We start from the raw sequence: 72,089 nt of genomic DNA on the forward strand, positions 1-72,089 counted from the left end.
ATGGTGGGCGACAGTCAGGTTGGTATCCCACTGCTGTCTGCGCTGTCTCCAGACACATCTTCACTAGTCATCAGGGCTCAATTCGAAGTGAGACTCATCACTGAAGACAATTCTGTTCCAGTCAATTGGATTCCAGCCCAAAGACATGTCTGGAGGCACCCCAGATAGTGGTGGGATACTCGCCCATCGTACAACCTGACAACCAGGAGTGATGATCTGAGGTGCCATTTCATTTCATAGCAGAGCACCCTTGGTTGTGATCCATGGCACCCTTACAGTACAATGGTACATCAGTGGTATTCTGTACCCAGTTTTCTTGTCCTTAATGGGAAGCCATCCTCAGCATACATTTCACCAAGTTATTGACCGCCTACACTCGGCAAGAGTTTCTACTGCTTATCTTCAAGCTTGCCAAACCCTACTGTAGCCAGCAAGGTTACCAGATCTCTCTTCAATTGAGAATGTTTTGAGCACTGTTTGCAGGGCCCTCCAACCATCTAGGGATTTTGACAATCTAACACGCCAATTGGACAGAATTTGGCATGATATCTCTCAGGTGCACATCTAACAGCTCAGTCAATCAGTGCCAAGCTGAATAACTCCTTGCCTAAGGACCAGAGGTACACCAACACATTATTGACTTGCTCAATTTGTGAAGCTCTTCCTCTTGCATAAATTATACATTTTTTCTGAAATTGTAATCATTTGTCTGTACATGTCCATCAAATCTAAAATCTTTCATCACATTCTGATAATCTTGGAGTATACATGGTTCATGCCAGCCATAACCAGTAGGTATTAACCACATATATTTCAAATTTTATTTTACTGTACTTAATTCAACTGAACTCACAAAAATTTTGTAGGTTTTAAGATATATTTACTTGAGACTTCATTTTTCCAATGTAATCCAAAACCATTTGTGATTGTGTCCCAGAGCATGACAGTGTTTGAAAGAAAAAGTTTTTGTACGGCGATTATCTTATTAATATCTTCAGACATTTGACTGCTATGGATACCATTGTCATCACGAGCGAACTATAAATTAATGGGATTAATGCAATCTTCATTTTATAGTTCAACAACATGCTGAAGGATGTTAGTAAACTTATTGGGGAAACAGTGGCAAAAAAAAATACAATTTCTGTATTTCTTTAGATGATTTTTCAAATACTGGTACATTTCTTAAAGCTATTGTGCAGAATGAACTGTAGCGAACTAAAATATTGATTCCTATCCATACCAGAAATAATACATTTTCATTACAAATTCATAAATGGTGAGACATAAAGCTGAAATAATTCTTTTAAATGTAACAAAAAATTTAATAGCCTTTTGCAAACTGTAAAAAGATTTTTGATATAGTTTTATGTGTGTTTCATCCACAGTGGATCCTTTTGACATCACTGGCTCAAGCAGATACATTCCCTGGAACAAAAAAGTTACATTTTTTCTTCTCTTTGCACCAAATATCCTTTTTTCTCTTGTATTCAGTCTATCTTAAAAAGTAAGGCATCAAGAGAAAAAAAGGCCAATCAAAGTCTGTTGCACCAAAAAAGTAATAAAGTTGCAAATGCAACTGAGTTAGTAAAAACTGATTTTTTTGCAAAATATTTTTGAGGTCTTTAAAAATAATAAAAAATGAATGACTTGGTGATAATTAAAATAACTAGGCATCATTTATCGGAAATATTTTGAAGTATTAAAAAAGAGGACACTCATACTGTTAGCTGCATAATTTCTTATAATACTAAATGAACAGTCAACTGTTGCTTAAATTTTAAAACAACTGTCTTCCTTGGTCAGTCAGAAGCACACCTTTGCATATTACCTAATTTAACTTCCCCCCGATCATGATCCGCTTCTCTTCCATCTACCCACCCTTTGGTAACATAGGAATTCCTTATCTTACAACCTGATTTCAATTTGTTTCAACAAAACTACTCCATATATTTCCAGTGTCACAGATTTTAATTCCCAAAAGACCAATATGATCTTTCTGCTGACAAGAGTATAACCATCATAGGCATGAATAGCAGAGCCATAGAACATTACCCATCAATATTCTAACCCACAAGTATTTCTTCTTTAAAGGGTAAATCTTGTGGGAAAACTGTGAAATTTCTATGGGTACTCATTTGGTACCTTTCTATGCAAACTTGTTTATGGTACTTCTAGAGGAATCTTTCCTATCTGCTCAACAATATAAACTAGTTGTCTCTCAGTGATTTATACTGATTACCTTAGGCCTTTTTAGGTTAAATCTATCTGAAAGTAAGGGCTGCAGAATAAATAGTTACAGTTAGGCAGTTAACAGCAAAACAAAAAAACTATTTCTGAAAAACTTGAATTATTTGTTGTGCTATGGGTCAGACAAAGGGAAGCAGATTATCATTTGTAGGGTTTTTGAAAGAGTCTGATAGGACAAATCACCTTGAAGGACTACTAATTTCTTTCAATTTGGTCTCAGTTATTCGTTTTCCTACTCAGGTAGCACGGGAAAGCAGCACACTAATAGATAATATTTTTGTAGTCCAAGATATATTTAATCAAATGAACATTTAGCCTATTAAGAGTGGTCCTTCTGATCATGATGCACAGCTAATTGCAGCATGTGACATAGCTCCATAGAGTAATGCAGAACAGCCCTCCAAAATAATGCATTCAGTTAACAATTTAACAATTGAAAATTTTAGGGAAAGCTTGCAGCAGTTCGATTGGTATGAGGTGTACCATGAACCCGATGCTAATTTATAATATAACTTCTTTTATGATAGATTTTGGAGTATATTTGCAAACAGTTACCTTAAAAAACACAGTGACATAATTCTAAGAAACCATGTAAAACACTGAGGCTTAGTAAATGAATAAAAAGCCTTGTAACCAGAAAATAGATGTGTATCTTACAACAAGAAAGAGAAATAACCCCAAAACAGTCAGATATTATAAAAACTACTGTACTATATTAAGGAAAGTTATTAAAAAGTCCAGAAATCTAAGATCACCACCTCAAGTATTGTCAAAACGGAAATAGGGCTACTAGAAGCACAGGCAGACTGTATTACCATCAAACATAATGAAAAGTTTATTAACGAAAAGTCAGAAGTTGAAATATTTTTAATAGTTGTTTTTATGATTCCGTACCACAATTAGTAAAAGGGAAACACTTACAGGATCACTTTGCCGTCCATCTGTTATCTGTTGTCTGTCTACCTTTCTGTCCAACTGTTCAAAACCCTTTTTTTGGAGGAACAGGTGCACATACCAAGTTGAAATTTATGTGAAATATTTAAGCTTACCGCCCCGTGTCAACGTAAAAATGTGTAGCTTCTATGTCAATGCACTCAAAAGACGTGGCCATTTTATTTTGATATTCACAAACTGTCACCAAAACCCACAGGGTATTTGTCATTGACTTAGAATTATGAAATTTGGCAAAAAGCAGGGTTTCACAATTCAACGAAAGGAAAAAATCTTAAAATTGTTAATTTTTAATTATATTACACGAAAAAAATATTTCAAACAATGGAAAATCCGGGATGGACTGTAACAATGTTATGAGAAGGAAAGTTGTTACTCACCATATTGTGGAGATGGTGAGTTGCAGATAGGCACAACAAAAGGACTCTCACAACTAAAGCTTTGAGCCATTAAGGCCTTCATCAACACCAACACACACACACACACACACACACACACACACACACACACTCTCTCTCTCTCTCTCTCTCTCTCTCTCTCTCTCTCTCTTTCATGCAAACGCAACTCTCACATACACAAATGCAGTCTCAGGTAACTGAAGAAACTACACTGCGAGCAGCAGCACCAGTGCATGTTGGGAGTGGCGACTGGTTGGGGAAAATGAGAAGGCTGGGGTGGGGAGAGATAGCATGGTGGGGGTGGCAGACAGTGAAGTGGTGCAGGTTAGACAGAGGGCAAAGGAGAGGTCGGGAGGTGGGGGGGGGGGGGAGTAGAGAGTAAGGAGAGAAATAAAAATACCGAGTGTGGTGGTGGAATGACAGCTGTGTAGTGCTGGAATGGGAACAGAGAAGGTGCTAGATGGGTGAAGACAGTGACTAAAGAAGGTTGAAGCCAGAAGGGTTACAGGAACGAAGGATGTATTGCAGAGAAAGTTCCTACCTGTGCAATTCAGAAAAGCTGGTGTTGGTGGGGAGGATCCATATGGCACAGGCTGTGAAGCAGACATTGAAATGAAAGATATCATGTTTGGCAGTGTGTTCAGCAACAGTGTGGTCCACTTGTTTCTTGACCACAGGTTGTTGATGGCCATTCATGTGAACAGACAGCTTGCTGGTTGTCATGCCTACATAGATTGCAGCACAATGTTTGCAGCTTAGCTTGTAGACCACATGACTGGTTTCGAAGGTAGCCCTGCCTTTGATGGGATATGTGATGTTTGTGACCAGACTGGAGTAGATGGTGGTGAGTGGATATATGGGACAGGTAATTGCGGGTGAGGATACTTCTCCTTTGAAGGCATTACCTACAAACAAATGTGGGGTACAGCTATGGGCACCTGCATGGCACCATCCTACGCCAACCTATTCATTGGCCATCTAGAGGAATCCTTCCCAAAACCCCAGAATCCTAAACCCATCACCTGGTTCAGATTCATTGATGATATCTTTGCTATCTGGATTGAAGGTGAGGACACTCTATACACAGTCCTCCAGAACCTCAACAACTTCTTCCCCATTTGCTTCACCTGGTCCTACTCATCCCAACAAGCTACCTTCCTTGATGTTGACCTCCACCTCAAAGATGGCTACATCAGTACCTCCAACCATATCAAACTTACTAACTACCAGCAATAACTCCACTTCAACAACTGTCACCCGTTTCATACTAAGAAGTCCCTTCTGTACAGCCTAGCCACCTGTGGTCGTCGCATCTGCAGTGACAAGCAGTCCCTCTTGAAATATACTGAGGGTCTCACTGAAGTCATCACCAACTTTTGACCGATGACCTCAGTAGTTTCGTCCCTTAGGAATTCACACACACACCAATGTTGTACAAAACAAATCTACCGTGCCTTATCTTTCCAGTCTTCCACCACCTCCAAAAGTCCCACCGTCTGCCCACAGACGAGCATTCCCCTCGTAACTCAGTACCACCCAGGACTGGAGTAACTGAATTACATTCTCCATCAAGGTTATGACTACCTTTTGTCGTGCCCTGAAATGAGAAATATCCTGCCCGCTATCCTTCCCACCCCTCCCACAGTAGTATTCCGCCATCCACCAAACCTACACAATATACTCGTCCATACTTACACAACCCCTGCTCCCAATCCACTACCTCATAGCTCATACCCACATAATAGACGTAGATGCAAGACCTGTCCCATAAATCCTCCCACCACCACCTACTCCAGTTGTAATGAAGCAAGCTGGGATAGTTTTAATTTGCCATCTGCCTCCTTAAATTTGTTTTGTTACTTTTAACTATTTACCATTAACATACGTGAATATTATCTGCATTTCCATAAAAGAGAAAGGTTGGCCCTCAGTTTTAAAGTAAATAACACCAGATCTAATATTATGCTTCGTTTCATGTATGTAAGGGCCTGATGTTTGGTCACAAGACAGTCAGTCCACGGCCAAGTTTCAGACGAGAAACCTGTGTTGGTTAGAACAACAACACTGCTTCAACTTAACTGTGGAATAAGTGTTAAACAATTAGGCCATGTGTTAAAGCAATAACAGTGTCTGTTCCATATGTACCTTTCTATTCTTCAAGAACTGTGTACTTTGTGGTTATGTTTTTACTTTTCATAGATGTTAAACAGTAAACTATAGTAGCAGTATGTGGAGGTTTGCCTGAAAACTATTAATGAGGCTTATCGAAAGTTATAACAATAGTGCACTGGCCAAATAACTGTGTATTATAAGGGGGTTGTGAAAAGTGATAGTAAAAGACTGAAACACAACTGTATATCTGTCAGCTACATCATTTACAGTAGTCAGTGTCGGAATCCACAACCCATTTCTCAGCCAGTGTAGCAACACAGTATATCAACACTGAGGACACCAAATGAAATAAATAAAGCATGCAGAACCACTACACAGTCTGGTCACTAACATCACATATCCCTACTTGTGGAAACAGTCATACGGTCCACAAGCTAAACTGCAAACACTGTGCTGCATTCTATGTAGGCACGACAACCAACAAGCTGTCCGTCTACATGAATGGTCACTGACAAACTGTGGCCAAGAAACAAGTGGACCACCCTGTTGCTAAATAGGCTGCCAAACATGATATCCTTTATTTAAATGACTGCTTCACAGCCTGTGGTATATGATTCCTCACTACCAACACCAGCTTTTCTGAATTGCGCAGTCCAGCCCCGTCCCTGTTCCCATTCCAGCACTACACAGCCATCATTCCAGCTGCTGCTCGCATTGTCATACTATCGAAAAAATATTTCTTTTGTCTTTTGTTATGTGACTTCAAACGTAAAATTTAACATTCCCAAAATTCTTGGGATCCCTGTTATTAATATCTTGCCACTATCAACATCAATAACATGTAAAAATCTTTGATATATTTGATTCTCAGAATGGATGAACTGTCTGTACACACAATTAAGTTTCTATGGAATCCTCAGTGGGGAAGTCCTGCTCACACCTGGCAAATATTTTAAATGTTTAAGAGAAAATGGGATCCAGATTTTTATTAGTAAAGGCAAGGCTATCAGTGGAAGAGGCAATACATCTTCAATTTGATAACATTGAAATAATAAACTCGCTCAAAAGTAAAAGTTCAAATGGAATTAGTGGGATGTCTAACAGAGTATTAAACGTGACTTCCCAAGAAATAGATAGGATTCTCAGTCATATATGTAATATTTCACTGAAACAGGGCATTTTTCCTTAAGTTTGATATTGTTAAACCATTGCATCAAAAGGGGGATAGGTCTGATGCCAACAACTACCCCCACACCCGAATATCACTTCTGGCAGCATTATCTAGAATTCTTGAAAAAGTATTCAAGGATAGCTTTACATATTTGTAAGAATAAAGTACTAGCAAAATGCCAGAAAGGCTTTTCGACAGAAAATGTTATATATTCTTTCTTTAATATGTCATCAAAGTTCTGAACAACATCACCCATTGTGATTTTTTGAGATCTCCCAAAGGCTTTTGATAGTGTAAATCATAAGCTTAAGTATTGTGACATCAGTGGGACAGTGCACAAATGATTTAATCATTTTTAACTGGGAGAGTGCAGAAGTTTGAATTAAACATTTCACATACGATGCAAAAATCAGCAGAGTTCTGAAACTGGAAAGGTATCGAGACGGAGTCCCACAGGGTTCACTCATGGGTCTCATATTGTTCTTAAGATACAAGGTGTATCAAAAAGAATCATCCAATTTGGTACATCTGTACTTCTGAAACTAATAAACATATACAAAGAATTTTATTCTTTGATGAACGGGCAACCCAGACAGTTTTCTTTCATATCTTTTCATAGGCGTTCAATATGCCCCCCTTGAGATGTAGGGTGTATGTCAATGCAGTATGCAAATTGTTCCCACACAGCAGCAAGCATGTCTTGAGTTACAGCTTCCACAGCTGCTGTTATGCAACATCTCAGTTCATTCATGTTGTTGGTAATGGGGGCACACAAACAGAGTCTTTTATAAACCCCCACAAGAAATAATCACATAAAATCAGGTCCAGTGACCTCGGAGACCAGTTGTGTAAGGCTTAATCATTTGGTCCAGTGCGATCGAACCATTGTCCATTAATCGTTTGATTTACAAATCCCCATACTTCCAGATGCCAGTGTGGTAGTGCCTCATCCTGTTGGTAAATGAAGTCATTCGAATCAGTCACCAACTGTGGGAAAAGAAAGTTCTCAAGCACATCAAGCGATGTGCTTCCTGTAACAGTGTTCTTGGCAAAGAAAAATGGACCATACACCTTTCGTGTGAAACTGCACGAAACACATTAAACTTTGGAGAGAGTGGTTGTTCTGTACTCCCTATTCTCACATTATGATGGTTCACCTTTCCATTTAAATGGAATGTTGCCTCATCACTAAGAACAAAGCATGCATGAAAACTGTCATCCCCTATCTTGCCTAGAACAAAATTACAGCACTCCACACGTTATTGTTTGTCACCTTCACAAAGAGCTTCCAATAGCTGAATTTTGTTATGGTTTCATGTGTAAATGTCAACATAACACACACCAGATGGACCTAGGGGGCATGTTGAGCTGTTGTACTGTTGAGCTGCATGACGAATGGATTTCTGTGGACTCCTTGTGAAACTATGGTGGACGCATTCGACGTCTGTGTCAGCCACTCGGTGATGGCCCGGCAATTTGCCTTTACATAAACAACCTGTTTCTTAGAATTGTTCATGCCATCATCTAATGTTCTGTGCTGTAGGAAGATTGAACCATGCCTGGTACAAGAGTCAAGCTGAACAGTTATCATTGACCTGCACTGTGCAAAATGTAGAACACAAAATGTTTTCTGTTGTCCTGACACCATTTTTACTGGAACGGATGTGGGCACACACTGCTGCTATTTACTGGGAAGCATGTACAAACCGAGAGTTTGCTCTTTCCAATAGTACATTGTTCTTGCATATATCTCAAATAACATAATACACTACTGGCCATTAAAACTGCTACACCACAAAGATGACATGCTACAGACGCGAAATTTAACCGACAGGAAGAAGATGCTGTGATATGCAAATGATTAGCTTTTCAAAGCATTCACACAAGGTTGGCACCGGTAGCGACACTTACAACATACTGGCATGAGGAAAGTTTCCAACCGATTTCTCATACACAAACAGCAGTTGACCAGTGTTGCCTGGTGAAACGTTGTTGTGATGCCTCGTGTATGGAGGAGAAATGCGTACCATCACGTTTCCGACTTTGATAAAGGTCGGATTGTAGCCTATCGCGATTGCAGTTTATCGTATCGCAACATTGCTGCTCGCATTGGTCGAGATCCAATGACTGTTAGCAGAATATGGAATCGGTGGGTTCAGGAGGGTAATACAAAATGCTGTGCTGGCTCCAAACAGCCTCGTATCACCAGCAGTTGAGATGAAAGGCATCTTATCTGCTTGGCTGTAACGAATCGTACAGCCACGTCTCGATCCCTGAGTCAACGGATGGGGTCGTTTGCAAGACAACAACCATCTGCACGAACAGTTTGACGACGACTGCAGCAGCATGAACTATCAGCTTGGAGACCATGACTGCGGTTACCCTCGACACCGCATCACAGACAGGAGTGCCTGTAATGGTGTACTCAATGATGAATCTGGCTGCACGAATGGCAAAACGTCATTTTTTCGGATGAATCCAGGTTCTCTTTACGGCATTGTGATGATCGCATCCATGTTTGGCAACATCGCGGTGAACGCACATTGGAAGCGTGTATACGTCATCGCCATACTGGCGTATCACCCGGCATGATAGTATGGGGTGTCATTGGTTACACGTTTCGGTCACCTCTTGTTCACTATGATGGCACTTTGAACAGTGGACATTACATTTCAGATGTGTTACGACCCGTGGCTCTACCCTTCATTCGATCCCTGCGAAACCCTACATTTCAGCAGGATAATGCACGACCGCATGTTGCAGGTCCTGTACGGGCCTTTCTGGATACAGATAATGTTCAACTGCTGCCCTGGCCAGCACATTCTCCAGATCTCTCACCAATTGAAAATGTCTGGTCAATGGTGGCTGAGCAACTGGCTCATCACAATATGCCGGTTACTACTCTTGATGAACTGTGGTATTGTGTTGAAGCTGCATGGACAGCTGTACCTGTACACGCCATCCAGGTGTATAAAGGCTGTTATTATGGCCAGAGGTGGTTGTTCTGGGTACTGATTTCTCAGGATCTATGCACCCAAATTGCATGAAAATGTCAGTTCTAGTATAATACACTGCTGGCCACCGTAAATGCAACACCAAGAAAGACAAGAGGTAGCACAACAAAATTTATTTTGTAGATAACATGTTGACCAAGTATCAAATTATTACGTTTACAGACGTCTGTGACATGTGGTTCCTGCCAGAATCAGTAGCCAGAGTAGCCGCTATTGTTGGAGATCACCGCTGCCACACGTCTCGGCATTGAGTCAAAGAGAAGTTGGATGTGTTCCTGGGGTACAGCAGCCCAAGCAGCTTCCACATGTTGCCAAAGATCAACTGGTGTGGCAGCTGGGGATGTAATCTGGGTCACTCGTTGAGCAACCATGGACCACATGTTTTCTATCGGCGAAAGATCCGGAGAGCGAGCTGGCCAGGGAAGCACTTCAATCTGGTTATTGACGAAGAACCTTTGGACAATGCGTGTCACGTGTGGTCGCGCATTATCCTGTTGAAATATGGCTGTGGCCGAGCCCTGAAGGTAAGGAAGGACAACTGGCTCCAGCACCTCGGATATGTAGCGCCGGCTATTTAAAGTACTGGCAATGCGTACTAGAGGCGTGCGAGAGTAATATCCAATACCGCCCCATACCATAATACCCGGTGCAAGACCAGTGTGGCGGTGCATAATGCAGCTGTCCAGCATCCTCTCTCCACGGTGTCTCCACACTCGAATCCGACCATCGTGGTGCTGCAGACAGAAGCGTGCCTCGTCAGTAAAGACAACGTCATTCCATTCTGCCGTCCACATCCGTCTGTCATCACACCATTGGCGACGGAGACATCTGTGGTTCTGCGTCAATGGTAGACGAAGCAATGGACGTCTTGCGGACAGACCACTCTGCTGTAAACGGCGTCGAATGGTACGCGCAGACACTGGATGATGCGTTACAGACGCAATGTGCTGTGCTATGGTTCGGGATGTCACTGAGCGATCCGTCACTGCCATGCGCACAATTTGCCTATCAGCACGTGCAGTGGTGCACCGAGGTGAATGCAATCGACCACGTCGGTCCGTTGTACCCTCCTGCATCCAACGGTCACATATCCGCATTACAGTTGTTTCGTTTCGTCCAACATGATTAGCGATTTCTCTGTATGATAATCCACAATCTCGGTTAGCCACTATCCTTCCTCTGTCGAACTCGGATACTTGATCAAACGATGTTCGCTGTTGTCTACGAGACTTAACTGACCGTCTTGTGAAACAACCACAAGGTAAACACACGTGCCAAACGTAGACTCGTCGAAATCGCCAAGCCTTAAATGGTGCTATGAGGTGGCGCCACAGGCGCGCGTGATGTGCGTCTGCGCTGAAATTCTAATCAGTTGCATATCTCATCGCTGCAAACCCATGGTGTAAATTTCACTTGATTCGGATGCTTCCTTCAGGGTGTTGCATTTACGGTGGCCAGCAGTGTATATTTGTCCAACGAATACTTGTTTATCATCTGCATTTCTTCTTGGTGTAGCAATTTTAATGGCCAGTAGTGTAGTTACGATTTTTTTAAAGTCACGTGATTATTTTTAGTACACCCAGTATATTGATGACTTAATATATATTGATGATTTGCCACTATATATTCACAAAGATGCAAAGCTAGCTGTTTTTGCTGATGATGCAAGTATAGTAATCACACCCAACAAACAAGGAATGTCTTTCAGAAAATTATTAACTGTTACACTGCAAATGGACTCCCATTAAATTTTAATTAAACACAGTATACACAGTTCTGTACAGTAAATGGCATAACACCATTAATGAATACAGAATTTGAACAGAAGTCTGTAGCTAAGGCAGTATAATCAAAATTTTTGAATGTGTGTACTGATGACAGATTGAACCAGAAGAAACACATTGATGATCTGCTGAACATTTCATTTCATCTAGTTAGGCTATCAGTGTTACTGGAAATTTTGGCAGTAAACATACCAATAAATTTGTTTACTATACCTATTTTCATCCACTGCTCTCATATGGTATCATATTTTGGGGTAATTCATCATTAAGGAAAAATATATTTATTGCACAAAAGCACACATGTGGGGACATTTGTCCTAGAGTGACTGAACATCATTGGAACGAGTGGTGTGGTACGCCTTTGGGACAATGCTAGCTGGATAATGTACTTGACTAGATGTTCTGTACTACAGTTGGAGTCACGAACGATGGTGGTCGAGTTTAGTCTTGTTCTGCGCACCTACGTCAAGCACTCTTTAAAAGGCAATGAGCATTCAGCAGCACTGTGATTGCTCTGCTGTTAATGCCGTAGGTAATGCAAGCATTAGACATGATTGTAGCAAATTGTTTGGTGAATTTCCATTCTATTTGTTGAAAGTTGTCATCGCTGATAGTGGTGGTAAGAGAGAAATTACGCAGGAGCTAGGTGGTGGTGGTGGTGGTTAGTGTTTAACGTCCCGTCGACAACGAGGTCATTAGAGACGGAGCGCAAGCTCGGGTTAGGGAAGGATTGGGAAGGAAATCGGCCGTGCCCTTTCAAAGGAACCATCTCGGCAGCAGGAGCAAGGGAGAGAGATAATTTGCAGGATATATGCTTTTCTTAAGCGGAAAGCTCACACATGTGCATACTGCAATTATCATTTGGAATCATCAGTAATACAATTCCTATCTGTGCCTCAACATTTGTGGACTGCCATCGTTCATTGACCGGACTGAAGTGTGTTGTTTAATAAAGAATGTGTCATCTCTATCGGTGGCTATCACTGTAACACCTCACTTCCTACATTGGTGACCGCATATTAACCATGAATACACTCAAATGTGTCTCCAAACTCAATCATGCTTACTGTGTAGTGATAATGTGGCCGTCATACACCACATCACTGGGAACCATACCTATATTAACGGATGCCACTCACAGAAATGCTGTACAGGATCATTGTGGAAAGTGTGTGAATCTGACTATAAAAGCTGAGTGCACAAATAATTCATTTTCATTACTGCTATCTAACAGTATCACAATGCTGCATCAACAATGGTGATATATGATGAATCCATCAGTTAACTTAAATCCAGTGAATTCCACATAATCCTTTAAGTGCCTTCTCGATTCTAATCATCTCTGCAGTGCCATTATGTCACCTACATCTTCCTGCCCCATGCAACGCATTCCAACATTCACAGTTCGCCACGCTGCAACCAACTGTGCATGAACAATCAACAACCACCTTGTCTCACACACTTCACAGACATTGTGTGCCTATTGGCACATTGATATGTTCAGCCATTGCTCACCTCAAACTACCGCTTTTTGACACCAAGAACATGAGATTGTGGTTCATGATCATTGAGAGCACTTTCCAGATAACCAGCATGTTCAATTAGCAATTGAAGTATATGCATCTGATCTCATCATCCACATGGCAGGCCATATGAAATCGTAAAGTTTCCTCTGGTGGAGAATAGATATGATACGTCCAAGGAAACACCACATGCAGGAACAGCAACTTCAAGAGGTCATGTGTGGTAGTATATTGTCACATATCTGGTACCACCTCTGCATCTCAGCCAATCCAGATCTTACATTAGACACCTTGCTGGGGTCTTGTGGTGAATCAAGCTATCAACAGATCCACAGCTCACCATGATCATGAATGAGACAGTGCTGACTTGATGGCACTTGGCTATGGCTGACAGAATGTTCACTGTCATTTGCCATAGGCAAAAAGTAACAATGTCCCAAGATCAACTCAGTGATGCATGTGGGGTGAGTCCATCCCCACATAGCACAAATGTAGCTGACCAGACATGAAGGGCCATGATGACGACAGACCACAGCACTCCTCACTGCCTGCTCAACAACACCTACCAGCACCCAAAGCTATACATGGCAACTGTGTAACAAAATCCACACCAGCTCCAGACCCTGCTCCCTCCTGGTATCATTCACAATTCATTGATGCTGCATGCAAATGTTCGACGCTTTTGAGTACCCAAACTCCACAAGGGGGTCACAATAGGCACTCCAGTCCACTACATCTCACTGAGTCACCTCCAACCCACCAGAATATCAAACACACACGTGCCCACCTCAGTTGTTGCCCATGGATATCTATTGATATTGGACAGAGCATCAGATCAATATCTACTAATCAACATAGGCTTTGGTGTTAGCTTATTTCCACATTCCTCATCTCTGACTTTCAAGCCTACAACCACCTTCATGCTCCAGGCTGCCAACGACTCCAACAGTAGTGTCTACAGCACTAGCATATGCACTATCCACCTGTCAGACACATTCCAATGTCCATGGACATTCCTGGTTACTGATATGGTAGAATCAGTCCTTAAAATCAACTTTTTGCAACATCACCAGCTCTCCCCTGATGTCTTATGTCATACAGTCCTCACTCATTTACCATGTCTCTGCCTCTTACATGAGTCCAAAGACAGCACCTGTTGCGTTCCCCCTTGATTGCACTATCTGTGACACTGTTTATGAATGTGCCACACTTTGAGGATGTTCTCCACACACAAATATGGAATACTGCTTGCAACGTTAGACACAATCAGTTCATACAGGAACTAACAAACTTTGACATCGCACTGCTGCCACCGATGAGGCCCTAGCAGCAACACACAAGCATCTCTGCACACCAGGCAACAAACAGCTGGACACGGTCTTGTCTCCCTCGCTTGGGCTTGGCCCCACCCCCTCCCTCCAGCACACACCACACCAACACAGATGCTGCCAACTGCCAAGAGCCACCTCAAGGTCAGTCAACCACAGCATGCAGTATCTGTTAACAGTACTCCTGACCTGCCGCTTCAGGCACATGTGCGTGTGCCTGTACTGTTTGTGATGGAACCATGTATTGTACAATAACAATTGATGAACTGCCAGTTTGACATAAAACATGGCATTTAGGCCCAGCAGATCTGCAACTTGCCAAAGACACAGGTAACAAACTCCTTCAGCAGGAATTATTTGCCCTCCAGGTAGTCTCTGGGCTTTCAGGATCAAGCTCATTCCTAAGAAAAATGGCTCTACCATATTGTGCAGCGATTACAGGGTCCTCAGTTCTCAAACAGTGCCTTGAAGCTACCCCAACATACTGACTTTAGGCACCCCCCATAGCTGCTACAATTTTCAGCATGACTGGTTGCAAGTGTGCCTACCTATAAATATGTATGCTGAAAATGCTGCACACATTGAAGGATGGTGGGATGGTCAGTAAAGAGGCAAAATCACAACTTCAACTGATGGAAGTCACCTTTCTTGGGCACACACTTAATGCCAGTGGCATCAAGCTGACAACTGAATGTACACTGCTGGCACAAGATCTTCCTCATCTGGAAACATACCTTGATCTAAGATGATTCCTCAGGATCCTCAGCTTTTATCACTGACACCTTCCACAAGCACCTGGCTGACAGATTCCGCTAGCAAATACCTTGGAAAGGAAAGACAAACACAGGAAAAGAAAATTACTTTGGATACCAGAAATGATGGAACAATTCTGCCGTGCTAGAAATTGCCTGGTACAAACTGTTACATTGGCACTTACAACAGATGCAAGTGATGCTACAATTGGAGCAGTTCTTTAACAGATTGTTAATGGTGTGCCACAACCACTTTCTCCAAGAAACTCTCAGCCTCGCATTTGAAATAGTCAGCATTTGACCACAAGCTGCTCGCAGTTTACTTTGCTGTGTGTTATTTCAGTGAAGACACTGGAGTCCTAATGTATCAATATTTACAGTGCTTGGTCGATGCCATTCACAATCCATACACAACTGCCATCCCACAACGTTTCCTCCACTTGCATCCTAATGCCAGCAGACGGGGGATCTGACACATGCACGGTCCTGATAATATCATCGCTGATTATTTCTCAAATCTTTCTGCAAGAAAGCTGAAAATTGTAGCAGCTGTGGGGGGTGCCTAAAGTCAGTATGTCGGGGTAGCTTCAAGGCACTGTTTGAGAACTGAGGACCCTGTAATTGCTGCACAATATGGTAGAGCCATTTTTCTTAGGAATGAGCTTGATCCTGAAAGCCCAGAGACTATCTAGAGGGCAAATAATTCCTGCTGAAGGAGTTTGTTGCCTGTGTTTTTGGTAAGTTGCGGATCTGCTGGGCCTAAATGCCATGTTTTATGTCAAACTGGCAGTTCATCAATTGTTATTGTACAATACATGGTTCCATCACAAACAGTACAGGCACATGCATGTGTGCTGAAAATTGCTGTGGTTTACTGACTTTGAGGTGGCTCTTGGCAGCTGGCAGCATCTGTGTTGGTGTGGTGTGTGCTGGAGGGAGGGGGTGGGGGCCAAGCTCAAGCGAGGGAGACAGGACCGTGTCCAGCTGTTTGTTGCCTGGTGTGCAGAGATGCTTGTGTGTTGCTGCTAGGGTCTCATCGGTGGCAGCAGTGCGATGTCAAAGTTTGTTAGTTCCTGTATGAACTTATTGTGTCTATACGTTGCAAGCAGTATTGCATATATGTGTGTGGAGAACATCCTTAAAGTGTGGCACATTCATAGACAGTGCCACAGATAGTGCAATCAAGGGGGATGCAACAGGTGCTGTCTGTGGACTCATGGAAGAGACAACAATATTGTTTTTTTGGTTCACAATTACGCTTTTAGGCTTGGTCATGGTGAAGTTAATCTGCTTTGCAGATGCAATCATACTTTCGGAAAAAATACCTCAAAGAGAACAATATAGGAAATAGGGTGATAGGGTTATTTTGAATGGGCAGGGAAATTTTGGACGATCATACAATATCTTCCAGCTGCTTCAATAAACCTTTCATTGTAACAACTGGAAGACGGGAGCAGTGGAAGAATGAAGCACAGTACTGTTCAGGAGATTCAGCCTGGTTTGCTAAAGAGTCACAAACATACAGGGCACTGGGGATAGGATATATGAGTACACCCTGGACTAGAGAGAAATCTCTCGGGAAGCTGGCCAAAGCATCCCAGGTGGAAACTTTAGGGTCCCTTTTAAAAATTTTGAGGGTTTCCTGAAAGTTTTGGATAGTGTTTTGGAGACGCTAAACATTGGATGCAAAATTGTAAATGTCATCAAACTTGGACAACTAAATATCTGTACATTATTTGACAGCCAGGAAAGCAAACATTATGGGAATTACAGTTTATCCTAAGGAGTCAACTGCTTACTTGGGCATATGCCCACTTGGATATGTGATAATGCAACAGCTCAGTACATCATGTGATGACCAATTATGAAAATATTGTGTCCTTAAATGTTGTAAATCAACATATCTCTGGTCATTAAGGTCAGGCATTAGTGATAGAATACAATAAAGAATTGAAATAAAGCAAAAAATAGAAGCATAAGTGAATATTATAGGACCTCAGCATTATTATGCTAAGAAGAAATCTGAGAAAATAATTTTGGGAATCAGAATGCAAAATGCTTTTAGAACTTTTAGCTTGGAACACAGATATTACTACCCCACTAAAGAAAATAAATGTCTATAGAAGTTAGCCTTCGAAAACAAAACTAGTACTAGATAATACAATGGAAAGGCTGAAAGGAAGAATGGAGAACATTTTTAGATTGCACAGACTGATCAATTCGGAGTCACGTAGAGAGTTCTACAAAAATGCAAATACCAGTATCACATAGGAGACTAAAAGCAGAACACATTAGCTAACAGATATGTCAACAAAAATAATCAGTGTTTGAAAATGTAATATGTATTGAAAAAAAAAGTCTACTCACCAAGTGGCAGCAGAAGAAAACACAAAAGATGTGGAAATGCACAAGCCTTCAGAGTCAGTGGCTCTTCATCTGGCAAGAGGGCTGAAGGGAAAGAAAGAGGTATGAAGGAAAAGCATTGATGAGGTTTAGGGAATGGGAAGAATTACAAAAAAGTAGCGCAAAATCCCAGGTCATGGGAGTCTTACTGGATGAGAAGAGACTGGAACACTGATTGTTGATGCAAGTACTGGACAAGATTGGAAAATCTTATAACTTAAAGGTAGGAGATAGGTTAGCATGCAAGATACACATTACTGAAAAAACACCGTGAAAAAGTCAATAAGAGTGGAAAGCTAAAATTGTGTTGTAGATGGTAGACACGTGGGGATGGTTAAAATAGACATGTTGGAAAATAAAAATATAGAAAAATGAAAGGGAGCAAAGAAAATAAAATTTTTACTGAAAGGACAGCTGAGACCACAGAAATTAAGGTAAATTTAGGCCAGTTGTGTGAGAAGAAACAATCACTCTTTGCAAACCCAGCTCCCACCTGCAGAGTTCTGAGAAACTGGTGTCAGAGGAGAAAATCCAGATGACACGTGTGGCGTCATGTTGTAGAGCCCGCTCTGCAAAAGGATATTGCATGTTGCCAGCATAAATCCTCTGTCTACGCCTGTCCATTGTAACTGATAATTTAGTGGTAGTCATACTTACATAATAGCTGGTACACAAAATGTGCCATTGCACAGGTGGCTTTCCCTTTGACAGTATATGTTTTGCAAGTTACAGGCCTAGTGCAGGTGGTGGTAGGAGGGTACACTGGGCAAGTCTTACAGTGGGACTGTCATGGGGATAGGAGTCTAGATTGCCTTAGGGTAGGGAAACAGGTGCAGAAGGAGCATAGGTTCTGTCCAGGATGATAGTACTGGTGACAAGAAGCGTATACTTAGATTTTTCTCTGTGTGTGTGTGTGTGTGTGTGTGTGTGTGTGTGTGTGTGTGTGTGTGTGTGTGTGTGTGTGAATAACTAGGACTGGATGTGATTGCCTAGGAAATCTGCTTTTGAACTAGGCTTTTGGGATAATTATGTACAGTGAAAGCTGAGGTGAGAATGGTGTCACACTGCTGTAAAGAATCTGCATATGAGCGAATATGTTTTACCTCGAATGACAAGGGTATGTGGGAGGAAACATTTGACATGAGAAGGATGGCAGCTGTATTTTGTTTTTAGGTCTAATGTCAACAAATGTGTCTTGCTGATCCTCACTGAGAATGAGGTCAACAACAAGGAAAGTGGCATGAGATTTGGAACATTTAACAAAGTAATAGAGAAGATCCTGCTGTAAAGCATAGTGGAGCACTGTAATACAAGTAATATCACAGATGACTTTGAACATGGCTTCAGAAGCGATCAGAGAGCCCTATCTGCAGCAATACAGTTTGTCCACAGTATCATAGAGAAAATAAATGAGTTCCCAAACAACGGGAGTGTTTTTATATTATCAAAATCTTTTCACAGAGTCCATCATGGTACACTCTTAAAAAAACTTGCAAAAAATGGTGTCAGAGGGAAGCTGATGGTTTTAACAAAATCAAACCTAAAGGACAGACAACAGTGTTCAGAGGTTGAGTATGAGAATGGAGAAGTTAACTGTAAAAAAATCGAAGATGAGAAATATAAATTTTGGTGTGCCATACTGCTCCGTAGTTCACTGCCCCTTGAACAGAAACCACTGTCTAGGAGCATTTTTAAAAAGGATTTTGAAATTGATGTTGTTGTTGTTGTTGTTGTGGTCTTCAGTCCTGAGACTGGCCTGATGCAGCTCTCCATGCTACTCTATCCTGTGCAAGCTTTTTCATCTCCCAGTACCTACTGCAACCTACATCCTTCTGAATCTGCTTAGTGTATTCATCTCTTGGTCTCCCTCTACGATTTTTACCCTCCACGCTGCCCTCCAATACTAAATTGGTGATCCCTTCATGCCTCAGAACATGTCCTACCAACCGATCCCTTCTTCTGGTCAAGTTGTGCCACAAACTTCTCTTCTCCCCAATACTATTCAATACTTCCTCATTAGTTATGTGATCTACCCATCTAATCTTCTGCATTCTTCTGTAGCACCACATTTCGAAAGCTTCTATTCTCTTCTTGTCCAAACTATTTATCGTCCATGTTTCACTTCCATACATGGCTACACTCCATACGAATTCTTTCAGAAATGACTTCCTGACACTTAAATCAATACTGGATGTTAACAAATTTCTCTTCTTCAGAAACGCTTTCCTTGCCATTGCCAGCCTACATTTTATATCCTCTCTACTTCGACCATCATCAGTTATTTTGCTCCCCAAATAGCAAAACTCCTTTACTACTTTAAGTGCCTCATTTCCTAATCTAATTCCCTCAGCATCACCCGACTTAATTAGACTACATTCCATTATCCTTGTTTTGCTTTTGTTGATGTTCATTTTATATCCTCCCTTCAAGACACCATCCATTCCGTTCAACTGCTCTTCCAAGTCCTTTGCTGTCTCTGACAGAATTACAATGTCATCGGCGAACCTCAAAGTTTTTATTTCTTCTCCATGAATTTTAATACCTACTCCGAATTTTTCTTTTGTTTCCTTTACTGCTTGCTCAATATACAGATTGAACAACATCGGGGAGAGGCTACAACCCTGTCTTACTCCCTTCCCAACCACTGCTTCCCTTTCATGTCCCTCGACTCTTATAACTGCTATCTGGTTTCTGTATAAATTGTAAATAGCCTTTCGCTCCCTGTATTTTACCCCTGCCACCTTTAGAATTTGAAAGAGAGTATTCCAGTCAACATTGTCAAAAGCTTTCTCTAAGTCTACAAATGCTAGAAACGTAGGTTTGCCTTTCCTTAATCTTTCTTCTAAGATAAGTCGTAAGGTCAGTATTGCCTCACGTGTTCCAGTGTTTCTATGGAATCCAAACTGATCTTCCCCGAGGTTGGCTTCTACTAGTTTTTCCATTCGTCTATAAAGAATTCGTGTTAGTATTTTGCAGCTGTGACTTATTAAGCTGATAGTTCGGTAATTTTCACATCTGTCAACACCTGCTTTCTTTGGGATTGGAATTATTATATTCTTCTTGAAGTCTGAGGGTATTTCGCCTGTTTCATACATCTTGCTCACCAGATGGTAGAGTTTTGTCAGGACTGGCTCTCCCACGGCCGTCAGTAGTTCCAATGGAATATTGTCTACTCCGGGGGCCTTGTTTCGACTCAGGTCTTTCAGTGCTCTGTCGAACTCTTCACGCAGTATCGTATCTCCCATTTCATCTTCATCTACATCCTCTTCCATTTCCATAATATTGTCCTCAAGTACATCGCCCTTGTATAGACCCTCTATATACTCCTTCCACCTTTCTGCTTTCCCTTCTTTGCTTAGAACTGGGTTTCTATCTGAGCTCTTGATATTCATACAAGTGGTTCTCTTTTCTCCAAAGGTCTCTTTAATTTTCCTGTAGGCAGTATCTATCTTACCCCTAGTGAGATAGGCCTCTACATCCTTACATTTGTCCTCTAGCCATCCCTGCTTAGCCATTTTGCACTTCCTGTCGATCTCATTTTTGAGACGTTTGTATTCCTTTTTGCCTGTTTCACTTACTGCATTTTTATATTTTCTCCTTTCATCAATTAAATTCAATATTTCTTCTGTTACCCAAGGATTTCTACTAGCCCTCGTCTTTTTACCTACTTGATCCTCTGCTGCCTTCACTACTTCATCCCTCAAAGCTACCCATTCTTCTTCTACTGTATTTATTTCCCCCATTCCTGTCAATTGCTCCCTTATGCTCTCCCTGAATCTCTGTACAACCTCTGGTTCTTTTAGTTTATCCAGGTCCCATCTCCTTAAATTCCCACCTTTTTGCAGTTTCTTCAGTTTTAATCTACAGGTCATAACCAATAGATTGTGGTCAGAGTCCACATCTGCCCCTGGAAATGTCTTACAATTTAAAACCTGGTTCCTAAATATCTGTCTTACCATTATATAATCTATCTGATACCTTTTAGTATCTCCAGGGTTCTTCCATGTATACAACCTTCTTTCATGATTCTTAAACCAAGTGTTAATTATGATTATGTTGTGCTCTGTGCAAAATTCTACCAGGCGGCTTCCTCTTTCATTTCTGTCCCCCAATCCATATTCACCTACTATGTTTCCTTCTCTCCCTTTTCCTACACTCGAATTCCAGTCACCCATGACTATTAAATTTTCGTCTCCCTTCACAATCTGAATAATTTCTTTTATTTCATCATACATTTCTTCAATTTCTTCGTCATCTGCAGAGCTAGTTGGCATATAAACTTGTACTACTGTAGTAGGTGTGGGCTTCGTATCTATCTTGGCCACAATAATGCGTTCACTATGCTGTTTGTAGTAGCTTACCCGCATTCCTATTTTCCTATTCATTATTAAACCTACTCCTGCATTACCCCTATTTGATTTTGTGTTTATAACCCTGTAGTCACCTGACCAGAAGTCTTGTTCCTCCTGCCACTGAACTTCACTAATTCCCACTATATCTAACTTCAACCTATCCATTTCCCTTTTTAAATTTTCTAACCTACCTGCCCGATTAAGGGATCTGACATTCCACGCTCCGATCCGTAGAACGCCAGTTTTCTTTCTCCTGATAACGACATCCTCTTGAGTAGTCCCCGCCCGGAGAACCGAATGGGGGACTATTTTACCTCCGGAATATTTTACCCAAGAGGACGCCATCATCATGTAATCATACAGTAAAGCTGCATGCCCTCGGGAAAAATTACGGCTGTAGTTTCCCCTTGCTTTCAGCCGTTCGCAGTACCAGCACAGCAAGGCCGTTTTGGTTCTTGTTACAAGGCCAGATCAGTCAATCATCCAGACTGTTGGCCCTGAAACTACTGAAAAGGCTGCTGCCCCTCTTCTGGCCTCCCAAAAGATACCCCTCCATTGTGGTTGCACCTACGGTACGGCTATCTGTATCGCTGAGGCACGCAAGCCTCCCCACCAACGGCAAGGTCCATGGTTCATGGGGGGGGTTGAAATTGATGTATATGTAAATGTCCATACAATGAGGATCTCTCTCTCTCTCTCTCTCTCTCTCTCTCTCTCTCTCTCTCTCTCTCTCTCACACACACACACACACACACACACACACACACACACACACACACACACACACCCACACACACACGCACGCACGCACGCACGCACGCATGCACACGTGCATGCACACAGTGTGTGTGTGTGTGTGTGTGTGTGTGTGTGTGTGTGTGTGTGTGTGCATGCACGTGTGCGTGCGTGCGTGCGTGTGTGTGTGTGTGTGTGTGTGTGTGTGTGTGTGTGTGTGTGTGTTATGAGATGGACAGACAGAGGGGGTGGAGGAGACAGATGGAGAAAGTCAAGAGGAGTAAATGGACAGAGAGAGAAGGAGAAGGAAATGGACTGATTCAGGGGTGAGGGGAAGATGGACAGAGAGAGAGAGAGGTCGAAAGGAGATGGGCAAGAGAGGGTTGAGAAGGAGGTGGAGAGTGGGAGGAAAAAGGGGATGGACAGAGGGCAGGGTGAGGTGGAGCTGGACAAAGAGGAGGGAAGGAGGAGATGGAGAAAGTGAGAGGAGGAAGAGATGGACAGAGAGGGGGAGAAAGAGATGAACAGAGAGAGAGGGGAGGAGGGGAGGTGTAGTAAGCAGATAGAGGATATAGAGGGGTAGTGGGCAGACGGAAAAGGAAGTGCAGTGGGTGTAAGATACCCCTACTGCAGCTGTGGATAAGGGTGAGAAACGTATTATTTAAAAATGTTCTGAAATGCAGGAGTTCATAATGTACTATCCCATTGCAACAGAAGAAAACAGTGAAAAGAACCTTCACAAGTGAGTAAACTTGTCGAATTTTTTTCGGTCTTAACTCTTCAGACAGTTTCCATTGGGATGACTGGGCCTTTGTTTCGACTTCATACCCATATACCCATGTTTCATTACCTGTTATAACCTTCTTTAGAAATTCTGGCTCATTGTCAACTTCATTCAGCAGTTCCTGAGCAATGTCTATGTGACGTTGTTTTTGGTCAAAATTCAACAATGTCAGAAGAAAGTCATCAGCAATTGATGTGCTACGGTGTCCACTGCAGTCAGCGTCTCCACATCTCCTCCACCCTCTTTGAAACGTTCATTCCACTTGCAAAATCTTGTCTTAGTAGATTCACCAAAAGCCTCAGTCAACAATTTGAATCTTGTGCTGCACTTTTCCCATTTTTCAAACAAAATTTAATTCAAATTCTTTGTTCCATCTTTCGGAAAGTGAAAATATGCCAAGCACTCAAAAACAGTTATAACTTTTTCGACTGTCAACAATAAACTTTATATTCAAAATAGTTGAAAATACAAACATACAAGAGAAATGTCTACAAAAAATATAAAAAAAATTTGAAAAACGGATGTATAAATCCGACAAAAATTTAAAAAATTCTGTTACTTTTTGATCATGCCTAGTACGCCAAAAGTATGAAGTGCGTTTTGTGTATTATTTGTGCTGCTGAAAGTCTTAACCAGGTCACGAGAATGAGCCAGTTCATTTGTCACCATGTTTAGGGACCAAAGATCATGCTACATGGCTGAATACCACAGATAACTTTAAGATTCTGTCTGGGGTCACATAGTGTAAAACAGCAGTGAATCAGATATATAATCATGAAATATACATGAATGCATATCGCCCACAGACATATTTCAGAACTTTTCCTCTTTATGTAATATGGAAGCATAACTTCGGTGTATAAATAACATACACTGATAAGTAAAAACATCACGTCCTGCTTAAAGGTTGATCCATATTCCAAGTAGAATACAGTAGCAATTCTGTATGATATGGATTTTACAGTCCTTGGTAAGTTTGTGGCACCAGATGTCTATGTGCAGGTCACACAATTGATAGTGTCCCAGTTATGTTGCATTAGTATCAGGTGAATTTGTTGGCCAAGACATCAATGCGAAGTCACTATCATGTAGTCACTGTAACATGATTCTGAACTTGTGACATGGATAGGTATCCTGCTGAAATAAACCAAAATCTTCAAGGAAGACATCAAGTATGAAGGGATGCAGGTGGTCCCCAGTAATGTTTCACATAGTCCACACCCATTGCGGTGCCATTGATTACTACCACAGATCCCATGGAATCCCAGGTGAATATCCCTCATAGCATAAAACTGCCACTAACAGCCTGTGTCCTTGGTGCGGTGCACAATTCAAGCAGCACTTGCCTGGATGACAGTGTATCCGAACACGAACATCAGTCTGGTTTAATAATAAATGTGACTGATCTGACTAGGCTACCCATTTCCATTGATACATGGTCCCAGCTTGATGATTCTGTGCCCAATGCAGTTGAAGGGATGATGATATTGGATCTGCTGAAGTTATATGTTCAACAACGGCACTGAACGATGCACTCCGAAAAACCTGTGCCTGCACTAACATTGTACTCTGTCACTGAACAAGGTGGCACAGTGGTTATCACAATGGAATCACATTTGCGAGGACAACAATTCAAATACATGTCCAGCCATCCAGATTTAGGTTCTCTGAGATTTTCCTAAATTGCTTCAGGAATGTGCCAGAGTGGTTCCTTTGAGAAGGCATGGCTGATTTCCTTCACCATCCTTGAAATATTCCTAGCTTGTGCCCCATCTCTAATGACATCGATGTTGACAGGACATTAAACCCTAATCTTCCTTCATTACATTTTTTATACACTGTCACTGAATCTCCCACAGATCACTATCTTTCCTTCTTTACAGACTGTGCAAGCATCAGGCCTCCACATTCTGTGATGAGGTGGGGACATCCGACACCTTGTCACCTTCTTATGGTTTCACTGTCCTGCCATTCAACCTCTTAACATAGATGCTTGTGGGTCATGGCAATAGCATGTGAACAGCCAATCAGCTTCGTCATATCTAAGATGCTCATCCCAAGTGCCAGGCGATAACAGTCTGTCCTCTGTCAAAGTCGCTTATGTCAGCGTATTCCCCATTTGCAGCCCAGGTAATCACCTGAATGATTCATCATTAATCTCTGCTTCACTTACTTACTTTCCTTACCATGTCACTGCCCACAACCACAAGTGGCATTTAATCTTGTGGTGGCACTAGTCATAATATTTTGACTCACCAGTGCATAAGTAAATCTCCTGACATTGTCCCTTCATGTAACAATACATGTTACAAGCGGAAAGTTAAATAAAATATAAAAGTGTCAGTTCACATGTTCCTGCTGGCACTGAGAGACATTGGTCATCTATCCCCACTGGTGTAAGAAACAGTTTCAATTAATTTTAAATTTTGTTGAATTGTCAGCTGAGAAGTATTTTGCTTATGATTACTATATTGAAACTGAAGGTTTTGCAAGTTCTACAATTACTCATCTAAAAAGAATTTTTGTGTGGATGCTGATAACCTCAATCACAAGCATCCTGAAACTGAATCAATAGCAGAAAACCACTACTTTTATAAACTGTGACTTCATTATTTGCAGTGAATTATTTGTAGTTTAATTTGATGAGGTTTTAAAGATTTTATTCAAGAAAGATGTTCCCAAAACTAATGTTGGCATGATATAACAGAAAAGTTCTCCAAACATAACAGTAGATCAGGCTTTTATAATGAGGAATCTGTCATCCATTCACATTTCCTGTTCCATAAATTCCTTCATGAAGGAGAGCCTTTAGGGCAGTATTAAGTGTCCCTGTACAGTATACTGACAACCAATCATCCTTAATGCTAATTTGCTGGCACTGATAATCATGGGAATTACGTCTGGATTTCTTTTATACAGAGGGGTCAAGAAAAATGTAGATACTCTTTAATAGTTAATATCTTCGGAACAAAGTGACATATCATTGCAATTTTGCATGGTAGTGTAGTCCACTGTTTTCTCAACAGATCTTGGTGCACATTTTCCAGCAGTGATAGTTCAGCAATGAATAAAGTAAGATTGTTGTTTGACACTACAAGGCCGTATTGAAGTGGAACTGGAAGTACGGAACTGTGACGGGGGTACAGTGGCAGTAGTGTAATTCGTATGGAACTCAGTCACCAACATGCACAACAATTTATCATATTTGGAATAAATTTGGAGCTGACGGTACTGTTCAGGATATGCATAAGGAAAGGTCTGGCAGACCAAAGGCATCAACAAGTCCAGCTTCCAGCACTGCTGTGTTGCAACATTTTATTAGATCACCCCAAAAATCTGTGAAGCAGGATGCTATTGAAAGTGAAGGAAGCTGATCAAGTGTACGACAAATTCTGAAGGCTGCAAAGTGGAAAATGTACATTTCAATATCACTATACGCTATGAATGAGGATGACCCAGGTCGAAGGTTGGAGTACTGTGAATGGTTTGAAGGCATGTTTAATGAGGATGGCGTTCAGGGATGGTTATCTGGTCTTACAAGGCACAATTCAAACTGAATGGTACTATAAATTGCCACAACTATGTGTACTTGGCTCCTGAACATCCTCACATTCATGTGGACAGTCACATTAATCTACTGGCTGTTAATGTGTGGTGTGGTCTGTCAGTGCGTAGTTTGATTGGGCCATTCTTCTTTGAAGATACCGTAACTGGTGAGCTTTATCTTCATATAGTGCAATCTGAGAGGTGTTTGGAAATGAAAGATTTTACCTACAAAAATATAGCGCTCCACCTCACTATCAGAGAGATGTCTGAGCCTACTTAGATGAAAATCTACATGGATGATGGATAGGTTGAAGAGGAGCTGTTGAGTATCCATCACAGTCTCCAGACCTTACACATCTTGACTTCTACCTATGGGGACCCTGAAAAATGAAATTTATCAACAGAAGGCAGCTACACTGAACAAGCTATGAGAAACCATCGAGGTGTCCTGTGAGCTATCACAGCCAACAGTTCAGTGGCTTCAACATTGTTTAGCTGATAATTTGGTTCACTTTGAACATATAAAAAAAAAAAGACAATTTAGCTTAACCTACTCATTTACATATGGGCAATAAATAGAGGGCATTCGCTATCAAGTATGATGTAAACCTAGATTAGCTCCATGGATTTGTAAATAGTGACCTCAGTTGGACTAGTGCTTGCACATACCTGAGTTAGAGTGGAATATGTGTTGTTATAATTACATTAAATCTACATGACTACTTGTAAAGCACTAATGATAGTTGCACTATCAGTTGAAATCTAGATTTGCAATGCAATAAAGAAGCATCAACTCCCCAGCTAATTTGTCTCTTCCCTGAGGCAGGCCATTGCAACTTGGCCAAAATGTCTATTTTTTTAGTATTTAAAGTATTTTGTATGGCAATGTGACAGTACATCCAAAATGATTTTAATGAAATTGGCACTGCCTTCAAAAGACTAAGTACTTATATCAATGACCTGTAAGGGCAGGAAGTTTACTGCTGTATATAAAAGCTGGAACTATTGAGGAAGATGAAGGAAAAGCTACTCAATGATTTGGCATTTCTCAAGAGGTTCCATGACAATCCTGTCATTCTGAGATTCCTCAGAATTCCGCCCCAGCTGGATACCATCTACAAGTGAGCTGGCCATTGTTTGTTGAGGGAAAGGATCCGACAAATTCATGAAATATGTAAGAGAAGAGCGCATGGAAAAATAATTCCTCTGCAACCACTAGAAGAAGAAATTCAAGGAACTGACAGGGACGGCACATGGTACATGGAAAGGAGTGCATGCATCTCAGACCATCACAAACCTGTTGTCAGAAACTACCAGCTATGCAACAGCGTCATTTCTGTCCAAGGATTAAGCTTTGCAGTGATGCCAAATAAAAAAAAAAAAAAAAAAAAGCACTCTGTCTTCAGGCCATGAGTGGCCTACCAGGACAATCTGACCGCCATTTCATCCTCAGTGGAGGATGCGGATAGGAGGGGCGTGGGGTCAGCACACCGCTCTCCTGGTCGTTATGATGGTATTCTTGACCAAAGCCACTACTATTCGGTCGAGTAGCTCCTCAATTGGCATCATGAGGCTGAGTGCACCCAGAAAAATGGCAACAGCACATGGCAGCCTGGATGGTCATCCATCCAAGTGCCGACCACACCCGACAGCGTTTAAGTTCAGTGATCTCAAGGGAACCGTTGTATCCACTGCAGCAAGGCCATTGCCTGATGCCAAATAAGAGAGGTAATCAAAATACTGAAGCAGCCTGACAATATCAACAGGGTAGATGGCTACAGGCATTTAGCAGTCATGGTATGACAGACCAGATGTAATTGTAGAGCACAGTCTCACTGAACTCTGCTGCGACCAGTTAAACAAACAATGTTTGCACAACATATGTCATCTCTCCACTACTAACAGCAGAAAAACATGGCCCATAGGAAACTGTCACTGATTAGTATAAGACTACCAATTTCCAGCAAGCTGCAGAAACTACAAATAACATGCCACATATCCCCTCCCTATTTTTTAACGCCCACCAATGTTATTTTAGACCAAATAATATTTAATAAAAATGACGTTGGTGGTCTAGTGATACTGTTACAAAAACGATATAGACAAGAGTCTGGTCCACAGTTAATCTGTATTTCCCTGAGGAATGCTGCTGTAACTAGGCTAAAATGTTGGTATATTTCAGTGTTTTAAGTATTTTATAGCATGAAATGGAAATTGCTGCTTTTAATTTTTAACACAGAATTTATGTAACTTTACACAATCTAGTAACTGCTATCTATATACAGGTATATATTAGAATAGTATGAAATTTTATTTGTTTGTTTATTACTGCATTTACTTCACCTGCCAAGATTAAGGCCTTCAGGTACTTTCTTACGTCTAACCAAACTTCCTCAATGAGTAAACATTACAGTTTGTATGGTACATGAGCAATTTATAACTGCAATGATGATAGTGATGATGATGATGATGACGACGATGATGATGATAATAATTACCCCATGGAGGCCCGGGAAAAGAATAGGCCTCCGGTATGTTCTGCCAGTCATAAAAGGCGACGAAAAGAACAAACCATTAACAGGGCTAACCCCCCTTTTAGTGTGATTAGTTGGTCCAGGACAGAACTAATGAAGCCTCGGACAAGCACTGTCATGGTCGGGGACGACGCTTGAACCCTATGCCCGTCCACTATGGTAACGAAACTGCTAGCCACACGGAAAAAGATTTAAATCCAAATAGAGGTGTTTTGCAGGATATGCTTCCTGCAACCACTCTAGAAGGAAAACAAAGACAGAGGATGAGATGGTCAGATGAAGTTAACCGACACCTCATGTTCTGTTATTACCAAGCAACAAACTTAGGAACCAACACAACTGGATACAGATCACAAGTATACACAACATTTATTACCAGATACCCAGAATTAAAATTTTTAACAGAACAACGACTATCCACCAGTACATCAATGCAATACAGATACATCCAAACGTATATATACAACTACAGAAATCTGTAATTATTGATGCATGTTCAATTACCCAAAAGTTCCTAAATGCAATGTAACATATACCACACAGTTAAAAGGAAGTCACGCTTGATCAAAGTCCACGTCACTTTCCATTTTTAACCAGACATAACGTCTGAGAAAGGAAAGAAATAATAATAATAATAATAATATATACGTACTAATGAATATTCAGGATTTAAGAAATATTGGTATAGGCTTATTATTATTAAAATTAAGCAATTTTCTCATTACATTCTTGTCAAATGTGATCAGTGACATCTGACAGAAACATACAACAGGGATGTATGACAACAGAAGGAATCAGTGTGGAAAACTTGACCAGTCAGAGGAAGAATGAGAAATTGTGTGTTAAATTAACAATTGACATGGTATGAATCAAATAGAAATAGAATGGGATGAGAAAAGCATAGATAGGATACAGTGTGACACAGATATTGGTTTTCTATTGGACAGAAAGAAAATAGCAGAGAAATGCTATACCAATCATAAAAAGTTAAGTTTTAATCTTGTCTTGAATGCAGAGTGGTTTTGGATAAGACAAAAATTAGAGGAGAATTTGTCCCATAGTCATAAGGCTGAAGTGTGGAAGGAGATGGAGAAAGACACAGTGTTATGCAAAGGCATTGCCAGTGTTGGAGAGACTGTTTCACAAAACTGTGCACCGATCAATTTTCAGTGTGATGTGAGAAAGGCCCGTGACTTCTTAGCATTTAGTCAAGACTCAGGTTTTTTTTCAATAGGGAAATTCGACAAAGATTGTCATTCACACCTAATGTGGCATCAGCAATGTTTTAATGGCTGACACCTACGTAGAACTGGATATCATCAGCATATAAGTTTGAGTTACAAGATCTCCAAGTGTAAATAATCTAATAAAGTGCAGAAATAGTAGCCAACAAGGTATTCTATTTCATCATTTTTCGACTTTTGTGTATTTCCAATTTCTTACCTTTTAGCTGTCAGAAACATTTTATATACTTTTACACCAGAGCATAAAATTTCATTCTGAACCCTATAGAGGGATACATACTGAAACAAATTTTTAATCTTAGTATTATGGCTGTGAATTGCAGAATTCATCTTAAATTCACTTTCATTACTAACTATAAATATCATTATGCAGTATATATATTGGCACACAAGTGAAGAATTGTGAGATACTTAAACAGGCTTTTGCAAGATGTTCAGCTATTAGCCTTCATCAATATCCTTATTGCAAAGTTCTGCAGAATAAATACTTTTTTCATCTTAGCTGCATTGGCTCAGAAGATTATGCCATAGGACAATACTGAGTGAAAATATGCCAGCAATCCTCTCTGCAGCCAACACAATGAGAGAGATTTATAAGTACAAAGCAGGCCAGGCTGAGCTTTTTGTGTAACTTATCAATGTGCTCAGATACCTAAATTTATTACACATCTGGATGCCTAGGAACTTCACACATGGAGTGTCGAACAAAGTATGCCCATTAATCTCTACATCTATACCTGTAATAAAAACAATACATGAAAATGATCGATTGCGACTCACCAAATAGAGGAGGCACTTAATGGCAGACATGCACATTGAAAAACAGATTACTGGATATTATAAGCTATTGGAATAAGTCTTTCATCATAATGTAATTGGATTGATAAAAAAAAATCTACTCACCAAGCAGCAGCAGGAGAAAAAACATATAAAGGTACTGAATTTAAAGGTACTGAAATTTGCAAGCTTTCAGAACCAGTGGCAGAGACGTTGAAAGGGAAGGAGGAGGGGAGTGGCAGCTGTAATGTAAACACTGTTTGGCCTTTAACATTGGCAGAGGTTGTATACTGGCAACACACAATATCCTGCTGCAGAGCATGTTTTACAATGCGACAGTCGTGACCTCAGTACCTGTTTGACCACACATGCCATCTGGATTTTTTCCCCAGACAACAATTTCTCAGAACTCCAAAAATGAAATATAGCATTATAACATGTCCTCAGTTCTCACCATCCACCTGGCCTTAATTTGAATTAATTTATTTGGTCACAGCATTTCTTCTCAATAACTATTCCTTTCTTTGCTCCCTTTTAGTTTTGTATATCTCTTATTTTCTGGTCTGGCTATTCCATCCTCCCCCCAACTCTTTCTCATACAATGCACTTAGATTTCCATTCTTTTTAATTTGTGCTCAGTATTTTGTCAATAATCTCTGTCTTGGGCCTTACCATACCTTCCAACTTCAAGCTATCAGGTTTTAAAGTGTCATCCAGTGCAGTCCCCAAGAATCAGTCTTTCCTTCTCTTCCCAACCAGTATTCTCCCCTACCCTGGGTTCTGGGCAACTTTTCTGAACTCTCCACATTCCCTAAACTTCAACAGTCCTTTTACTTCACCCCTCTTTTTTCCCTTCAGCTATACTGCCAGAAGGAGGAGCCACTGGCTCTGAAAGCTTGAAATTTCAATACCTTTATATATTTCCTACTGCCACCACTTGGTGAGCAGATTTTTTTCTATCCAATTACACAATATTTCAAAAACTGATTATTTTCGTTGATATAAGTCACACATGCATAATTCAAACCTGTAAGTAATTTTTATTTGTTATTTGTATTATGAGTTTTTGCAACATTAAGGATAAGCCATTTGCTGTGAACCAGCTGTAATCTTGTTTCATAATTTCCTAGATTACACCTTTCATGGGTATGTTTGGGTACTTTATCAATATGCTTGTGTCATCAGTAAACATTATAGTTGTTGAAGCGGCCCCCTATGTACCAGGTATATCATTTATGTAGACCAAGGACAGGAGTGGGCCAAGTAAAGAACCTTGTTGCATACCATATTTAGTACTTCTCAATTCTGATTTAACCTTATGTTATAATTTGTTAATGTGTCCCTCTGTTTTCCATTGTTAAGATAGGACTCCATCCAACTCAGATCTTGGAGCTGCTATTTCTCATTCAGGTGGCTCCTCAGTTGGCAGCATGAGGCTGAGTGCCCCCTGTTCCATCCTCCCAGCAGGAAAAATTCCCAGCAGTACCAAGAATTGAACCTGGGTTGTCCACAAAGCTGTCAGACATGCTGGCCACTTAGCTATGGAGGTGAACTAGCAGAATCCTATGATCTACACAATCAGTAAAGGATTTGGCAAGACCATGGATGATTTTTCTTATTTAGTTTAATCAGAACTGAGATTAAAATGTGTATTTATTTCCCAGTAGAGTAGCTTTTATTGAAGCCAAAGTGATTTGTTAGAAGATTAACAGATTTTTGAGAGCATGGGAATAGACATCATGATGCATCGATTAGTTATAAAAAATAAACCAAGGGTAATGCTTAGAGGTCCACACAACAATTTAGTACTTTGGCCAAGCTACCATCATAGCCAGAAACATTACTGTTTTTAGTGAGCTAATAATCTCCTTTACTTATGGTTTGCCAAAACTGATATCTGGTGGCATACTATAAAATCTCTGTGTTATGTGTAGTTTATATGCTTTTGATGGATCACTTCTTGTCCACAGTGTTTCCAGCTACTGTTAGAAATAATTCATTGAATTTAGTGGACAGTGATTTGAATTTCATATTATCTGTCTCACTGCTATTGTCATCTGGGAGTTCAGTATAATTTGTCTTGTTGAGTTCATGCATTTCAAAGCTAATAATGCTCCAAACTGTCTTTGTTCTTGGTATTTTTGCCTTTTAGATAACACTATGAAGAATTTTTCAATACTGCTTATAATGCATTTTCATGGCTCGATCAGAGCTAGTTCTCTGCATTAAATAAAGCTCTCTCTTCCTAGCACCATATATTTTGATTTTAGGTACTAACCATCCTATCTCTAGGCTTCACAGTAATTTTTCCTTACCCCTTCTAAAGGAAAGCTGGATTCATAATGTTGTAGGAATATTTTTGGAAAGAATTAAATTTCTTACGTTCTTGGTCAAATTCTTCCCATTGTTCATTCTGTAAATTCTCTTTTAATGTGGTAACTGAGTCAGCTTTTATGATTTTGTGAGATTTTGCTTTTCCCTAGATGGGTAACCCAGTTTGGGGATGCTTTATTGCTTCCATTTGCCAATCTTGGTCATATAAGCAATTTATTACATGGATTTAGAAATAAACAATCACTCACTGTTACATTACGTCCAAATGTTGATGGAAATATTGGTGTGGGATCAAACCAAATCTGAACATCAGTAACTCTAGATGCCCTCCATCAGAACTATCCAAGATCACATTGTCACCACATGAGCTTAGGCAGATGGGCTTGACACCATAAAGCAGTTCGCTTACAACAGTGCACTGACACAGTATTGTGCCACAGTGTTAACTTAGCATCACTGTCCACCTGCTGGACAGTGGTTGCTTGATTACCAAAGGTGTCATTGCTTTTGCACATGGTATACATGACTGCTGCAACTACACAATCGCAACAAACTCATTTTTATGTGAACTGGCCATCCATAGAAGCAGTGACTCACTGAGTCATCAATTGTCACAGTGTTTGCCTCTGCCATAAGGTCACACTGTCCTACCATCATCCTAACAGGACTGCCTACCAAGGGGATCCAGCTGCTGCCCCATTGATCAAGAGCTTAACTGAGGCCCTCCAAGCCACCATGCTACTGTGCTGGAATGCTCACCAGTGCCACGTGCTGCCGGCCACCTTTCCAGTGTTTGCTCCTTGGACATCTGTGCCCATCAGTTGCCATGGCTAGGTGGGTCTCAGTGTCTAGCACTCAACAGGCAGTGACAGCCTGCCACATCAACCCTGAGTTTGCTCGCCCATGGCCGGGACTGCTGACTTTGAAAGGCCATGCCCCACCATGCCCACACTGAACACAGCATCGGCTGGTGTCCTACTACAATTCTTCACTATTATATGGACCTTTGATTGAGGTCCACCTTAGAGTCACTGCCAGATAAGGACTTGAGATTGTAATAAATTGATAAAGAGAGTCTCCAACAACTGAGTGGCTCTGACTAACCTCTATCCACCATCCTCCATTGTGGGTCCCTTGGATCTGTTGTTCCTGGGTCAGATATACATTACGTTGCAGTACAGGAGGAAGGGCCCAAAGGATAAACCAATGATGCCAGTTGTGTGTACATAAAGCAACATACAAAGTCATATGGCCCAGTGCACCAAATCATGTGGTGGGATATGGTGGTAAACAGGGTATTACATTAGGCAGTGCAGGGAGAATGTGTTGTTGAGATGACGAAAGCTATGAGTATCAGGGAAGTTTCAACCAATATATTGTCAAAAGCATGATCATATGGGGTATCAAGTGAAATTTGTGAGTGTATTGAGAACCTTTTGATAGTGAGGACACAGCATGTTATCTTGGATGGAGAGTCATTTTAAGATTTAGAAGTAACTTTCGGTGTGCCCCAGGGAAGTGGGAAGTGGGTTGGGACCCTCACTGTTCATTTTGAATATCAGTGACCTTGCAGACATTAACAGTAACTTCAGACTTTTTGCAGGTATGCAATTATTTGTAATGAAGTACTGTCAGAAAAAAGCTGCATAAATATTCTGTCAGATCTTGACAAGATTTCAAAGTGGTGCAAAGATTGGCAATTTCCTTTAAGTGTTCAAAAATGTAAAATTGTGCATTCCACAAAACAAAAAATGTAGTGTGCTGTGTCTGTAATACCAATGATTCACTGTTGGTATCAGGCATCTCATACAAATATCAGGGTGTTAAACTTTGTAGGGATATGAAATGGAATGATCACAGAGGCTCAGTTGTGGGTAAAACAGGTTGCAGACTTTAGTTTATTGGTAGAATACAGGGGAAGTGCAACCAGTCTACAAAGAAGACTGATTACAAATCACTCATATGACCAGTTCTAGAATATTGTGCAAGTGTTTGGGACCTGTACCAAATAGGATTAACAGGAGATGTTGAATGTATAGAGAGAAAGGCGGCACAAATGGTCCTAGGTTTGTTTGATCCTTGGGAGAGTGTCACAGAGATGCTGAAGAAACTAAACTGGCAGACTCTTGAGGACAGACATATACTATCTTGAGAAAGTCTACTAACAAAGTTTCAAGAACCCATTTTAAATGATGATAACCCCCTATGTAACACTCACAGAGGGATTGTGAGGATAAGATTAGAATAATTACAGCACGCACATAGGTATTACAACTATCATTTTTCCCATGCTCCATACATGAATGACAAACCTAATAACCGGTACAATGGGATGTACTCTCTGGTGGTTTGCACTTCATGGTGGTTTTCAGAGTATACATGTAAATGTTAACGTAGGTAATGCATAATTGTAGGCATAGTTTGTTGTAAATATTGATATGTGAATTATGAGTTATGTTAATTATGAGTTAGATCTCAAAGATCTACATTAGAAGATATATGATTCGACGACCATAGAATGTCTGAGTCATGTGTGGAATCTTCCTCTTACTTTCTGTTTATGTGCCACACTCCTGCTTATTCCATTTTCTAGTGAGGTAGTTGTAAACCATGGTACAGCATAAATGAAGTAAATCATAGATCAGTGTTGCACCAGTATTTACATTTTGGGTTTTGTCTTTACATTGTGTGACACTGGCTTAAAGCAGCATAGCAAACCACTGACATACCATGAATGTGATGTGGATCATTGACTGTGACATCATTGTCCCTCAAAGTTCAGTGGGGATCACAGCAGAAAATCTGCCTAAATAACAGTCCAACCCAGTGTATAGCATAATGGGAGATCATATCAGGTATAAGAGAAAGTGTTAGCTGTACTAAGGGATATAGGTTGTAGCTGGAAAAGCACATGTGGTTAAGTATGAGTAAATAAGTCAGTGTTATCGCAGAGCTCATGTAGCACAACACACTGGTTGGGTCCATTGGGGAAGAGAGATGAATTTCAGTGTTTAAGTGGTAATTCTCTGATCATTATGCTCAGAAATGTGACTGTAGTTACTATCATAGATTTATTTTTGTAAATAATTTATGCTAAACTCTTCCTTCCAAACACGTGTACTTATTTTTCACAATGTAGCTCCAAGGCTGGGTAGTTCATTAGGATAGTGTGCCATGTGAAGGATAGCATAATTAGGTCGAAGACAAAAAGTGATTCATTGTATTGAGTTGAGGAGGATAATTCACAGAAAAGGGTGGCTGCGAAGGTTTGTTAGTAGAAGGATGCCTTCCAAATTCCCACACACCTATTCCATAATATGGTTTGAAAGAGCAGCCAAACAGAGTGTATAAGAGTTATGGATCCCTCAGTGAGACAACTTAAAGAGTGGTGCAGGGAGCAGCAAATGAAGTATGAGGGAAGTCAAATGTTTGTGGCATAAGTGTGACAATACATCCTGGGTATATGTTCTTAGAATCAGTGCTGGTTTTCAGGGACTGCCAGTGACTGCAACCATGTAAACCATGGAGAGATTCCAAATGTGTCTGGGTATCTGTTGCTGCTGTTTAAGTGTTACAGACTGACATGTACAGATGTGAGCCAAAGACTAATCATATGTGTCTGCAATGAACAGTAGAGAACTAACTAGTGCCAGATGCAGCAACAGGAAGAATTTGGTGGGCTGAATTGATCAAAGAGGGGAAGAATGTAATGACAAGCCTAGGCAGAAGGGCTTGATGCAGTAAAGCGGGTCACTTATAGAAATATGCAGACCCAGTGTTGCGCAACAGCATTTTTCCAGCTGATGCCATCTGCTTACTGGTCCGTACCTGGATGATTACCAAAACCAGGCAGACTTTGGTACATGGCATACACGACTTCTGCAGCCATGGACCTTAAAAAACATGTTTCAAGACAAATAAATATTGACTGTCCAACCAGGCTGGGCATATGTTGAAGCAGAAACTGATTGGCTCATTAACTGTCATTGTGTCAGCCCCCACCATGAGATCACTGCTGTTCTGCTGTCATCCTGGGAGGACCAGCTACTGCCTGATGGCCCAAGAGACAAACTGATGCCTCCAAACCACTGAACCACTGGGGTACTTCACCAGCACCAGTAGCCAGCTGCCAGTCCAGGGTTTGCTCCTTGGACATCTGCGCCCATCATTTGCTATGGGCATCCGGATTCTAAATTCCACACTAACCCCATACAATGACAGTCTGCCACATCAGCACCTAATGTTGCTCATCATTACTCAGGGTCGTGGACTGCACAAGTTCACACCTCACCAGGTCCGCACTGAGCATAGAAGTGGCCAGAGCCCTAATTCAATTCTTCGCTACCATGTTTCAAGAGCCACCTTCCACTCATTGCCAGATGAAGGGTTGAGCTTATAATAAATTGATAAAGGGATTCTGCTACATTTGAGTGGGTTCTGACTAACCCCAATCCACCATCCTCTGCCAGAGCATACCCATACCCTCTACAAAATCAATACCAAAATGTCCTCATACAATCACATTCCATCTATTTCTCCCTAGACTGGATAATATGGCTTTCATGGCTGATGTTTACTTCAGTTACAATTTCTGAACTGAGAGATTATATTCGATATATAAATTACCAACATTGTTCCCATCTGCAGGAGACATCTTCAGAGACAAATTGATAACTGCATCAATAGCTCAATTGGGTCCAAAATTATAAATGCGTATGAGCTGTATGGAGAATGGATGGTGACTTTGCGCCAAGATAATAATGACTGATTACTTTTAATTGAGAATGGTGTCTTTGGCCAGAGATAATCATGCATTTGGCATCACATGACAAATAATGGTACTGTCTATACAGCTCATAATGTGCCTATAAATTGGGATCCCCTTGAGATTTCAATGTAGTTGCCAATTTCTCTCTGGTGTTGTTAAATATCATTTGGAGAAGATGAGACTGCATCAGCTGTAAGTCTTTTGTTTATAGGCACAACTGAATCACAGTATTTTAGCTGCATCATCAGTTGCAATAAAAGTAAGTCATGTGTTCTGATCGAGAAAAGAGAGTGGGATGATCCAGCACTAATAGTGAGCAACCTTTGCTAAGTAGCAGATCTCAGACATAAAATAATTAGATTTTTCAATGTCCTGTGTTGATATGAGAATCTCGTCTTTCTTGTACAAGCTTCTTAGGTTCTGGTGGACAAGTCCAAACATATTATGATTTTTACCGTTTGTGCTGTCCAAACTGCCATTTTTTGTTTTTCTGCTGATTGTTACAACGCTGTCTATAGTCGTTCAACAGCTCTACTTTATGGAAACATTTACACTAAAAAGGCTATTGGAACTATTCAAAATCACATGGATTGAACACATGGTGCTCTTGTTACACTGGATGTTCTGGAAATCAGTTGTGTAAGTTTAGCAGAAACATTCAGATGTAACTTATATCATGGTATGTAGGGTGTGACCAAATGAAGAGTGGTGCATCAGCCACCCATGAGTGATTGCTCTATTCTGTAGAGTGACCTCTGAGGCTCTACACTTACATTTTCAACAGAACACTTCATCCAGATGCTGTTATATTTCCCAAAGAGTTGCATAATCTTCACTTTTGAGTGGGAATTATTCCCATCAAGGTGTATGATGAGATTTTCACTCTGCAGCCAACTGTGCGCTGATATGAAACTTACTGGCAGATTAAAACTGTGTGCCGGACCGAGAATCGAACTCGGGACTTTGTCTTTCGCGGGCAAGTGCTCTACCAACTGAGCTACCCAAACACGAAGTAAAGCTGTGAGGACGGGGCATGTGTCGTGCTTGGGTACACATTCATGTAAAATTATATAAGGAATGTGGTGCAAGCCAAATAAGGGGAGTTGAAACAGTTTAGTTAATATTCAGTATCAACTATGTTATTTCAAAGCTTGAGTGCTGTTGAAGCTCCAGGCAGCAATATTTTAAAATATGGACTTGGTTCAATGCACAGTTAGCCCCCAACATCAAATGAACAACAGCTTAAAAGATAAGTGAAATGAATTCACAAGTTACGTTTCAATCCTTTTGTCAGTTCTTTCAGTCTTTCCTTCTCATCCCATCCAGTAAGAAATGCCTGATCCAGGGTTCTGGACATATTTTCCATAGTTCTCCCCACTTCCTAAACCTCACCACTCCTTTTCCTTCATTCCTCTTCCTTCCCCTCAAACCTTCTCCCAGAATTAGGAGCCACTGGCTCCAAAAGCGTGCACTTTTCCTTAACTTTTATATGTGTTTTCTCTTGCCACTGCATTTATCCATCCAATTCTGCTATAGTTTCAAAAACCAATTATTTTCATTGATATGTTAGCCCCTGCATGATCTGGCATGTTTGACCACAGTTCACTTATCTAGCTTATTCTTAAACTTGCTGCTCCCAGCTTCAGGTCTCAGCTGTATGAGCCTTAGATAAAAGACAGAGGATTCAAAGGAAGATTAGAATTTAATGTCCCATCTATAATCTGTTTATTAGAGACAGAGCATGAGCTTGGGGGTGGACATGGATGGGAAAGGAAATCAGCTGTTCCTTATCGAAAGAACAATCCCAGCATTCCTCTCAACTTATTAAGGAAGCCTCCTGAAACTTAAATCTGTCTGCAAATACAATTTTTAACTACTGCACTGTCTTACCCAGTTTTGAGAAATAGGAACGAAAGAGGAGTGAGGAGGAAAAGATAGCGTCTACAGGAAGATAACAGAGTTAGCAAAGCAAAGTATGTCATGTATTGTAATTAGTCATAATTGGCAAAAAAGACAAATATGTAAAAATTTTCTGCACATGAGACCAGATTTGAAGGAAAATGTCTCAAACCAACAAAATTTGATGAAGATTTTGAACATTGTGCTTATTAACACACCATTCTAAAAGAGCAGCCTGTAAAATGTCAAAGAAGAATTGTTAGAATATGAATATTATCATTAACTGTCAAAACACATATACCAGAAGAACAGGTGGTACAAAAATGCCATCAAAACAAAAAATTATCATCATTGTTGTTGATGGTGATGGTAGTGGTAATGGAAGTGGTGGCATTTTTCAAGAGGAGAACATCGGTACTGGTCACAAGATAGCATAACCTGTAAATGAGAAGTATTGAAGCAAGAAATTTGACAATAAATGAGGATGGTAAGTTGGAAATAAGAAAAAAAAAGCATTTTAAGAAAGATGAAAGTATAAACAAGGGAAATAATAAATATGCTGAGATCAAATAAGAGAAAATATTGTGTGTAGCTAAAAGAAAGTAAAGGGAGTAATACTGCACTTAGAGTATTTCATAATGTCAAGACAAGGAGTCAATGAATATTAATAGTGTAGTACGCACCTTTGTAGCAAAAGTATTCTCATCATCTGTATTATACTTCTCACTTTGTGGCAAGGCAAATTTATCAAGTGGAAGTGAAATTTCTAATGGCAGAGCACCATTTATCCACTGAAGAACCAACAACAGGAACATAGTTTTCAATAGTCCAACCTAAGTGAAGAACAACTATATTTTAACAAGTAAATCAAATAAGGATTTCAGTGTTTATTTAACTTACAAATGAAATAGGATTGAAATTTCAAAAATTGGTACAGTGGAATAATTTCTGTTTCTCATCATGCTGTGATAAATTAAAGGAATCTTAAGAATTTAAAGTTTCCACTCTCCTCAGCCTATGGTTTCACTCTTTGGTTCAAAATGTAATAAAAGTTACTTAGGAATGAATTCCACAAAAATCTGTCTTAAAAAAGTTGTAACAGTGAATGCTAGAGGAATAAAACTTGTGATTTTAACATGTAAGTAGGCCTAATGCAAATTAAGCAATATTTTGTGTGATATTAAATGTATATAACAGAAGTGCCAGTTCAGTAGTAGGAAAGGTGTGTAATTTTCCCATAGGTATGGGATATAAACACTAAAATATCTTGTGCATAAAACAAATTTCATGACTGACAGACCCCTTTGCTAGTAATTTTTGTATCATTTGTTGAAAATATCACAGTGATACATACTCCACAAGTACCCAAGAGAATAACTGTAACCAAATAAAAAACTGCAAGCTGTTTCGGAGATAGATAATAAATAGTATTCAGCTGAATACCACAGAAGTACAGATCATAAAGCAACTTAACACGGTAAGAAAAAGGATTTGGAAATCGAGATCATTTTAAATAGTTCAGCAATATCCAGCATAGATAAAGTAACAATGAGATCATTTTGCCCTGCAAATGAGAATAAAAATGGAATGGCACATCAGTTTTAAAAGTCACATGCAGAGGGGTAAGTAGTAGTAGTAGTAGTAGTAGTAGTAGTACCTTTATTCATCCATAGATCTCTTTCTACTAGGATATAGGACATGTCAAAGTATTTACAAGTTTAGATCAATTTAAAATAAGATAATTCGTATACACATACATTTACAGGCCTCTAGTTAGAGACAATCATTAGATTTACTCCTGGTATACAATACTTTTTCTTACAAATAACTTATTAAATAATGCAATGCTCCACTGTTCACTCATATCTCACTATCAGTCACTGCACACACACACACACACACACACACACACACACACACACACACACAACCAGTGATCTCTGGGCCATTTTCTGTACCACAACTTCCCATTTGCTATCCTGAAAAACTGAATCAGCGTCCCTCTATAATGAGTGAGATGTTGAGCTCAGAAAGAGGAAGAGGTGTTAGTGTTGTGCTATGCATAGCTTGGGGGTAAGTATTTATAGAAAAGGAAGAAAGAAGGGAAAAAAACATAGTGTGAAGGTGTTATGTGGAATGTTGGATGTTTTATAATCATTACTATTATTTATGTGTATAACATTTTTTTTACCAAACCCCTACTCTCTTTTATCTAAGTAATCCTTCAATGTATAAAATGTATTGCATAACAGGTACTTTTTAGCTGCCTTTTTAAATAAGTGTATTTTTGCAATTTCTTTAATCTCTTTTGGTAATTTATTGTACAGTTTTATTCAGTGGTAGAAAATGGTGTTTGGAGTTTTATGTTTATCTTTTCTTGATAATTGTAAGTTGAGTCTAGCTCTTGTTCCATGGTCATGGAGAGAGCTGTTTGTGCAGTAATTACTAATGTTATTTTTGATGTGTACACCTGACTGGTAAATGTATTCACATGGTGCAGTTAAAATCCCCAGTGTTCTGAAAAGATCTTTACAATAAGCTCGACTACTATTTCTGGTTATTATTCTTAGAGCTCTTTTCTGGTTTTTGAAAATTGTGTTCATATTCTGTCCATTTGTTCCCCAAAACAGAATACCGTAGCTAAGAATTGAGCGTTCACATGAATAGTATGCCATGAAATGAAATCTGCTAATTCCAAATGTTTTTATTGTAGTTACAATAATAGCATATTATCTTAGTAGCTGCAACTGTTTCCTCATCTATTCTCTATTTCCTTAGTATGAGATAAGTGATCAAAAGAAAGGTAGCAAACAATGTTAGAGGTCTTTAAAATGTTTTTAATATCAAAATCATAAGAGATGTAGTGGCAGCTCAGTTAAAGAAGCAGTGAGGCAAGGAAACACTCATGGACAGTTAGTTATGGAAGAATCTTCCTTAACCTATACCACACAATCACACACAGTTTTCATAAATATTTAACACAAGTATAAAATTCAGGAAGAACTTTTCCACCCTGATAAAACCATTGGCTATACCATTTCAGCTTAATGCAAATTAATAAGAAATGTATGCAAAGTAATTTGAAAACATGCTTCATTAGAAATTTTTTTACTACATTTCTTATATATGGTATGAAGTGGACTGCCTAAAACAAGATAACATACCTGAAACCAGTTTAATGTATCATCAGGAACTGAAATCGCAGCTCCTTCAAAGTCACTAAAAGTTGTTTCAGCTATTTGAACATGAAAACAGATCAATGAGACAATAAGTATTTTCACAAATAATGAAAACTGCATGTTGCTTGCTGATTGTATCTGAAAAAATAAATCTCATTATACTTTCCAAGTATTAGAATGAACATTAATATAGAAACCTTGTTCACATTTCTTCATTGCAGACAGCTTTCCTGCAATTATTTCAATTCATTTATAATGCTTACCTTACCACCAGCAGCTGTAGGCAATGGGTAGTTGTTGAAGGCCTTTCTCGTTTGTAAACTGGGCCCTCATTCTGTCAGTAGCTGAGTACTAAATGCAACATAACTGTATGTAAGGAGTGACAGCTGTTAAATATTCATGGCAGGTATTCCAGTGGTGTTTACAAGACATCTCAGTCAGAAATGTGACAAGAATGTTAATGTTCTCAGTGCATAAGCATTTAGTTTGATGTTATGGACAATTAGGCTTTCTAATATTGTAATAATAATAATAATAATAATAATAATAATAATATCAGATATGTTACATGTAGCTGTTTAATTGATTGATAAAATGTTAATAGAATTGGCAGTAACTGGTCCTAAAGTTTTCAGACGTTCAGTTTAATGTACTTTTAATTTTTAGTTTTTCTCAACCTTCTTTGACAAATACAGTTCTCCATGTTTCCCACATTTAACTACTTAATAACCATTATTACAACAATTATAATGACATTATAACAAGAACAGGAGAAATAATAGCAATAGTAATAATGTTAATAAGAAAAACAATAATTTGAATAACTTTGGTAATTTCAAAATTGTCAGCAGTTGTGACAAGAAAAATAGTGACATAGCAAATATAGTGAACATGAAAAAAGGTTGTTCCAGTACAGGGATTCCTGTATAAGGAACAGGGGAGAAGTTTGATAGACTTTTGAAACCCCATCTGCTGAACAAATTATACATTCATTTGAGACTTGACACCCTGGGTGCAGTACTTGAGCTCACAATTGGATTGGAAATAATGTCTATGGCTCAAAAATAACTTCATTGGGTGCAAAATTTCATAAATTTATTTGCAGAGCTTGTTAGCTGGAGCATTAAATTAATATAAGTAGTTGAAGTCAATAAAATTGGCAACACTAGATGATACTAGTTTATAGTTTCAAATTAAAATGTTTATTTTTATAAAATCCAACTACTTTTTTTAGCTAAAAGCTGTTGAGATAACAACACAAAGTGGCAGCATATGTACACAGTACTTTATCAAATTCACTAATTAAAGTACAAAGTTTATTTTCTAAACCTATCACTCCTTCTTCATGATATCAGATATAAACTACAGAGTCCACATGATCTACATGAGTTTGATCAAGGACAGATCATGATGGCCCAGAGGCTTGGACCAAGCATTTTAGAAACTGCACGACTTTACAGGTGTTTGAGGAGTGCTGTGGTGAATGTCTTCAACATGTGGCGAAACCAAGGGGAAACCACATCCAGACATTGTGGCATTGGACGGTCACCCCGCATTACACATGTTGCATGTCGCACACTGGGCAGACTAGTAAAACAGGACAGCAAACTGTGGTGGGACTAATACCAGACTTTAATGCTGGGCAGAGTACTAGTGTGTCTGAACACACAGTGCACTGAACACTCCTAACGATGGGCCTCTTATACTGGTTACAGACCATGTAAACCCCTCATGATGATCATGTTTCCCAATGGCAGTGGCATTTTTCAATAAGATAATGCATCATGTTACAAGACCAGGAGTGTGATAAGAGTGGTTAGAGGAACACAGTGATGGGTTACAGTTGATGAGCTGGCCCCCTATCTCACCAGATCTGAACCAGATCAAACACATCTGGAATGTGACTGAATGTGGCATCAGAACTCATTGCCCCCCTCCCCAGAATTTACAGGAATTAGATGACTTTTGTGTACAGATGTGGTGCAAACTCTCTCTAGTGATCTACCAAGGCCCCACTGCTTCCATAATTTAATGCACTGCTGCTGGTTGCTGTGACAAAGGCGGAGATACCAGGTGTTAGGTAGGTGGTCATAATGTTCTGGCTGATCATTGTATATACAGCAGTTTTCATCACCAGTTCCAGGCAATGTGGCTCTTATCTGAGAGTCCTCGCATAGTAATACCACTATGATCAACATTTGGAAGTACTATGGATTATGTATGTTTCTTTCTGAGCTCCAGACGAAGGAGGTTTTCACATTTATTTAGTGTATAGAGACAAAATAATGATTTATACATTGTAGTGGTGCCCAGTTTATCTCATATTATACATTTTGTGGTGTAACAAATGTCATTTATATACAATTTTGGACTAGAGTGGTAGTAGTATTGGTCATAGGATCACTTTTACAGCAGTATTGGACTTGCCATGTTATTAACAGATTAAGAACAAAAATTATATTTCGTATATACAGGCATTTACATACTTAGTGGTCTAGTTAGACAAAGATGGGCAGGTAGCTGACCATGGACTTATAAAAGGAAACCCCTCAGCATTTGCGTGAAGCAATTTAAGGGACCATGGAACACTTGAGTAAAGATGGCCAGGCATGGATTAGAACCTCCATCCAACAAAATATAAGGCAAGTCTGTTAATCACTGTCAGCCTCATTCGGTTTATCTTTAGTTTGCAAGTTATTTTGGAGTGTAAAAAACTTAGTGCTTCACTATTTATTCATTTCTAACCCCCCCCCCCCCCCCCCCTCCCCCCCACACACACACCCACACAAATGTGCACTCGCACTCAGCTTGTGTTGAGACTACAGCAATGATTTTTGGTTTTCATTTTGTGTATCAAACTCCACACATGCTAGCTTGAAGGCCTGAGTCAGCATCTTTACATAATAAGTGAGATACTGAGCTCAAAATGAGGATACAGTGTTAGTATTAACCAATGCAAAGTTTTAATGTAAGGTTTTCACAGAAAAAAATTACATTATAGTGGAAAAATTGCTGTGGAATGACAGAGGTACCTTACTATTATTCACTTGTATTAATTTTTTTTACCAAACTGCTGCTCTGTGTTATTGATGTTTCAATGATTTGTTCCTCTTTCAGGTAAAGAAGTGGGAGGTATTGGGGATTGCCTAAAAACAAAGAGGCATGTCACTCATATACCAAGATAAGAAACCAAACCATCTTTCTTATAATGGGAGGTGAGAAAAGCAGCTCTGAATAACGTTAGAGATGCCTGGATTGATACTGATAATAATCATAATCTTCATGGATAGAGTATAAGAGACAGAAAAGAGGAATCTCAAGAAGGAGGGGATTGAGATGGAGGAAATGAGATAGGAAAGGGGGGAGATAAAATATGAAGGGTCAGCTGAAGGTGGGACTATAGAGGTTTGGGCCAGGGGGATTATGAGATTTGTGTTTGTGTTCTGGAGGGGCAGTTCTCACCTAAACATTTCAAAGCAGCTGGTGCTGAGGAAAGATCCAGAGTGCATGAGTACTGCAGCAGCTTTTGCAGTTATTGTTGTTGTGCCCAAACATGGTCACCAAAATTGATGGTTGAGTTTGTGATGGGACGTAGGTGGTGATAGTCATTTATGCAGAATGTTGTAAGTACATAAGAGATTTCACATTAATTGCAGCACAACTGATAGGCATAATGGCTGCTTTCACATGTGGTCCTACCAATATTTGATAGGGAATTTCTGTCATTGGATTGCATGACTAGGTGTTGTGTGAGTGTAAGGGACAGGACTTGGGGAAGAATTACCTTTGAAGTGTGTGATTGGAAGCAGAGATGCTGTAAGTTTATACTCTGAGATACTGAATAGGTTGGGTGTGGGCTGGAATACCACTTTGGAGAAAAGAGATGGGTTTCTTCATCCCAGGGCATGGAGACAGTTGTCAAATGTTCTGGAAAAGAACACACTTGAGTTTTTTAAGACTTGCGTTATGCTGTGTTGCAATGCAGACATTTCTGACACTTATGATACAGGGTGGCTAGTTCCAGCTACAGGGTTGCATGTGTGGGAAGTTTTGGTTATGGGGAAGCCCATGATATCGCCAACAGTATGCTGAAGCAGCAGTGGCTGCTGGCAGCAGTGAACTTGCTGACACAAGTTATCTTGTCAGCTTGGTGCCATATTGCCAAGCCAGGCAGCAGAGTCCTGCTGTTGGGAAGTGCACAGACCCCACTTCAAACCAGCACCACCAGAGACAAGTTGTAACATCAGGTGAAAGCACCCACTGGGTGGCTTAACCTTGGCAGATCCAGTTCGAAGCCTTTGCCAACAGGAGTAACTCATGGCTTGGAGATCGGTAGTTTTGCCTAGTTGCTGATACTCCTTATTTAAACTGGAGTAGCTTAGTCATATATTCAACTGATGCCTGGCATGGAGAATGTGCTGGTTAAATGAATGACACTATGGATAATCTGGGAGCACTTGCACTCTCTTTGGCTGGCTGTGTTAGGTCAGGAGGAAGGATCCTGTCATGAAGTCAGCTGTGGAAATGTTGCATTGCACTATACTTTTCTGTCCAGCCCCTATACAAATCATAACATGTAAACAAGGGCAAGTTTATTGATTACAGAAATCCAATAACAAAAACAAGAAATTCCAGGTACAATGCAAGGCTGAAATCCAAGGTTAAATATCTGTGAGAAAGTAATGTTATGTTTCTTCAACAGGTGGCAAGGAAGTAACTGCAACATGGCGGACGTGCATTTGAACTTTGAAGCGCGGAAGCAGATAACTAAGTGGTACTGGAAGTTTGAGAAGGTATCTGCGGTTCGAAGACAGTGGAGAAGTGAGTATGGTACAAAACCACCTTCAAGGTTAACAATTACATGTCTACGAGACAAATTCAAAATTCATCGAACAGTGTGTGATGTGCAGAAAGGTTGATCAGGGCGACCTCGTACAGCTACAAGTGATGATTCCACAACTGCGGTCTTGGAACTGTTTCAGTGTTCACCTCAAAAATCTTCAAGGCAAGAGGCACGTGATAGTAATGTAAGTGCTAGTAGTGTGCTATGCATTCTGAAGAAAGGCAAGTTTTATGTGTACATTCCAAGGCTGGTGCAACAGCTAAGTGACAACGATCCGGATCAAAGGTTAGAAATTCGTGAATGGGTTCAGGAGACGGTGAAGCGTGAACCGGGATTTATGGGTAGCATAATTTGGTTGGATGAAGCCCAATTCAAACTCAATGGAACTGTCAGTAGGCACAATTGTGTGTACTGGGCTGAAGATAATCCTCACATTACACTTGAAAAAGCTGTGAATTTGCCTGGTGTAAATGTGTGGTGTGGTTTGTCTGCAAGGGGACTCATTGGGCCTTTCCACTTTGAAGATACTGTTACTGGAGAAACGTACCTAACAATGCTTGCTGACTCCATATTCCCTGCCATTCATACATTATATGATAATGATGAGTTTTATTTCCAACAAGATGGCATCCCGCCGCACTATCATAGGGACGTACGAGCATACCTGGATCACAATGTGCCAGGCCAGTGGATAGGCCGCAAGGGACCAATCAAGTTTCCTGCACGCTCTCCAGACCTCACGCCGCTGGATTTCTTCTTATGGGGCACAGTTAAAGATGGGGTGTACAAACATAAACGACGTAACCTGGACACACTTTGGAATGAGATTCAGGCGGTGTGCGCAGAAATCTCATTGGACACTTTGGTACGATGTACGCAATCAGTGGTGACTCATACTCAGAAACGTAAGACGCTGTAACTTACCAAACGAGAAAGCGCTGGTAGATAAGACACAATAAAAAACACACAAACACACACACAAATTTCAAGCTTTCGCAACCCAAGGTTGCTTCATCAGGAAAGAGGGAAAGACGAAAGGATGTGGGTCTTAAAGGAGAGGGTAAGGAGTCATTCCAATCCCGGGAGTGGAAAGACTTACTTTAGGGGGAAAAAAGGACAGGTATACACTCACACACACACACATATCCATCCACACATATACAGACACAGGCAGACATATGTAAATGCAAAGAGGTTGGGCAGAGATGTCAGTCGAGGCGAAAGTACAGAGGCAAAGATGTTGTTGAATGACAGGTGATGTACAAGGGGCGGCAACTTGAAATTAGCAGAGCTTGATTCCTGGTGGGTAACAGGAAGAGAGAATATATTCAAGGGCAAGTTCCAATCTCTGGAGTTCTGATAGGTTGGTGTCAGTGGGAAGTATCCAGATAACCCGGACGGTGTAACACTGTGCCAAGATGTGCTGGCCGTGCACCAAGGCACGTTTAGCCACAGGGTGATCCTCATTACTAACAAACACAGTCTGCCTGTGTCCGTTCATGCGAATGGATAGTTTGTTGCTGGTCATTCCCACATAGAAGGCTTCACAGTGTAGGCATGTCAGTTGGTAAATCACGTGGGTGCTTTCACGCATGGTCTGCCTTTGATCATGTACACCTTCCGGGTTACAGGACTGCAGTACGTGGTGGTGGGAGGGTGCATGGGACAGGTTTTACACCAGGGACAGTTACAATGGTAGGAGCCAGAGGGTAGGGAAAGTGGTTTGGAGATTTCATAGGGATGAACCAAGAGGTTACGAAGGTTAGGTGGACGGCAGAAAGACACTCTTGGTGGAGTGGGGAGGATTTCGTGAAGGATGGATCTCATTTCAGGGCAGGATTTGAGGAAGTCGTATCCCTGCTGGAGAGCCACATTCAGAGTCTGATCCAGTCCTGGAAAGTATCCTTTCACAAGTGGGGTACTTTTGGGGTTCTTCTGTGGGAGGTTCTGGGTTTGAGGGGGTGAGGAAGTGGCTCTGGTTATTTGCTTCTGTACCAGGTTGGGAGGGTAGTTGTGGGATGCGAAAGCTGTTTTCAGGTTATTGGTGTAATGGTTCAGGGATTCAGGACTGAAGCAGATTCGTTTGCCACGAAGACCTAAGCTGTAGGGAAGGGACCGTTTGATATGGAATGAGTGGCTGCTGTCATAATGGAGGTACTGTTGCTTGTTGGTGGGTTTGATGTGGACGGATGTGTGAAGCTGGCCATTGGACAGATGGAGATCAACGTCGAGGAAAGTGGCATGGGATGGGATTTGGAGTAGGACCAGGTGAATCTGATGGAATGAAAGGAGTTGAGGTTGGAGAGGAAATTCTGGAGTTCTTCTTCACTGTGAGTCCAGATCGTGAAGATGTCATCAATAAATCTGTACCAAACTTTGGGTTGGCAGGCTTGGGTAACCAATAAGGCTTCCTCTAAGTGACCCATAAAGAGGTTGGCATATGTGGGGGCCATCCTGGTACCCATGGCTTTTCCCTTTAATTGTTGGTATGTCTGGCCTTCAAAAGTGAAGAAGTGGGTTAGGATGAAGCTGGCTAAGGTAATGAGGAAAGAGGTTTTAGGTAGGGTAGCAGGTGATCGGCGTGAAAGGAAGTGCTCCATTGCAGCGAGGCCCTGGACCTGTGGGATATTTGTATATAAGGAAGTGGCATCAATAGTTACAAGGATGGTTTCTGGGGGTAACAGATTGGGTAAGGATTCCAGGTGTTTGAGAAAGTGGTTGGTGTCTTTGATGAAGGATGGGAGACTGCATGTAATGGGTTGAAGGTGTTGATCTACATAGGCAGAGATACGTTCTGTGGGGGCTTGGTACCCACCTACAATGGGGCGGCCGGGATGTTTGAGTTTGTAAATTTTAGGAAGTAGGTAGAAGGTAGGGGTGCGGGGTGTCGGTGGGGTCAGGAGTTTCATGGAGTCAGATGAAAGGTTTTGTAGGGGGCCTAAGGTTCTGAGGGTTCCTTGAAGCTCCACCTGGACATCAGGAGTGGGATTACCTTGGCAAACTTTGTATGTAGCATTGTCTGAAAGCTGACGCAGTCCCTCAGCCACGTACGCCCGATGATCAAGTACCCCAGTCGTGGAACCCTTGTCAGCCGGAAGAATGATAATGGATCGGTCAGCTTTCAGATCACGGATAGCCTGGGCTTCAGCTGTGGTAATGTTGGGAGTAGGATTAAGGCTTTCCAAGAAAGATTGAGAGGCAAGGCTGGAAGTGAGAAATTCCCCATAGATATGAACATGACTAACTCCCTGCAGTTGTGTAACACTTTTGACACTAAATGTAACTGGATTTTCTTTTTTGATGCTCGTCAATTGTCAGGATGAGCATTACTGCAAAGGGCATTTGATTCTAAAGCATTATGTCAGGGTCAAAACACTAAATAAAGTACTTTTTCTCTCTTAACAACATGTGGGCAGGGTGGGTTCTTCCTTGGCTTGGGTATGAGGTAGAACAAAACAGCATTTTTACAGAAGATAACTTTTATTGAAAGTTTTGTACAACTGTTTCCTTACTGGATGTTCCGGCTGGGAGAGCGGCAGCTGTGTCGTTTGTGAAGCCTTCTGCTGCGGCAGTGGCAGTGGCTGATTACGCCTGGCGGTGTGTATCTCATGTCGCCGTCTTGCCCAGTTGACTGGAGACGCGCCTCGTGCGGTGGCCCGTTTAATTATTGAGAACAAAGTCATGCATTGGATGGTGGTACCTTGGATGTGGCGTCCCAGTGTTTCTCTTCTCTAAGCGGCCGTGTGTGACAGTGTTGTGCGTTGGCCAGTGGAGCGGCGCGGCGGGGGGAAGGCCGGTGTCCCAGACTCAAACAACAGTCTCGAGCCTGCCAGTCTTCGGCTGTCAAATCTTCATCCCAGCTCACAGGTGACTGCTGATGTGAGGCCGTCTCCTTCCCATCCTCACGAGTCACCCAGGTACGTAAAAATCAGTCTTCAAATACCTTTTACTTCTGTCTTCTGGCGGCGAGGCTCTGGCTTGCTATTCCATCACAGCAGCAGACTAGGTGCTTCTGTGTACAATGTAGTCTCTTCCTGCATGACGGTCTTCAGCTCCGAAACCGAACTGAAAACTACTGCTCTTGTCGGGCCCACTGCGTTTTGTGTTTTTATTCACTTTAGTTCGCTGGAGGTGAACGACTTCACGGTCATTGCCTCTTCTGTCATGTTGAAAAGCTTCTCAAAGAATCTTCTTAACATTGGTCATTGGCTCTTGAAATGTAGACGATTGCCTTTGATCACAATTGAGAAACACGTGAGCCGGTCGGGCGATGCCCTGATGGCTGAATCGACAGCATCCGCTTATGTGGGGGGGTGGCGATGGCGTCTCCTCAACGTGCTGACTTCATGGTCATTGGCTCTTCTGTCACTGCTGCTCTGCCTGCTGTTTGCCAGTGTGTAATTCTTCTAAACTAAACAAAGTTTTTCATTTATTTTCTAATTTCTACTTCACTTCACATTGATTTCACAAACCTATCTTAAGAACCAGTTAACATTCCTCCACTCTTCGGAGAAATTCGCCCTCGAATTTACCACTCGAAATTCCTCCACTCTTCACACAGCAAAAGCACTAACACAAACAATGAAAACTCTCGACTTAGATGATTACACACGCTTCACGTTAAGTATGTTGAAAATATGTTATCACTTTACTGAAGCACTGTATGCTCATGAATCACATAGTTCACACATAAATCGTTATAATAAGTGTAACAAATCTTGACGACAATGAATAAACAAAACTAGATTTTTCACTTGGAAAATTACATAGCAACACCTGTTTAATCTAACCTATATTAATGCAAGAATATCTATTATACAGTATTGTTTATTTTAGCATGAGACTGTTTAATAAAGACTGAAGTACAATAAACAAAATTAATACACTAATGCTCAAAAGTAACCGCTGAAGTACACCAGTTAAGAGTGTGGTATCCAGTCAACAGGGATTTGATGAAGTGGTATATTATTATTGGGCTTATTTTTTCGTCTTAAATAAAACAAAACTGTACAAAGCAGAAACACCAACACAAAGGTTCCAGATATACCCGTTCCTAGCATTATAATTTTAGTTTTGTGTTGACTTTTTAATTTTAAGGCATGTCGCATCATAACATTGGCATCAATTTTGCATTGCTGTGAGTTTATGAAATTTTCGGTAATATGATGCAAGATCAATGAAACTTTGTACTTCCTTAACACATTGTGGTGTTGGGAAGTCCTTAACTGCCAAAATTATTCGAGGATTTGTTTTAATTCCTTTTTCACTAACGACGTGCCCTAGGTATGTAACCTCTGTCAATGTAAAACTACATTTTTCCATATTTTATGTTAATTTAGCTTTTCTAAGTCTCTGAAAAATGTTACACAGACACACAGCATGTTCATTAATGTTTTTGGAGAATACAATAATATCGTCTAGATATACACAACATTGCTGAGTTTTGAGTCCTTGCAATACTCCATTGAGTAGTCTTTGAAAACTTCCTGGCAGATTAAAACTGTGTGCTGGACCGAGACTCGAACTTGGGACCTTTGCCTTTCGCGGGCAAGTGCTCTACCATCTGAGCTACCGAATTACGACTCACGCCCGATACTCACAGCTTTACTTCTGCCAGTATCTCATCTCCTACCTTGCTGGTGTGTTTTTCAAACCGAAAGGCATTCTTTTAAATTGCCAGTGGCCTCCAGGGCTACAAAATGCTGTTTTATGCCTATCTTCAGGTGCAATTTCCAATTGATGATATCCGCTACGTAAATCAATTGTTGAAAAGTATTTACTGTTACCCAAACTGCCAATGATATCTGTAATGTTTGGAAGAGGATAAACATCTGAGATAGTTTGTTTGCTAAAGTGTCTATAGTCACAACAAAATCTATATTGTTTTGTACTGTCGGGAGACTTCTTTGGAATAATTACAATATCTGAATTATAAGGCGAATCAGAACATTTTATAATTCCATTTTTTAGATGCTGTTCTAAAAATTCATCCAGTACTGGCTGTAAGTGATGCGGAACTCTATAAGGCTTCCTATAAACTGGGGGGCTATTTCCTGTTGGGATCCTATGCTGTGTGATATCTGTTGCTGGCAGTGGACCTTCTGCATTAAATAAATCTTGTAACTCAACTAAAACTGGTAACAGTAAACTTGTTGTTTCATTTAATGTCAGTAACAGTCACGGTAAAGCCTAACCTAAAAATGTTCGCATTTAAAGTCAACTAAAACTGCTTCTATCATGTCTCTATCATTTCCTTTCAAATGCTCAATCTTCTGGCATGATGCGGCTTTATAGGCATCTGGTTTCTGACCATCAGTAATATCTGACCCAATGAAATCTTCTTCTTCAAAAGTACTGACTGTAGCTACTGATATTCCCTTATGCAACTCTTTGTCCTCCACTCCAAAATTGTCAATATGTACCAGTACTTTTCTTTCTCCCTCAACGTCTTGAACCCGTACAACACTTCTACGTACAAAACAATGTGATACATCTAGTTCCTCATTTTCCTCTAATGGCTCTATTAGACACACTGTATCTGTAGGTACCTCAGGGTCAATGGTCATCCAGAAAAGTTTTACTGAGCCAAATGGTATCTTATCCCGTGAATCAACCTTCAAGGATGTTGCACACAGTGTAGTTGATTTTGCCTTCTGGTTGGGGAAATCTTGCGGCAACGGGCCCTTTGCAGCGGTGTCACCTAGCTGAAACACTATTCCACTAAGTTCTACAGTTTGCTGTCTGAGGTCGATTTTAGCGTGATGTTTATTTAGGAACTCCAGCCCTAGGATCACTTCGTACCCATCAGTTACCTTTGTTACCACTTCTACACCTTCTTGAAATTGTACACTGTGAATATAGAAAATCAATGATGTACATCCTAGTGACTTCACTGTACCGCCTCCTACCCCATTTAATCTATACCTTGGAGGGTCATATTTCTTTTCTCCAATGCATTCATTACTCACTATTGATACGTTTGCGCCTGTATCCACCAGTATCCTTGCCTTTTTATCCTGTATGGTAGCAGATAACCAGCATTCCGCCTTCACATTCGCCTTAATGGCATGAAATTTTATTGGGAAAGCCTGGCGGCGGCTCCGACATTCCCGTTTGAGTTTAACTGATTTCTATTTCCAAAAACTTTCTTAGACCTGCATTCCTTGAATGTGTGACCTATTCTTTGACAATTAGTGCATTGAGGTTGTCTGCAGTTTTTTGCTATACGTCCCTGTCTATTGCACCTAAAACATCGTACTCCTGCTGAAAATACATTTGGCTTCTCCTTGTATCTGGTGGCAATGTCTATATCTTTGAAAGCCGTCGCCACAGATACAGCTTCCGCTAAATTTTTAGGAAACTCTGCCCTGACACGACGGGACGTTTCAGGAGGTAACCCACGTAAAAATGTATCCAGAGCTCTATCTTCTGCCTCTTGTAAAATAACTTTATTTGCTTATCACTAGTTGTCAACTGATAGGCGTTAATATTAACTTTTCTAATCCCATCTACAAAGCTTTATAATGACTTGTTTTGCCTCTGAGTGATAGTGTTTAATTTTTCCCTATAAAATCTACAGCTGTTCTGTTTTTGAAAACGTTTAAGTAATCCTTTCTTCAATTTCTCAAATATTGGAGCATTCCGTAATTCTTCATGGTATAATACATGTGCTTTAGCCTCTCCTATCAATCTTAACTTTGTCATTTGTAAGAGCTGTCCATCTGACCACGATCCTAACTTTGCAGCTGCTACTAAATCATCAAAAAAGGCTGTTATGTCCTCACCAGGTTTACCTGAAAAAGGAGTTACCAAGGCTGCTGCTGAGGAATCTAGGGTGGGAGGGATTGAACCGGTTTGCCTAACCTCACACAACTGTTTAAATAATGTATTATTATCATTTTTAAGCTGTACTATTTGATTAACTAAACTTTGAATAGCTTCCTCAGTAGAAACCGCTTGTGGTGCTGACTCTGACTTAGTATGATTTCGTGTCATCATTTTACAAACTATTAGTTACACTGAAAAAAGATGTTTAAATATTTTCGACCAACTCTTAAAATTATAAGAGAAAATACACTTCTAAATAAAGAAAATATTATGACTGCTATGCAAACCTCTATCCTTTCACACATTAAACAATGCTAACTGTGGACCTTTAGTGACTGTCATTCACACCTCATATTGAGCCAAGGGTTTTTTCTCTGACACCAAATGTAACACTTCTGACACTAAATGTAACTGGGTTTTCTCTTTTGATGCTAGTCAGTTGTCAGGATGAGCATTACTGCAAAGGGCATTTGATTCTAAAGCATTATGTCAGGGTCAAAACACTAAATAAATTACTTTTTCTCTCTTAACAACATGTGGGCAGGGTGGGTTCTTCCTTGGCTCGGGTATGAGGTAGAATTAAACAGCATTTTTACAGAAGATAACTTTTATTGAAAGTTTTGCACAACTGTTTCCTTACTTCTGGCTGGGAGAGGGGCAGCTGTGTCGTTTGCGAAGCCTTCTGCTGCAGCAGCATCTGATTACGCCTGGCGGTGTGTATCTCATGTCACCATCTCGCCCAGTTGACTGGAGATGCGCCTCATGCGGTGGCCCGTTTAATTATTGAGAACAAAGTCGTGCATCGGATGGTGATACCTTGGATGTGGCGTCCCAGTGTTTCTCTTCTCTAAGCGGCTGCGTGTGACAGTGTTGTGCATCGGCCAGCGGAGCGGCGCAACAGGGGAAGGCCAGTGTCCTGGACTCAAACAACAGACTCAAGCTTGCCAGTCTTCGGCTGTCAAATCTTCATCCCAGCTCACAGGTGACTACTGATGTGAGGCCATCTCCTTCCCGTCCTCACGAGTCACCCAGGTACGTAAAAATCAGTCTTCTGGCGGCAAGGCTGCGGCTTGCTATTCCATCACAGCGGCGGACTAGGTGCTTTTGTGTATGCTGTAGCCTCTTCCTGCATGACGGTCTTCAGCTCCGAAACTGAATTGCAAACTACTGCTCTTGTCGGGCCCACTGCGTCTCGTGTATTTATTCACTTTGGTTCGCTGGAGGTGAACGACTTCACGGTCATTGCCTCTTCTGTCATGTTGAAAAGCTTCTCATAGAATCTTCTTAACATCGGTCATTGGCTCTTGAAGTGTAGGCGAGGGCCTTTGATCACGTGTGACAATTGAGAAACACGTGAGCCATTCGGGCAATGCCCTGATGGCTGAATTGACAGCATCCGCTTATGTGGGGAGGGCGATGGCTTCTCCTCAACGTGCTGACTTCATGGTCATTGGCTCTTCTGTCACTGCTGCTGTACCCACTGTTTCCCAGTGTGTAATTCTTCTAAACTAAACTAAGTTTTTCATTTATTTTCTAATTTCTACTTCACTTCACATTGATTTCACTAACCATCTTAAGTACCACTCAACAGTTGCCACTCTTAATTAAATGAAAGATATAAATTTAGCTGTATGGGAAATTAATCTGTATAATATTGGAATGCAAATCTAATGTAAAATTGTATCTTATTTGTTGTATTTGTTTGTAATGTAAAATTGTATTTTATTTGTTTGATATCATTTATTTTCCAAAATTGTAAATAATTTTAAATGGTGGTATAGAAGTTAAGAGCTAATGTGACTCACATAGTGGTCACATGACTAAGTTGAGGAGGAAGAGAGCAGAGCAGTCATTTGTCGGTGTCCTCAGTTAGGGTGAGAACTGAGCGACTAAGAGTTGCTGGTTTATTTATGACAATATGGCAGGTAGTTTGAACATTTTCAGTGCTAAATATGTGAAAGCATTGCATGTCTCATGCTTTTTTTTTTTTTTTTTTAAATATCTACTACTGTGGTCACACCATGAGAAACCCACTGGTGGAGTGGCAAGAGGGGCATGATAAGAAGAAATTTCCCTATGTGCATACACAGAAAATGCAATGAAGTCATTGCAGCAAACATCTGGTGTGTAATTTTGCAGTACAGTGGGCCAGTGCTGGTAGTTTAGGCTGCAGCATCAACACCAGCTGACATGCCTAAAAACTGCTATTGTTTCTTCTGGCATGAGGATAATATGCTGGAGTTCATCTGAAGCCAGGAGCAGTCACAACTGAACTGGCATTACAAATGGACAGATACTCATCGGTAGTTAATATTTTAGTCCAGTGTTCTGTTTTCTGCTTGATTGAGCATGAGGGAGCTAACAGTACAATTTACTGTTGTCATTCAATTCAGTTTGACTGCCAATGCTCCAAGAACAGTAAACTGTAGTAATTGATGATCAATGCAGATTACAGCAGTGAGTCTGTTAAGAAATGTTGATCTACAAATTTGTATCACAATTGGTTCTTGCAGACAATAACACACCAATTTTATGTTAATGGTGTCTGGTTTCACAACTGCAATTTTTTGCAAGTAGTGTCTGCTAAAAAATTAATTAAAGCATTCACTTCCACACGTGAACATTTAGGGGACCAAAGCAGAGAAACTTATATGCATTGGAGAAGCAGGCTTTTTAGCAAGCATGAGAGTAATGCTATGGAAGTTTCCCAATTACTCAGAAAGTTATTTCCAGGAAGGTACCAGAGATAGTAAAATTTTCCATGGTACAGAATTCAAAGCAAGTACATGCTGGTACGTGAGGATGATGAAGTGGGTGAGGTTTATGTTATGGGGAAGAACGGTGATAGCTTAGTGACTTACGGCACAGCACAATGTTTATTAAATTCTATGTTGTGTTTTGTTTTGTTTCCCTACATGGCAAGCCATTCTAGGCTTACATTTCAGCAAGATAATGCTCATTCGCACACAGCGAGAGTTTCTACTACTTCTCTTCTGCTTGTGAAACACTACCCTGACCAGAAAGGTCATCAGATCTCCCACCAATTGAGAATATTTAGAACATTATTGGCAGGGCACTCCAATCATCTCAGGATTTTGGCAGTCTAATGCAGCAGCTGTACAGAATTTGGCATGACATTCCTCAAGAGGACATCCAATAACTCTGTCAATCAATGCCAAGCTGAATAACTGCTTGTATAAGTACCAGAGTTGGACCATTTTTTGTCTTAGAGTGCAGGTTAAGCTCTCACTCCAGAAGGGGACATTAATGTCCATACTTGGGCAGTGAATCCACACTCCATGGAGCAGAATCTCAAATGAATCTATAATAAAGGAGTCAAAAAGGGTTGCATATCCAATGCCATGGATGACTAAGAAATTGACATAATATGGGAGGAGTGTCAGAAGTTAAGAAATGAGAGTAGGCTTACAAATGAACATGATGATAGGGATGAAGTCTAAAAGAATAATAATACCATGACTACTGGTTTAGCTAGTAAGGAAAAAAAGGAATTTTGCAGATGTGGTTAGCATGAGATCAGCCAGTCAACTAAGTGCAACGGTAAGTGTTGTATGAAGTGATTATCTTTCTCTCAGTTCACTTTTGTTTGTTGCCTTTCAAAGTTTGTATGTTACTAGCAATCTATTAAAAGTGTATAAATCTCCAGTAAATCCTTATTATGTTTTATCATACATCATTTCCTCATTTGTGGTTAGGGTAATAGCAAATCTTAAAGCCTACTTATTTGAAATATTGACTAGAAAATGCAAAAAATTTAATAACTGAGTCAGCATCATCACTGTCATGACAATGGAGACACCATCAACACTAATTGCAACATCACTTAATGAAAAAACATACGTCATTCTCTACCCCACCCACTTCAACTCCAACTACAAATGTGGTATCGAGTTTCCACACCAATCTAGATCTGCAAAAATGCTTCATCTCTGCTGAATGTTGGTAATGTGAAACTCCCACCACTCTGGACAATAAGCAGTTATTTGTGGTTTCTTCAGTTTTTCACAAACACTAAGTGCACAGTGACTTTGACAAGTATGTGTCAGTGTTGGCACAATTAGGCAATGATGGCATAAAAAGCATTGAAGATGTGCTACCTGTACATGAGCAATCATACACTTATGTGAAAGATGCTTTGATCGAACATTACTTCTTGCTGCAACATAGACATTTGAAACATCTGCTTTCAAATCAAACTTACATGCAATTGATACCACTGAAGTGCTGAGAGAACTGTGTTTATCTGCACATAAAGATCTGGCAGAAACTGCATTACATCTAACATGGCTTAACAAACTTCCTGCAAAAATATGTCCTATTTTGGTGGCAGATACTAACCTGCCCTTAACAGTCTAGCAAGGAAGGCCAACATTATGGCTAATTACCTAGAAGATAATGATTTTTGTGATCAAATGTCTTCAGCTTCTACCAGTAGTCCTGGAACGAGCATGCTGACCAATGAAGATACTCCCGGTCCTGGAACACACTTGATAACCTCCATAGATGCTACGGCAGCCATATCATATGACTTCATGAGGAAGATGCTGCAACTGCCATCAGCAGCAGTTCACACACAGGCTAGTACATACAAACAAAACTTGTGTGTAGAAAGAACAGAACTGTGATGGCAGAGCAAGTGAGCAAGTGCTCCATGTAAAAAGACTAACAAAGTGTTGGCTGCACAAGAAGAAAAAAAAAAAAAAAAAAAAAAAAAAGTGTACAGTGCAACAAAGCTCTGTGTCAGTGCTAAGACATTCTGACTGGTTGTTTACTTCAATTACATTTCTGTGCCCCTTTCATGCTGATGTGAAAGTTTGTCATTGCTAAAGGCAGTGGCTCAGTCATTTTCTAAGATTTTTCAAATGGTGCCGGACCTCATTAATTGCTATTAAATGAGTGCTAATATAATTAATTTTCTATCTGTCATGCTGACGGTTCCAGTTGGCCAAAAGTGCACACAGCCCACTCCAGACTGCACAAAGATTTCCATGGTGTGTTCAAAAGATCCATAAGTTTCATTCTTCAGCAAATGAGGACTGCACATGTGTGTGGAATATGAGAAGCAATCATATGTATCGGTGACAGGTGAACTATGTACCATCTCCAGTGACATTATCTTTGCACAGTTATTGAATGAGTTCCCTGTACTGACCAGTGCAGTTAAAGCATGGGAAAATGCTCCCATACAGACAGCATCACATCAAGATCATGCCCAGGCAGCTTGTATTTTGCTATGCACATTGTGTGCCTTGAGAGAAATTCACAGCAGCACAAAATGTAATGAACAGATTGTTAGCATAAGGCATCATTTCTGTAACAGAGCATTAAGTGGAAGGTCTGGGGGTGAAGCGGTAGGCATAATACAACAGTTGTAAGCATAATTTTTTTTTAAACCCCAACTTTTAAAAACACAAAATAATTGATTGAAAGCAATATGTAAAAAGGTTTACAATGACATGTTTAATTTAGTTTAATGTGGTACCTTAGGCAAGAAAACTTTACAACCAGATGTGAATATAACATGTGTGCTCATCCTATCAAAATTACTGCAATTCCTGATTCGTCTATCTTTGTTCAATGCAAACAGTTACAAAAGAAAAAAAACAACCATCAGAATTTGTCTCTGGAAAGGACATGAAAATAACCATCTGAATACAGTACATTTGTGTAGCATGACAAGTTTTTGGTCTCCCCCTTCTGCAGAGTTCTCTTAACTAAATATATGCCACAACTGAGCCACATAGAACACTCCCAGTATTCAGATCCCTAGGTGATGACCGTTCCAATCGCCACAGCTCACTATAACTCAAAAAGGTTAATGATCGATACTATCCACGGTGTCACCAGTAACGACCAAAAGCATCGTCTGTCCAGAACACATCGTGTAGCAGGTTGATGCAGTTCAGAGCTCCGCTCTTCTGTCTTGCTCTCTGGTTGCAGCCGTTCTCCACATAGCTGGCTCCGGCCACCCCTTGTGGCCGTCACCAGAGGGCGACACCTGAGTGGCGCTGGTCACACCACACTGTAATATCAGTGCGGGAAGGTTTTGTGCCACATTCAAAGGCATTGGACATGTGGTGATGATACCATCGGCATAATTTCTGCATCAGATAGTGACTGGGCATCTCAACTCCACATGATGGAAAAGAAGGATGGTACATGGAGATTATGTGGTGATTACTGAGCATTAAATGCTTGCGTGAATCAGTCTGCCATCCAGTAACAAACACCACTGGTTTTAATTATGCAATTAGGGGTGCACCTGTATTTAGTGCCATTGATTGTGATAAGGTGTTCTCACAAATTCCAGTGGCCAAGAAGGAAATGAAGAAAACAGCCATCATCACACCATTTGGATTATATCATTACAATTGTATGACATATGGACTAAAAAATTCCATGCAGGCTTGGCAGAGATTCATGCAATGTGTTTTACATGGTCTATCATTTGCCTTTTGCTATCTCAATGATATTTTGAATTTTTCTAAGTCCTTGCAAGAATATTTACAACGTTTATGTCAACTCTTTCAAGCACTTGATGATTTTGGTATCCTCATTAACGCCTAGAAATAGTTGTTTGCACAAGTAAAGATTTCTTTTCTGGGTTCAGGAGTCAGGACATTACAGCATGAACACCTGATTCAGTGTAGTAAACATTAAAGCTTGTGAAACAAATGTGTCTCCTGCACTGGATTAGCATCACAGCAAGCAAAGGTTTCAGCTATGCAAAATATGCTGTGCCCTACTACATACAGAGGCCTTTGACAACTTTTTTTTTTAGCATGGTGAACTTTTATTACTGTCATATACTGATGCTCATTGGAAAAACACTTCCGGCAACAGAAAAACTGAGTGGTCTGTGGAAGCATCTAGAGGATCTGAAGATATTAAGATAGCACTATTGAAGGCAACACTGCTAACACATCCGAAACCTGGCACACCGATTAGACGTTTTGTAGATGCTAGCCAGGTAGCAGTGGGTGCTGTCTTATGGCAACAGATCCATGGATCCTTGCAGCCTCTGGAATTTTTCTCCAGCATCTTACAAAAGTGCAAACTGAATGGAGTGTTATAGACAGAGAATTTCTTGCCATGTGCCAAGTCATTAAATATTTCCAATCCATTTTAGAGGGCCAAAACTTAGGAGTGTTTACAGACTATAAGCCATTTCTGTTCTATGCAGCCAACTGAACTTAATCATCACATCAGTGCCGACACTCAGAATTTGTGGCACAATTTACAACAGGTATTTGACACATCAAAGGCAAAGGCTGATTGCCTATCAAGAAATAAAGCCACCATAACAGTGGTGGTCTGGGTAGTGATTACAGATAGCCAGCTCATGGAAGCTTTCATATAACAGTATGTCCTTTACAGAGCACCTACTTCACTTTACTTGACACACATACAGTGTGACGGATCTACAAATGAAATATGGTGTGACTACAGCATTGATCATTTACAGCCTCCAATCCTGCAAAAACACTGCCGAGAAGTCTTCAGTGGCATTCACAACATGTCACAACTTGACATCAAAGCAATGGTCAGACTTGAAGCAAGCAAAGTGGTCTGGCCAGACAGCTGTGTGCGGGCTCACTCCTGCGTTTCATGCCAGAGAAACAGAGTTGCACAGTATATGCACACAAACATTCAGGATTTTCCGCTACTGAAGGCACATTTTAGTATAGACAGTCACCATCAACTACTAACAGTCACTGATCATTATACCAGGTGGCCAGAAGCCATATCACTACCAGACACCACAGCTGAGTTCATCGCCGAGGTACTTGTGAGCATCTGTTTTTCTCGTCAGGGATTTCCTCTTACTATTACCATGATCCAAAGTCATCAGTTGCAGGGGTTACTATTCAATGAACTATTTAACACTTCAGAGACCAGTATTAGAAAGGTGGCCATTTATGCCATTACTTAAAGTGTTATGGTACATATGTAATTGATTTATATTCAAGAGTATACATACTAAAAAGAGACCAAGCTTCAAGATTTATTTTTCGTATTTACATTCATTCTTTTAAAGACTACAAATATTAAAATAATGAAAGCAGGAGGTATAATTATTTTTCCCAAGAAATAGTGAGCGCTTCCAAAATTTCTTGCTCACTCAGCTCAGCAAACATCACGTATTTGTAGCAGAATTGCAGCAAACTGTGAAATCTAATGGGTGCATGCACAAAATTAAGTCAATGCAATCATATTGGCTCAGCCATTCATGACAGCAGCTGTTACATTCACTAATGTTGCTTTTCAAGTAATTATAGAAACTGACAACAGAAGGCACCACCATTCATTTGAGGGATAGGTAGCGAGATGCTGTACATTGTTGTCATACAAAATGAGCCCAGTTTTTGAGCAACAGGTGGCCTGTGCATTTAGACAATTGTGGCCTGATCTAAACTCAGGCATGGTCTTTTTAACACAATGTTGATGGCCTGAGCTATGTTCAAGCTTACCTTTCTGGCAGCCACCATATTCATACCACAAGTTACCAACCAGCTGGTAATGGCATGGTGAGACCATACATCAGCCACTAAAATCTATTCTCAAGTGGCAAAAAGAATCTTGGATTGATATATTGCTGTGGGCTCTGCTTGATCTCTGAGCAGTTGTAAAAGAAGATTTGTGCTCCACTGCAACTAGTGTTCAGTGAACAGCTGCAAGTACCTGGTGATTTCATCACACTGTCTTGACCAACAGCCCAGTCTTCCAATGACGACAGTGGTTTTCTCCAAAAAACAGAGCTGCAAATCTGAGAACTATGCCCACAAAACCTACAATGCCATGGACAACACCTTCAGTTCATTTTCAAAGAGTTCGCTACATATCTGGCTGATGCTGTACACATATCTATCACTCTTTCTCAGTCTGTCCTGTATGAAGCAATATCAAGAGGGACAAACACTTGCATTATCAGAAAGGGCAGCACTAACGAGATCATTTCAATTGAGTGATGTAAGCCTGCTTTCAGTGACAATTCAACAAAGGTATGGCTATGGCACTAGCACCTGCACAGCAACTACTAGGACCCACACTGCTCTTTGCTCTACAGCTGGCAACACATGTGCCAGGAGCCATTCCTCATCCACACTCAGCTACACCTGCAATGATATGCATGGGTGGACACACCAAATGCAGCTTTCAGATGTCCCCAGTGAAGGCAGAAACTGGAAGGGTGATGTTGACCAGCTGGCTGATAATCAAATCACACTAACTGCCTATGTGCCTACTTAGTGCAAGTGCTCACTATTGGTCACTCCCTTCTTCCATCCATGATTTCTTCAAGAAAATTGCTCAATTGCATCCCCACTCTGGTGGCCTGCTATGGGCATGAGTTCGTCACCTCCCCCAAAGTCCCTGGGAGGGCAAATGACCTTAATAAACCTCTGTAATTAACAACCCACAGCTAATGATTAATAATTGACATTAAACATCTATCAACTGAAATCTCATTAGCTTTCAGAGAATATTGGTGAAGTTGTTACTGGCAATGGTTATGAATTAAAATTTCTTGGAGAAATAATGATTAGGTCAGGTGCCAGCTAAGTCTAATCTCTTAATTAATAATGGACTTCCATAAAATGCCTCCTTTTGACAGCCATGCACAGAAAATTTTCAAAAGGGCGGCACAGCCCCATGATTCTACAAGTTTCATTTTATCTAATAGTTAGTGAGTTTGAAGACATGTAATACTTCAGCATCTCAGTGTTATGTGGGATATGCAAAACTTATTATTAGGCTTGTCAGTTATCCACTAAATATTTCTTGTAGGTTGGTTACTATAATTAGTGTGCATGTATGCAAATAATATCATCATTTAATTTAATCCATTAAATGTCAAAGATTCAGAGATTAGGAAAGAAAGCCAGCAAATATTCATGAACTGTATTTTCATTCATATATCAATATTGATAAGGGAGACACTAAAAATTTAAATAAAAAACATCAGGGCAATCGAGATTATCCTATTGGGTATAAAAAAATCAAGTAATAAAGTGCCATTGATTAATGCTAAATAACGAAAAGCAGGAAACAAACTTTAAAAAATTATTAATGAATTATAATGCCATCTGCTGCTGTTCCAGAAATGGTTTTATAAACTTTGGGAGGCAGTTTTCTTACACCAAAACAAAAATAAAGGTCAATATAAGATATATGTCTGACAAACATTTGTGTTTTAGTTATGGTGAGAACTTAAGTTTAACACTGGCAACATAAACTGCAACAGCTAAAGTTTGTAACTGATACTTAAAATTTATTTTGCTAGAAACTTTAGCGATAATATCAACAAAAGTCAATCTGCTGATGCATTCAGTATATTCTATATGGTGAAGTGGTAGTAGGGCGATGCATTAACATTTGATGTATATGTACAGTTGAGGTTAACCTGTCTTGAATTTTTCTTGTGTGTAGCAGTGAGTTACTTGATAAGAGATCTGATTAACCATGACTGAATATTCACTTTATGAGCAGATAGGTGTATGCCCACATGAATGGTAATGAAAGAAAGGCTGTACGAAAACATGTTTTCACAGAGAAAACAGCCGAGTCATCCAACCTTTGCTGTTATTTACCACCATCAACACCATGATACTGGGAGTTGATCTGTAGCACCACAAATTGTAGATCAAGGCAAACAAAGGTTTACCTGTACACCTGATCAGAGAGAATGCAGTCTGTATACTGTTAAAGAAGATAAAGGTATAAGCCCATGACACATGATCATATCATGTGGTACAGAGTCCACAGTCATTTTCAGGTTGAGCAAGACCTTTCACCTGACATTAACTGAATGTGATACAACTTGTGCTTATGATTTACTCCTCAAACTGCCAGTGTCACTCTTATTTACAGTTGAGGCAGTCCTTGGAAGAGATGGAAAAGCAAATTTTCACAATCAGTTTTTGTGGGCAAATGTATAACCTTACAGTACAATAATTCACACTAGTGTCAGCTCAAGCTTTTAATATTTATGTGAAACGTGTCATTGCAGTTCAGTATCAGATAAGTTTGTATCTTCTACCACCATATCACACAAATGCTGTCTACAAGGACTTCATACAGAAAACTTTTCCATATTTGCTACAGGTTGAGTTCCGGAAATTTTGAGAAAGCATGACAGGGCTCCGGCATATTGCAGGTGTGATGCATTGGATGACAAGTGGACAGGGAGTAGAGGACCAGTTCCATGGTCAGTACAGTCCCCTAATTCATTTGAAGCGTATTGCTGCCGCTAAATTTTGGGCATTACTGTGGAAATAACAGCTCTGGGGTGTCTGTATTAAAAACTGTGGGCAGCTGACAGGTGCTGAGGCAATGGCATGCTGACCATCAACATGCCTGTTTACCTACCATGAGGTAGGCCAAGCTATATGTTGCAATGCTGACAACATAGCAGAAGTGTAGCGCAACTGCAGGATGGGCCAGCGGGTTCTAACATCTTTGGCCCATAGGGGTGTTGATTTGTATGTGGTTAGAAGCCATGTATCGGCAAAATAAATGTGTCATTAACCTGTATAAGCTAGTCACAACCATGTGATGGGTCAACAAGCAGCTGAAGCCAGATGGAACAGTCACCTTTGCTGGATGAGCTCAGAGGGCTAAGTCCACCACCTGCAGTCTTGCTGCCATGGGACATATGAGCTGTTTCCAGGCTCTCTACAGCAGCAACTGAACTTCTGCCATGGGAGGTGGCAGTAATTTGTGTCCACTGTGGTATGTTGCACTCCACCACCTGGGTAAGTGTTACAGCATCCACCATCGTTGCCCATAGGGGTGAACACTCCTTCTGGATCCCTAGGTCTCCATGAGAATTCTGGTAGACTGACTCACCGCCGGCACTTGCCGCATCTGACACACTTCAAACTACTGGGGCACATGTCATGAGCAGGCAAAATAATGTCAGTAACACTGGACGTAGTCCTCACAATTAGACAGGCCACCAACAGCCAGCTTCCACCATGGTCATCAGGCCCTCCACACCATACAACTACAAATTTGTAGCCCAAGTTGAACAAAACTTTTTGATGTTGCTGAGTAATATTCATACAGTATTTTTTAAAGGAACACACAACCATTTCACTGTTTTATTGTTTATTTAAGTACTTAAATAAATGCAGTATTTAATAAACAGTAAAACAGCCAAATGGCGGTATGTACATAAAAAAAGATCTGAACAAAAGTGTTTTATCTTCTAACTGTGTTTTACTAGCCACAAGCAGCCAGCACAACCAGCTCCATCTTCACCCCTCCCCATACCTCAGCATCAACATGGCAGTGGCCTCTTATCATGGACCTATAGCTTGGTGTCAGAAGTCTTTGGGTGGCAGCTAGTGCCAGCAGAGTCAGCCTCCACATACCATACAGTATTGTCACACAGTGGAGTGAGTGAATGGATAGTTGCTTTTTGGTTGTCTTTTTGTTTTCATGTGTAGGGAACGTGAGGACTAAGATGGAGATTCACCACAATTTTAGGGGAAATGTAGTACAGCCATTATTCCCAACTGTACTTTCCCAGTTACATGGTAATATTAAGGAGCAATATTTGCAACACTTGAGAAGCAATCAGTGCAATATGCTAGGTCATTATGCTCCTTGTGCAGAGTCAGTAGCAGTAGTTTACTTTTAATTGTCATAGGTATGGTCATGTGGCTAGACAATGCACAGGGTCAAGGTAGGTCATGATGAGATGTAGGTTGTAACTGATGTATAAGCTACTGTTGCTTGTTGTTCTGTTTTACTTACTGTGTATTAGAGATTAAGGCTATGCAGTGGCACAGTCTGAAACATAGGAGTATTGGCAAGAAGCTACACAGTTGTTGCTTAATGAGGTAGCACAATTGAGGGTGGATAAAACAGACTTATTTGGTCAGCTTGCAACTAGGGATGAACAGTTAGTGTTAGCTATGCAACTTTCTCCTCTAGTAAAGCCAGTCACAGCCAACTTGATACTACCAATCACCGGAAAGTTGACTGAGGATATAGTGTTCTAACTTTCATGATCTGCAAGTAGTAGCTAAAATTGAAAGTCACTCACAGGACCAGTTAGGCTACTGCAAATAGCAAAGTTATGGTTGATAGTGGAATCAAAAATCTGTCAGCTGCACAAAGCAGTAAAGAAACACACAAATATTTAAGGCTTTAGAGCAAGACCTACTGAAAGGATATAAGAAACAGAATAGCACAATTTTTTTTTCATGATCAGCTGAGTAGTTTAACAAAGCAGCATAGTGGGATTGGAAAAATTTGTGGACCAAATATGTCACACTACTGGCCATTAAAATTGCTACACCATGAAGATGACGTGCTACAGATGCAAAATTTAACCGACAGGAAGAAGATACATTGATATGCCAATGATTAGCTTTTCAGAGCATTCTCACAAGGTTGGCTCCGGTGACGACACCTACAACGTGCTGACATGAGGAAAGTTGCCAACCGATTTCTCATACACAAACAGCAGTTGACCGGTGTTGCCTGGTGAAATGTTGTTGTGATGCCTCATGTAAGGAGGAGAAATGCATACCATCACGTTTACAACTTTGATAAAGGTCAGATTGTAGCCTATCACGATTGTGGTTTATCGTGTCGCGACATTGTTACTCACGTTGGTCAAGGTCCAATAACTGTTAGCAGAATATGGAACTGGTAGGTTCAGGAGGGTAATATGGAATGCCATGCTGGATCCCAATGGCCTTGTATCACTAGCAGTCGAGATGACAGGCATCTGATCCACATGGCTGTAACGGATCGTGCAGCCACGTCTCGATCCCTGAGTCAACAGATGGGAACGTTTGCAAGACAACAACCATCTGCACAAACCGTTCGACAACGTTTGCAACAGCATGGACTATCAGCTCGGAGACCATGGCTGCGGTTACTCTTGATGCTGCATCACAGACAGGAGCACCTGTGAAGGGGGGACTCATCGACAAACCTGGGTGCATGAATGGCAAAACGTCATTTTTTCAGCTGAATCCTGGTTCTGTTTACAGCATCATGATGGTCGCATCCGTGTTTGGCGACGTCGCAGTGAACGCACATTGGAAGCGTTTATTCATCATCGCCATACTGGCGTATCACCCAGCGTGATGGTATGGGGTGCCATTACACGTCTCAGTCACCTCTTGTTCGCATTGACGACACTTTGAACAGTGGACGTTACATTTCAGATGTGTTACGACCCGTGGCTCTACCCTTCATTCAATCCCTGCAAAACGCTACATTTCAGCAGGATAATGCACTACCGCATGTTGTAGTTCCTGTACGGGCCTTTCTGGATACAGAAAATGTTCGACTGCTGCCCTGGCCAGCACATTCTCCAGATCTCTCACCAATTGAAAATGTCTGGTCAATGGTGGCCGAGCAACTGGCTCGTCACAATACGCCAGTCACTACTCTTGATGAACTGTGGTATCGAGTTGAAGCTGCATGGGCAGCTGTACCTGTAAACACCATCCAAGCTCTGTTTGTTTCAATGCCCAGGCGTATCAAGGCCATTATTACGGCCAGAGGTGGTTGTTCTGGGTACTGATTTCTCAGGATCTATGCACCCAAATTGTGTGAAAATGTAATCACATGTCAGTTCTAGTATAATATATTTGTCCAATGAATACCCATTTATCATCTGCATTTCTTCTTGGTTGTTGATGTTGTGGTCTTCAGTCCTGAGACTGGTTTGATGCAGCTCTCCAAGCTACTCTATCCTGTGCAAGCTTCTTCATCTCCCAGTACCTATTGCAACCTACATCCTTCTGAATCTGCTTAGTGTATTCATCTCTTGGTCTCCCTCTACGATTTTTACCCTCCACACTGCCCTCCAATGCTAAATTTGTGATCCCTTGATGCCTCAAAACATGTCCTACCAACCGATCCCTTCTTCTAGTCAAGTTGTGCCACAAACTTCTCTTCTCCCCAATCCTATTCAATACCTCCTCATTAGTTACGTGATCTACCCACCTTATCTTCAGCATTCTTCTGTAGCACCACATTTCAAAAGCTTCTATTCTCTTCTTGTCCAAACTGGTTATCGTCCATGTTTCACTTCCATACATGGCTACACTCCACACAAATACTTTCAGAAACGACTTCCTGACACTTAAATCTATACTCGATGTTAACAAATTTCTCTTCTTCAGAAACGATTTCCTTGCCATTGCCAGTATACATTTTATATCCACTCTACTTCGACCATCATCAGTTATTTTACTCCCTAAATAGCAAAACTCCTTTACTACTTTAAGTGTCTCATTTCCTAATCTAATCCCCTCAGCATCACCCGATTTAATTTGACTACATTCCATTATCCTCGTTTTGCTTTTGTTGATGTTCATCTTATATCCTCCTTTCAAGACATTGTCCATTCCGTTCAATTGCTCTTCCAAGTCCTTTGCTGTCTCTGACAGAATTACAATGTCATCGGCGAACCTCAAAGTTTTTATTTCTTCTCCATGAATTTTAATACCTACTCCGAATTTTTCTTTTGTTTCCTTTACTGCTTGCTCAATATACAGATTGAATAACATCGGGGAGAGGCTACAACCCTG

At 40.6% G+C, this 72,089-nt stretch overlaps 1 protein-coding gene across 1 annotated transcript; it reads right to left on the reverse strand.

Annotated features, from left to right (window-relative positions):
* Nucleotides 1–1,220: 1,220 nt before the first annotated feature.
* Nucleotides 1,221–44,149, reverse strand: LOC124799299. The gene is made up of 4 exons (XM_047262886.1): nucleotides 44,107–44,149; nucleotides 43,824–43,894; nucleotides 41,343–41,492; nucleotides 1,221–1,428 (listed from the first exon to the last, which is right to left on the reverse strand). The coding sequence occupies exons 3-4, from the start codon at nucleotides 41,472–41,474 to the stop codon at nucleotides 1,234–1,236; spliced, it is 327 nt and encodes a 108-aa protein (XP_047118842.1). The 5' UTR covers nucleotides 41,475–41,492; nucleotides 43,824–43,894; nucleotides 44,107–44,149; the 3' UTR covers nucleotides 1,221–1,233.
* Between the last annotated feature and the right edge of the window lie 27,940 nt (nucleotides 44,150–72,089).

The sequence above is a fragment of the Schistocerca piceifrons genome, chromosome 5 (genome assembly GCF_021461385.2).
Source record: "Schistocerca piceifrons isolate TAMUIC-IGC-003096 chromosome 5, iqSchPice1.1, whole genome shotgun sequence".
NCBI lineage: Eukaryota > Metazoa > Arthropoda > Insecta > Orthoptera > Acrididae > Schistocerca > Schistocerca piceifrons.

What these genes read in the sequence shown, in the direction of transcription:
- LOC124799299 (XM_047262886.1), bottom strand. Translation starts at nt 41,474, where the DNA reads ATGTTCCTGTTGTTGGTTCTTCAGTGGATAAATGGTGCTCTGCCATTA. An exon ending in AGAATACTTTTGCTACAAAG is followed by an intron (nt 1,429 to 41,342) that starts GTGCGTACTACA and finishes TTTTTGTTCCAG; the next exon opens with GGAATGTATCTGCTTGAGCC.